Source organism: Mobula hypostoma, chromosome 4 (genome assembly GCF_963921235.1).
Source record: "Mobula hypostoma chromosome 4, sMobHyp1.1, whole genome shotgun sequence".
NCBI lineage: Eukaryota > Metazoa > Chordata > Chondrichthyes > Myliobatiformes > Myliobatidae > Mobula > Mobula hypostoma.
This window is the reverse complement of record NC_086100.1, coordinates 103,993,273-104,065,361: the sequence shown is the minus strand read 5'-3', so window position 1 is coordinate 104,065,361 and position 72,089 is coordinate 103,993,273.

Below are 72,089 nucleotides of genomic sequence, written 5' to 3'. Positions count from 1 at the left end.
GGGAGGGTGAAGTGATGGTGAGACCCGGGGAAGGAGAGGGTGAAGTGACGGTTTGACCCGGGGAAAGGGAGGGTGAAGTGACGGTGAAACGTGGGGTAGGGGAGGGTGAAGTGACGGTGAAACCCGGGGAAGGGGAGGGTGAAGTGACGGTGAGACCCGGGGAAGGGGAGGGTGAAGTGATGGTGAGACCCGGGGAAGGGGAGGGTGAGGTAACGGTGTTACCCGGGAAGGGGAGCGTGTAGTGACGGTGAAACATTGGGAAGGGGAGGGTGAAGTGACGGTGAGACCCGGGGAAGTGTAGGCTGAAGTGACGGTGAGACCTGGGGTAGGGCAGGGTAAAGTGGAGTAGAGACCCAGGGTAGGGGAGGGTGAAGTGACGGTGAGACGTGGGGAAGGGGAGGGTGAAGTGACGGTGAGGCATGGGGAAGCTGTGCGTGAAGTGACGGTGAGACCCGGGGAAGGGCAGGGTGAAGTGACGGTGAGACCCGGGGAAAGGCAGGGTGAAGTGATGGTGAGACCAGGTGAAGGGGAGGGTGAAGTGACGGTGAGACCCAGGGGAGGGGAGAGTGAAGTGACCCGGGGAAGGGGAGGGTGAAGTGATGGTGAGACCCGGGGAAGGAGAGGGTGAAGTGACGGTTTGACCCAGGGAAGGGGAGGGTGAAATGACGGTGTAACGTGGGGAAGGGGAGGGTGAAGTGACGGTGAAACCCGGGGAAGGGGAGGGTGAAGTGACGGTGAGACCCGGGGGTGGGGAGGGTGAAGTGACGGTGTGACCCAGGGAACTGGAGGGTGAAGTGTCAGTGAGACCCGTGGAAGGGGAGTGTGAAGTGACGGTGAAACCCGGGGAAGGGGAGGGTGAAGTGACGGTTAGGCAGTGAAATGGAGGGGGGTGAAGTGACGGTGACACCCGGGGAAGGAGAGTGTGAAGTGATGGTGAGATCCGGGAAAGGGGAAGTTGAAGTGATGGTGAGACCTGGGGAAGCGGGGTGTGAAGTGACGGTGAGATTCGGGGAAGGGGAGGGTGAGGTAACGGTGTGACCCGGGAAGGGGAGTGTGTAGTGACGGTGAAACGTCTGGAAGGGGAGGGTGAAGTGACGGTGAGACGTGGGGAAGGGGAGGGTGAAGTGACGGTGAGACCTGTGGAAGGGGAGGGTGAAGTGACGGTGAGACCTGGGGAAGGGGAGGGTGAAGTGACCGTGTGACCTTGGGAAGAGGAGGGTGAAGTGACGGTGTGACCCGGGGAAGGGGAGTGTGAATTGACTGTGAGACCCAGAGAAGGGGAGTGCGAAGTGACTGTGAAACCCGGGGAAGGGGAGGGTGAAGTGATGGTGAGACCCGGGGAAGGAGAGGGTGAAGTGACGGTTTGACCCGGGGAAGGGGAGGGTGAAGTGACGGTGAAACGTGGGGTAGGGGAGGGTGAAGTGACGGTGAAACCCGGGGAAGGGGAGGGTGAAGTGACGGTGAGACCCGGGGAAGGGGAGGGTGAAGTGATGGTGAGACCCGGGGAAGGGGAGGGTGAGGTAACGGTGTGACCCGGGAAGGGGAGCGTGTAGTGACGGTGAAACATTGGGAAGGGGAGCGTGAAGTGACGGTGAGACCCGGGGAAGTGTAGGCTGAAGTGACGGTGAGACCTGGGGTAGGGCAGGGTAAAGTGCAGTAGAGACCCAGGGTAGGGGAGGGTGAAGTGACGGTGAGACGTGGGGAAGGGGAGGGTGAAGTGACGGTGAGGCATGGGGAAGCTGTGCGTGAAGTGACGGTGAGACCCGGGGAAGGGCAGGGTGAAGTGACGGTGAGACCCGGGGAAAGGCAGGGTGAAGTGATGGTGAGACCAGGTGAAGGGGAGGGTGAAGTGACGGTGAGACCCAGGGGAGGGGAGAGTGAAGTGACCCGGGGAAGGGGAGGGTGAAGTGACGGTGAGATCCTGGGAAGGGGAGGGTGATGTGACGGTGAGATCCGGGGAAGGGGAGGGTGAAGTGACGGTGAGACCCAGTGAAGGGGTGGGTGAAGTGATGGCTTCACCCGGGGAAGAGGAGGGTGAAGTGACTGTGAGACCCGGGGAAGGTGAGGGTGAAGTTACGGGTTGACCTGGGGAAGGGGAGGGTGAAGTGACGTTGTAACCCGGGGAAGGGGAGTGTGAAGTGATTGTGAGACCCGGTGAAAGGGAGGGTGAAGTGACGGTGAGATCCGGGGAATGGGAGGGTGAAGTGACGGTGAAACCCAGGGAACGGGAGGGTGACGTGACGGTTAGACCGGGGGAAGGGGAGGGTGAAGTGATGGTGAGACCCGGTGAAAGGGAGGGTGAAGTGACGGTGAGATCCGGGGAAGGTGAGGATGAAGTGACGGTGAAACTCAGGGAACGGGAGGGTGACGTGATGGTTAGACCGGGGGAAGGGGAGGGTGAAGTGACGGTGAGGCTTGGGGAAGGGGAGGGTAAAGTGGAGGTGAAACCCGGGGGAGGGGAGGGTGAATTGACAGTGAGACCCGGGGAAGCGGAGGGTGAAGTGACGTTGAGACCCGGGGAAAGGGAGCGTGAAGTGACGGTGAGACATGGGGAAGCTGAGGGTGAAGTGACGTTGAGACCCGGGGAAGAGGAGGGTGAAGTGACATTGAGTCCCAGAGAAAGGGAGGGTGAAGTGACGTTGAGACCCGGGGAAAGGGAGGGTGAAGTGATGGTGAGACCCGGGGAAGGGGAGGGTGAGGTAACGGTGTTACCCGGGAAGGGGAGCGTGTAGTGACGGTGAAACATTGGGAAGGGGAGGGTGAAGTGACGGTGAGACCCGGGGAAGTGTAGGCTGAAGTGACGGTGAGACCTGGGGTAGGGCAGGGTAAAGTGGAGTAGAGACCCAGGGTAGGGGAGGGTGAAGTGACGGTGAGACATGGGGAAGGGCAGGGTGAAGTGACGGTGAGACCCGGGGAAAGGCAGTGTGAAGTGATGGTGAGACCAGGTGAAGGGGATGGTGAAGTGACGGTGAGACCCAGGGGAGGGGAGAGTGAAGTGACCCGGGGAAGGGGAGGGTGAAGTGATGGTGAGACCCGGGGAAGGAGAGGGTGAAGTGACGGTTTGACCCAGGGAAGGGGAGGGTGAAATGACGATGTAACGTCGGGAAGGGGAGGGTGAAGTGACGGTGAAACCCGGGGAACGGGAGGGTGAAGTGACGGTGAGACCCGGGGGTGGGGAGGGTTAAGTGATGGTGTGACCCAGGGAACGGGAGGGTGAAGTGCCAGTGAGACCCGTGGAATGGGAGTGTGAAGTGACGGTGAAACCCGGGGAAGTGGAGGGTGAAGTGACGGTTAGGCAGGGAAGTGGGGGGGGTGAAGTGACGGTGACACCCGGGGAAGGAGAGTGTGAAGTGATGGTGAGATCCGGGAAAGGGGAAGTTGAAGTGATGGTGAGACCTGGGGAAGCGGGGTGTGAAGTGACGGTGAGACTCGGGGAAGGGGAGGGTGAGTTAACGGTGTGACCCGGGAAGGGGAGTGTGTAGTGACGGTGAAACGTCGGGAAGGGGAGGGTGAAGTGACGGTGAGACGTGGGGAAGGGGAGGGTGAAGTGACGGTGAGACCTGTGGAAGGGGAGGGTGAAGTGACGGTGAGACCCGGGGAAGAGGAGGGTGAAGTGACGGTGTGACCTGGGGAAGGGGAGTGTGAATTGACTGTGAGACCCAGAGAAGGGGAGTGCGAAGTGACGGTGTGACCCGGGGAAGGGGAGGGTGAAGTGATGGTGAGACCCGGGGAAGGAGAGGGTGAAGTGACGGTTTGACCAGGGGAAGTGTAGGCTGAAGTGATGGTGAGAACTGGGGTAGGGCAGGGTAAAGTGGAGTAGAGACCCAGGGTAGGGGAGGGTGAAGTGACGGTGAGACGTGGGGAAGGGGAGGGTGAAGTGACTGTGAGACCAGGTGAAGGGGAGGGTGAAGTGACGGTGAGATCCTGGGAAGGGGAGGGTGATGTGACGGTGAGATCCGGGGAAGGGGAGGGTGAAGTGACGGTGAGACCCAGTAAAGGGGAGGGTGAAGTGATGGCTTGACCTGGGGAAGAGGAGGGTGAAGTGACTGTGAGACCCGGTGAAGGTAAGGGTGAAGTTACGGGTTGACCTGGGGAAGGGGGGGGTGAAGTGACGTTGTAACCCAGGGAACGGGCGGGTGACGTGACGGTTAGACCGGGGGAAGGGGAGGGTGAAGTGACGTTGTAACCCGGGGAAGGGGAGTGTGAAGTGATTGTGAGACCCGGTGAAAGGGAGGGTGAAGTGACGGTGAGATCCGGGGAATGGGAGGGTGAAGTGACGGTGAAACCCAGGGAACGGGCGGGTGACGTGACGGTTAGACCGGGGGAAGGGGAGGGTGAAGTGACGGTGTAACCCGGGGAAGGGGAGTGTGAAGTGATTGTGAGACCCGGTGAAAGGGAGGGTGAAGTGACGGTGAGATCCGGGGAATGGGAGGGTGAAGTGACGGTGAAACCCAGGGAACGGGCGGGTGACGTGACGGTTAGACCGGGGGAAGGGGAGGGTGAAGTGACGGTGACACCCGGGGAAGGGGAGTGTGAAGTGATGGTGAGACCCGGTGAAAGGGAGGGTGAAGTGACGGTGAGATCCGGGGAAGGTGAGGATGAAGTGACGGTGAAACCCAGGGAACGGGAGGGTGACGTGACGGTTAGACCGGGGGAAGGGGAGTGTGAAGTGATTGTGAGACCCGGTGAAAGGGAGGGTGAAGTGACGGTGAGATCCGGGGAATGGGAGGGTGAAGTGACGGTGAAACCCAGGGAACGGGCGGGTGACGTGACGGTTAGACCGGGGGAAGGGGAGGGTGAAGTGACGTTGTAACCCGGGGAAGGGGAGAGTGAAGTGATTGTGAGACCCGGTGAAAGGGAGGGTGAAGTGACGGTGAGATCCGGGGAATGGGAGGGTGAAGTGACGGTGAAACCCAGGGAACGGGCGGGTGACGTGACGGTTAGACCGGGGGAAGGGGAGGGTGAAGTGACGGTGACACCCGGGGAAGGGGAGTGTGAAGTGATGGTGAGACCCGGTGAAAGGGAGGGTGAAGTGACGGTGAGATCCGGGGAAGGTGAGGATGAAGTGACGGTGAAACCCAGGGAACGGGAGGGTGACGTGACGGTTAGACCGGGGGAAGGGGAGGGTGAAGTGACGGTGAGGCTTGGGGAAGGGGAGGGTAAAGTGGAGGTGAAACCCGGGGGAGGGGAGGGTGAATTGACGGTGAGACCCGGGGAAGCGGAGGGTGAAGTGACGTTGAGACCCGGGGAAAGGGAGCGTGAAGTGACGGTGAGACATGGGGAAGCTGAGGGTGAAGTGACGTTGAGACCCGGGGAAGAGGAGGGTGAAGTGACATTGAGTCCCAGGGAAAGGGAGGGTGAAGTGACGTTGAGACCCGGGGAAGGGGAGTGCGAAGTGACTGTGAAACCCGGGGAAGGGGAGGGTGAAGTGATGGTGAGAACTGGGGAAGGGGAAGTTTAAGTGATGGTGAGACCTGGGGAAGGGGAGGGTGAAGTGATGGTGAGAACTGGGGAAGGGGAAGTTTAAGTGATGGTGAGACCTGGGGAAGGGGAGGGTGAAGTGACGGTGAGGCTTGGGGAAGGGGAGGGTAAAGTGGAGGTGAAAACCGGGGGAGGGGAGGGTGAATTGACGGTGAGACCCGGGGAAGCGGAGGGTGAAGTGACGTTGAGACCCGGGGAAAGGGAGCGTGAAGTGACGGTGAGACATTGGGAAGCTGAGGGTGAAGTGATGTTGAGACCCGGGGAAGAGGAGGGTGAAGTGACATTGAGTCCCAGGGAAAGGGAGGGTGAAGTGACGTTGAGACCCGGGGAAGGGGAGTGCGAAGTGACTGTGAAACCCGGGGAAGGGGAGGGTGAAGTGATGGTGAGACCCGGGGAAGGAGAGGGTGAAGTGACGGTGAAACCCGGGGAAGAGGAGGGTGAAGTGACGGTGAGACCCAGGGGTGGGGAGGGTGAAGTGACGGTGTGACCCAGGGAATGGGAGGGTGAACTCTCAGTGAGACCCGTGGAAGGGGAGGGTGAGGTGACGGTGAATCCCGGGGAAGGGGAGGGTGAAGTGACGGTTAGGCAGGGGAAGTGGGGGGTGAAGTGACGGTGAGACCCGGTGAAGGGGAGAGTGAAGTGACCCGGGAAGGGGAGGATGAAATAACAATGTGACCCGGGGAATGGTAGGGTGAAGTGACGTTGAGACCCGGGCAAGGGGAGGGTGAAGTGACGGTGAGACCTGGGGAAGGGGAGTGTGAAGTGACAGTGACACCCGGGGAAGGGGAGGGTGAAGTGACGGTGAGACCCGGGGAAGTGGAGGTTGATGAGTCGGTGAGACCCGGGGAAGGGGAGGGTGAAGTGAGGGTGAGACCCGGGGAAGGGTAGGGTGAAGTGATGGTGAGACCTGGGGAAGGGGAGGGTGAAGTGACCGTGTGCCCTTACGAAAGGGAGGGTGAAGTGACTCGGGGAAGGGGAGGATGAAGTGACAATGTGACCCGGGGAATGGTAGGGTGAAGTGACGTTGAGACCCGGAGAAGGGGAGGGTGAAGTGACGGTGAGACCTGGGGAAGAGGTGTGTGAATTGACTGTGAGACCCGGGGAAGGGGAGTGCGAAGTGACTATGAAACCCGGGGAAGGGGAGGGTGAAGTGATGGTGAGACCCGGGGAAGGAGAGGGTGAAGTGACGGTTTGACCCAGGGAAGGGGAGGGTGAAATGACGGTGTAACGTGGGGAAGGGGAGGGTGAAGTGACGGTGAAACCCGGGGAAGGGGAGGGTGAAGTGACGGTGAGACCTGGGGGTGGGGAGGGTGAAGTGACGGTGTGACCCAGGGAACGGGAGGGTGAAGTGTCAGTGAGACCCGTGGAAGGGGAGTGTGAAGTGACGGTGACACCCGGGGAAGGGGAGTGTGAAGTGATGGTGAGACCCGGTGAAAGGGAGGGTGAAGTGACGGTGAGATCCGGGGAATGGGATGGTGAAGTGACGGTGAAACCCAGGGAACGGGCGGGTGACGTGACGGTTAGACCGGGGGAAGGGGAGGGTGAAGTGACGGTGACACCCGGGGAAGCGGAGTGTGAAGTGATGGTGAGACCCGGTGAAAGGGAGGGTGAAGTGACGGTGAGATCCGGGGAAGGTGAGGATGAAGTGACGGTGAAACCCAGGGAACGGGAGGGTGACGTGACGGTTAGACCGGGGGAAGGGGAGGGTGAAGTGACGGTGAGGCTTGGGGAAGGGGAGGGTAAAGTGGAGGTGAAACCCAGGGGAGGGGAGGGTGAATTGACGTTGAGACCCGGGGAAGCGGAGGGTGAAGTGACGTTGAGACCCGGGGAAAGGGAGCGTGAAGTCACATTGAGTCCCAGGGAAAGGGAGGGTGAAGTGACGTTGAGACCCGGGGAAGGGGAGTGCGAAGTGACTGTGAAACCCGGGGAAGGGGAGGGTGAAGTGACGGTGAGACCCAGGGGTGGGGAGGGTGAAGTGACGGTGTGACCCAGGGAACGGGAGGGTGAAGTCTCAGTGAGACCCGTGGAAGGTGAGGGTGAAGTGACGGTGAATCCCGGGGAAGGGGAGGGTGAAGTGACGGTTAGGCAGGGGAAGTGGGGGGTGAAGTGATGTTGACACCCGGGGAAGGAGAGTGTGAAGTGATGGTGAGAGCCGGGGAAGGGGAAGTTGAAGTGACGGTGAGAACCGGTGAAGGGGAGGGTGAAGTGACCCGGGGAAGGGGAGGATGAAGTAACAATGTGACCCGGGGAATGGTGGGGTGAAGTGACGTTGAGACCCGGGCAAGGGGGGGGGTGAAGTGATGGTGAGACCTGGGGAAGGGGAGTGTGAAGTGACAGTGACACCCGGGGAAGGGGAGGGTGAAGTGACGGTGAGACCCGGGGAAGTGGAGGGTGATGAGTCGGTGAGACCCGGGGAAGGGGAGGGTGAAGTGACGGTGAGACCCGGGGAAGGGTAGGGTGAAGTGATGGTGAGACCTGGGGAAGGGGAGGGTGAAGTGACCGTGTGCCCTTTCGAAGGGGAGGGTGAAGTGACCTGGGGAAGGGGAGGATGAAGTAACAATGTGACCCGGAGAAGGGGAGGGTGAAGTGACGGTGAGACCTGGGGAAGGGGAGGGTGAAGTGACGGTGAAACCCAGGGAAGGGGAGGGTGAAGTGACGGTGAGACCCGGGGAAGGGGAGGGTGAAGTGACGGTGAGACCCGGGGAAGGGGAGGGTGAGGTAACGGTGTGACCTGGGGAAGGGGAGGGTGAAGTGACGGTGAGACCTGGGGATGGGGAGGGTGAAGTGACCGTGTGACCTTGTGAAGGGGAGGGTGAAGTGACATTGAGTCCCAGGGAAAGGGAGGGTGAAGTGATGGTGAGACCCGGGGAAGAGGAGGGTGAAGTGACGGTGTTACCCGGGGAGGGGGAGTGTGAAGTGACTGTGAGACCCGGGCAAGGGGAGTGCGAAGTGACTGTGAAACCCGGGGAAGGGGAGGGTGAAGTGATGGTGAGGCCCGGGGAAGGAGAGGGTGAAGTGACGGTTTGACCCGGGGAAGGGGAGGGTGGAGTGACGGTGAAACGTGGGGAAGGGGAGGGTGAAGTGACGGTGAGACCCGGGGGTGGGGAGGGTGAAGTGACGGTGTGACCCAGGGAACGAGAGGGTGAAGTGTCAGTGAGACCCGTGGAACGGGAGGGTGAAGTGACGGTGAAACCCGGGGAAGGGGAGGGTGAAGTGACGGTTATGCAGGGGAAGTGAGGGGTAAAGTGACGGTGACCCCCGGGGAAGGATAGTGTGAAGTGATGGTGAGATCCGGGGAAGGGGAAGTTGAAGTGACGGTGAGACCTGGGGAAGGGGAGGGTGAAGTGACGGTGAGACCCGGGGAAGGGGAGGGTGAGGTAATGGTGTGACCCGGGGAAGAGGAGGGTGAAGTGACGGTGTTACCCGGGGAAGGGGAGTGTGAAGTGACTGTGAGACCCGGGCAAGGGGAGTGCGAAGTGACTGTGAAACCCGGGGAAGGGGAGGGTGAAGTGATGGTGAGGCCCGGGGAAGGAGAGGGTTAAGTGACGGTTTGACCCGGGGAAGGGGAGGGTGGAGTGACGGTGAAACGTGGGGAAGGGGAGGGTGAAGTGACGGTGAGACCCGGGGGTGGGGATGGTGAAGTGACGGTGTGACCCAGGGAACGAGAGGGTGAAGTGTCAGTGAGACCCGTGGAACGGGAGGGTGAAGTGACGGTGAAACCCGGGGAAGGGGAGGGTGAAGTGACGGTTATGCAGGGGAAGTGGGGGGTAAAGTGACGGTGACCCCCGGGGAAGGATAGTGTGAAGTGATGGTGAGATCCGGGGAAGGGGAAGTTGAAGTGACGGTGAGACCTGGGGAAGGGGAGGGTGAAGTGACGGTGAGACCCGGGGAAGGGGAGGGTGAGGTAATGGTGTGACCCGGGAAGGGAAGTGTGTAGTGACGGTGAAACGTTGGGAAGGGGAGGGTGAAGTGACGGTGAGACATGGAGAAGGGGAGGGTAAAGTGGAGTCGTGACCCAGTGTAGGGGAGGGTGAACTGACGGTGAGACCCGGGAAGGGAAGTGTGTAGTGACAGTGAAACGTTGGGAAGGGGAGGGTGAAGTGACGGGGACACCCGGGGAAGGGGAGTGTGAAGTGATGGTGAGATCCGGGGAAGAGGAGGGTGAAGTGACGGTGAGACCTGGGGAAGGGGGGTGGTGAAGTGACGGTGAGTCCTGGGGAAGTGGGGGGTGAAGTGACGGTGATACCCTGGGAAGGGGAGGGTGAAGTGACGGTGAAACGTTGGGAAGGGGAGGGTGAAGTGACGGTGAAACGTTGGGAAGGGGAGGGTGAGGTAACGGTGTGACCTGGGGAAGGGGAGGGTGAAGTGACGGTGAGACCTGGGGAAGGGGAGGGTGAAGTGACGGGGACACCCGGGGAAGGGGAGTGTGAAGTGATGGTGAGATCCGGGGAAGAGGAGGGTGAAGTGACGGTGAGACCTGGGGAAGTTGAGCGTGAAGTGACGGTGAGACCCGGGGAAGGGGAGGGTGAAGTGACGGTGAAACATGGGAAAGTGGAGTATGAAGTGATGGTGAGACTTGGGGAAAGGCAGGGAGAAGTGACAGTGAGACCAGGTGAAGGGGAGGGTGAAGTGACGGTGAGACCCGGGGGAGGGGAGAGTGAAGTGACCCGGGGAAGGGGAGTGTGAAGTGATTGTGAGACTCGGGCAAGGGGCGTTGAAGTGACGGTGAGATCCTGGGAAGGGGAGGGTGAAGTTACAGTGAGATCCGGGGAAGGGGAGGGTGAAGTGATGGTGAGATCCGGGGAAGGGGAGGGTGAAGTGATGGTTTGACCCGGGGAAGAGGAGGGTGAAGTGACTGTGAGACCCGGGGAAGGGGAGGGTGAAGTGACGTTGTGACCCGGGGAAGGGGAGGGTGAAGTGACGGTGAGATCCGGGGAATGGGAGGGTGAAGTGACGGTGAAACCCAGGGAACGAGAGGGTGAAGTGACGGTTAGACCCGGGGAAGGGGAGGGTGAAGTGACGTTGTGACCCGGGGAAGGGGAGGGTGAAGTGATTGTGAGACCCGGTGAAAGGGAGGGTGAAGTGACGGTTAGATCCGGGGAATGGGAGGGTGAAGTGACAGTGAGACCCGGGGTAGTGCAGGGTAAAGTGGAGGTGAGACCCAGGGTAGGGGAGGGTGAAGTGACGGTGAGACGTGGGGAATGGGAGGGTGAAGTGACAGTGAGACGTGGGGAAGTTGAGGGTGAAGTGACGGTGAGACCCGGGGAAGGGGAGGGTGAAGTGACGGTGAGACCCGGGGAAGGGGAGGGTGAAGTGACGGTGAAACGTGGGAAAGTGGAGTGTGAAGTGATGGTGAGACCCGGGGAAAGGCAGGGTGAAGTGACGGTGAGACCAGGTGAAGGGGAGGGTGAAGTGACGGTGTGACCCGGGGAAGGGGAGGGTGAAGTGACTGTGAGACCCGGGGGAGGGGAGAGTGAAGTGACCCGGGGAAGGGGAGGGTGAAGTGATTGTGAGATTCGGGTAAGGGGCGTGTGAAGTGACGGTGAGATCCTGGGAAGGGGAGGGTGAAGTGACGGTGAGATCCGCGGAAGGGGAGGGTGAAGTGATGGTGAGATCCAGGGAAGGGGAGGGTGAAGTGATGGTGAGATCCAGGGAAGGGGAGGGTGAAGTGATGGTTTGACCCGGGGAAGAGGAGGTTGAAGTGACTGTGAGACCCGGGGAAGTTGAGGGTGAAGTTACGGGGATGACCCGGGGAAGGGGAGGGTGAAGTGACGTTGTGACCCGGGGGAGGGGAGGGTGAAGTGACGGTGAGATCCGGGGAATGGGAGGGTGAAGTGACGGTGAAACCCAGGGAACGGGAGGGTGAAGTGACGTTGAGACCCGGGGAAGGGGAGGGTGAAGTGACGGTGAGACCTGGGGAAGGGGAGTGTGAAGTGACAGTGACACCCGGGGAAGGGGAGGGTGAAGTGACGGTGAGACCCGGGGAAGTGGAGGGTGAAGTGTCGGTGAGACCCAGGGAAGGGGAGGGTGAAGTGACGGTGAGACCCGGGGAAGTGTAGGGTGAAGTGACGGTGAGACCTAGTGAAGGGGAGGGTGAAGTGACGGTGAGTCCTGGGGAAGGGGAGGGTGAAGTGACCGTGTGACCTTGGGAAGGGGAGGGTGAAGTGACATTGAGACCCAGGGAAGGGGAGGGTGAAGTGACGGTGAGACCCAGGGAAGAGGAGGGTGAAGTGACAGTGTGACCCGGGGAAGGGGAGTGTGAAGTGACTGTGAGACCCGGGGAAGGGGAGTGTGAAGTGACTTTGAAACCCGGGGAAGGGGAGGGTGAAGTGATGGTGAGACCCGAGGAAGGAGAGCGTGAAGTGACGGTTTGACCCGGGGAAGGGGAGGGTGAAGTGACGGTGAAACGTGGGGAAGGGGAGGGTGAAGTGACCGTGAGACCCGGGGATGGGTAGTGTGAAGTGACGGTGAAACGTGGCCAGGTAAAGAGATAAGGTGAGAGAGGGAAATGGAAATCCGAATGGTGAACAGGGAGGAATGGAGTTGGGGGACAATTGCTGGAAGTTTGATAAATCAATGTTCATGCAATCAGGTTGGAGGCTACCCAGATGACATATAAGATGTTGATTCTCCATTCTGAGTGTTGCCTCATCATGCAACAGAGGAGGCCGTGGACTCGTGTTGGAATAGGATTGGGAATTTGAATTGAAGTAAATGTTTACCAGGAGATTCTGCTTTTACTAGTGGATGAACATTGGCAAAACAGTGTCCCAATTTACATCAGGCCTCAGCAATATACAGGAGGCCACACTGGGACCACCAGATACAGTAGATGATCCCAGCTGTCTCACAGATGAAGTGTTGCCTCACTTGGAAGGACTTTTTTGGGCCCTGAATGAACATCTCATTAGTTCTGGAATGAAAAGCCTCATCCTTATAGTAGATGCAGTGAAGTTGGTGAAACTGAGAGAAGTGGTTGGCATTTTTACAAGTGACAGGGTGGGAAGAGTTATAGAGCAGGGAGATGTGAAAATCAGTGGGTTTATAAAAGCTATCAGTAGATAAACTGTCTGCACAGAAAGCGACAGAAATCTGGCACCTGGCCCTCCAGTTTCCTCCTCCTGAAGTCAATAATCTGCTCCTTGGTCTTACTGACATTGAGTGAGAGGTTGTTGCTGTAGCATCACTCAGTCAGATTTCCGATCTGACTCCTAGTTGCTGATTTGTCACTACATGTGATTCAACTAACAGTGGCACCATCGCATTGGAATTGTGTTTAACCTTTAAGTTATGAGCAAATTGAGCAGGTAGGTAAACTGAGCACACAGCCTTGTGGTGTATTGATGGTGATTGTGCAGGAGGTATTGGTGCCAATCTGAAATGACTGGGGTCTGCAAGTGAGGAAATTGAGGAAGCAGCTGCACAAGGAGGTATTGATGCTTGGGTCTTAGGGCATATGTGAGATGACTTTCCAGAGATCGTGTATGGGCCTCTTGATTTTCACTTTCTTGCCAGACTTGAGTACCACTGATCTGACCCTCAGGAGATTGTGGATCCCATGGTTCATCCAGGGCTTCTAACTGAAGGAGACTCTGAATGATTTTGTAGGAACTCACTTGTATACAACTGTTTTTATGAAGTCCATGACAACCGTGGTGTATTTGTTCAGATCCTCTGAGTCCTTGAACGCGGCCTAGTGCACCAATTCGAAGCAATCCTGTAGCCGCTCCTCTGCCTCCTCTTTGTTCAAAGTTCAAAGTAAGTTTAATATCAAAGTACATATATGTCACCGTATTTACTGGGCATGCTCAGTAAATCCAAGAAACATAATAGAATCAATGAAAGACCAGTCCAAACAGGGTGGAGAACTGGAGTGCAAAAGACAACAAAATGTGCAAATACAAAAGAAAAAAAGGAAATAATAATAATAAATAACTAGAGCAATATATATCAAAGACACGGATGAAGAGTCTTTGGAAGTGAGTCCATTGGTAGTAGGAACAGTTTAGTGATGAGGCAAGTGAAATTGACTGAAATTATCCCCACTGGTACAAGAGCCTGATGGTTGAGGAGTAATAACTGTTCCTGACCCTGGTAGTGAGGGTAATGAGGCTTCTTCCTGATGGCAGCAGTGAGAAGGGAGCATGGCCTGGGTGGTGCAGGGCTCTGATGATGAATGTTGCTTTGCTGTGACAGCACTCCATGTAGAAGTGCTCCGTGGTGGAGAGACGGTTAACCGTAATGGACTGGGCCATAGTGTTTCCATACCAGGCTGTGATGCAACCAGCAAATATACTTTCTACCGCACACCTATAGAAGTTTGTCAAAGTTTTAGATGTCATGCTGAATCTTCGCAATCTTCCAAGGAAGTAGAGGCATAACACTGAGGAATTTAAAGTTGCTGACCCTCTCCACCTCTGATCCCCTAATGATAACTGTCTCATGAACCTCTGGTTTCCTCTTCCTGAAGTCAATAATCAACTTCTTGGTCTTGCTGACACTGAGTGAGAGGTTGTTGTTGTGGCATCACCCAGCCAGGTTTTTAATTTCCCTCCTGTATGCTGGTTTGTCACCGACTTTGATTTGGGCAACAACAGTGTGTCGTCAGCAAACTTAAATATGGTGTTGCAACTGTGATTAGCCTCACAGTCATAGGTATAAAGTGAGTAGAGCAATGGCCTAAGCACACAGCCTTGTGGTGCACCTGTACTGATGGAGATTGTGGAGGAGATGGTGATACCGGGTATGCAAGTGTGGAGTGACGTGTTTAACTTGCTTCCAGAGTCTTGCTCTTTAGCTCCTGCTTGTGTGCAGGTAGGAGGGGGACAGCCAGATGGTCAGATTTCCGGAAATGAGGTCTAGGGGTTGAACAGTAAGCATTCCTGACTGTAGCATAATAGCAGTTGAGTAAAGTTCCCACAATGAAGTGAAAGGCATGGAGGGGGATGGGGGTGGTGTTTGCTGATTGCAGCATTTAACACTTTGAGTGCCTGCTTAACATCGGCCTTTGGCAGGATGTAAACTGTGGTCAGGATCACGAACAAGAGCTCTCTTGGTAAATGGAATAGTCGGCTCTTAGTGATTAGATATTCTAGGGCGGGGGAGCAAGAGTGTGACAGTACCACTACATCCAAACATAATGAAGTTTGTCATGAAATACAGACCCCATGTTTTAGCTTCTTCAAATCAGCAGTCCAGTCCATCTGGTGTATCGAGAAGCCCTTGGATGTCATCGATCAGACATGCCTGAGGTCAGCCACGTCTCTGTGAAACACAGAAAGCAGCAATCCCTCATTTCCTCCCGATACAGCAATCTTGTCTTTAGGTTCTCAATCTAGTTCTCCAGTTACTGTACATTTGCTAACAAGCTACTGGGTAGAGAGCGCTTCATCCCCAAAATTTTAGTCTGGCTTGGAGTCCTTCCCTCCTCCTTCCCTCCTGCCTATGGCAATGTACCTTCATCTGCTTAAAGGTGCTGTGACCTCATTGCGTAGAGTCAAGTCTGCTGAGTCCTTCAGAAGATTGTGAAAAGCTCATTCATTGAGATGGTTTAAAAGTATGTTACTTAAAGGGAAACTACAAGCTGTACATTGCAGTGAGAATAGTTCAGAAGAAGTATATTGAAAAGTTTTGTAAGCTGCCCGCAAAGTGTCATTGTGTTTCACCAGTGCTATCTTGCTGGTAATTTCTCCGGAACAGAATGCATCTTTGAAATTACAGTGTCACAATGGCATTACAGGTGCACAGATATATATAAAATTAGAAGAGAAGTAAGAATGAATAAAAAAAGTAAGTTACCTTACAAATAAGATGCAGAAGACTTACAAGTCAAAGATTACAAGGTTTCCAAGTTCACACTGATAAGAAGGTAGTGCAAGTACTACCATAATATTATAGAGTAATGTGCACATGCACACCAACCCAACGAGAACTAATGGTGGTATTGCACAGGGTTCCCAAGATAGTAGGGTGTGGTAAACAGAGCTTAAAGAGAGCTGTGGTAAACAGAGGTTAATAGCAGTTTAACAAGGGGGGGGGGGGGTCATCACTTCCCCAGCTATAGGCTGACTCATTATCGAGCCTAATGGCCAAGGGTAAAAATGACCTCATATAGTTGTCTTAGTCTATCACTGAAAGTTCTCTGTTCAGCCAAGGCACCATGCAGAGGGTGAGAAACACTATCCAGACTTGCCAGGATTTTCCATAGGGTGCTTTGTTCTACCACAGCCTCCAGTGTGTCCAGTTTGACTCCTATAACAGAGCCAGCCTTTCTAATCAGTTTATTGAGCCCATTGGCATCATCTACGTTGGTGCCCTCACCCCAGCACACCACCATACTGTATTGTACTGATAACACCAGACTGGTAGAACATGTGAGGGAGGCCTGCATACTCCAAAAGACCTCAGTCTCCTCACGAAGTAGAGATGACTCTAGCCCTTCTTGTACACAGCCTCTCTGGCAACTCTGTCACCCAGGTGCACCCTCAGGTATTTGTAGGTCTTCACCACATCCACGTCTCCACCATCAATGGTAACAGGGAGCAATGCAGGCTTAGTCTTCCTAAACACATCAAAGTTGCTGGTGAACGCAGCAGGCCAGGTGGTATCTCTAGGAAGAGGTACAATCGAGATTTCGGGCCGAGACCCTTCATCAGGACTGACTGAGGGAAGAGCTAGTAAGAGATTTGAAAGTGGAAGGGGGAGGGGGAGATCCAAAATGATAAGAAAGACAGGAGGGGGAGGGATGGAGCCAAGAGCTGGACAGGTGATTGGCAAAAGGGATATGAGAGGATCATGGGACAGGAGACCCAGGGAGAAAGACAACGGGGGGGGGGGGGAACCCAGAGGATGGGCAAGGGGTATAGTCAGAAGGACAGAGGGAGAAAAAAGAGAGAGAGAGAAAGAATGTGTGTGTATATAAATAAATAATGGATGGGGTACAAGGGGGAGGTGGGGCATTAGCGGAAGTTAGAGAGGTCAATGTTCATGCCATCAGGTTGGAGCTACCCAGGCAGAATATAAGGTGTTGTTCATCCAACCTGAGTGTGGCTTCATCTTTACAGTAAATTCCCTAGGGCTCTACCATTCATTATGTACTGTATGCCCCAGTATTATTAGTCTTCCCAAAGTGTGTCACCACATACTGTCCTGACAAAGGGTCTCGGCCTGAAACGTCGACTGTACCTCTTCCTAGAGGTGCTGCCTGGCCTGCTGCGTTCACCAGCAACTTTGATGTGTGTTGCTTGAATTTCCAGCATCTGCAGAATTCCTCGTGTTTAGTCTTCCTAAAGTTCATCACCATCTCCTTTGTCTTACTGATGTTGAGCTGCAGATGATTCAACTTGCACCATTTGACAAAGTCCTCCACCAGGGCCCTGTATTCATCCTCCCATCCTCCCTTTATACAGCCAACAATTGCAGTGTCATCAGAGAATTTCTGCAGATGACATGACTGAACGTTGTACCTAAAGTCTGAGGTATGCAGGGTAAACAGGAAGGCAGCCAATACGGACCCCTTGGGGGGGGGGGGCTCCAGTGCTGCTTATAGCCATGTCTGACACACAGCTCTGAAGCCACACAAACTGTGGTCTGCCAGTCAGGTAGCCCTTTATCCAGGATACAATGGAAGTGCCGAGAGCTTTTGCCCCAGCAATGAGGGCTATCTGGTATTGAAGGCACTTGAGAAATCAAAAACATGATCCTCACAGTGCTGCCCTGCTTATCCAAACAGGAGTAGGCTCTGCTCAGCAGGTAGATGACAACGTCGTCAACTCCAACGTGCTCCTGCTAGGCAAACTGCAGGGGATTGAGGGTTGATCTGATCAGGGGTCAGAAGTGTGCCAGAACCAGTCTTCCTACCGTCTTCATGATGTGTGAGGTCATGGCCACTGCACAGTAGTCATTCAAGACCCTCCTTGAGTATTGGGACATGATGTTTTCCACACAGTCAGAAACCTCTTCAGAGTGAAATTGCGCTGGAGAACCCCACACAGCTGCTCAGCATCCTCTTACAGGACCTTGGGGCTCATACCGTCTGGTCTCAATGCTTTGCCTTGTCTGAGTTTCCCCAGAGACCTTCTCACCTACACAACCGTGATGACTGGGGAATTGGTGGAAGGTCAGGACGGGGGAAGATGAAGATTAGGAACAATAGCAGTTGGTATGTGAAGGTGTAGATGTTAGGTGAAGGAAAGGAAGGGATGTAGACAGAGGTAGCCTATGTTGCTCATCCACATGTTGAACTGGAGGGGGAAGGAGGGAGGAGGGAGAAGGGGAGGCGTTGGTGCTGAGGGAGCATTGGGTACCTCGACACGCGGGCTGATATGCTGAGGGGGGATTGAACAGGACAATCATTAAACCTGTTGAAAAATTGGTTTAACTCATTAGCCGACATTCGTTCTATCTTTGCGGCATTCAGTAGAATACAGACAACAGTCAATAACCACGTCCAGCATTGCGATCTCAGGATTGCTACCCATTGACATGTGCTCACAAGTAGGAACATCATACAGTTTAACACGTGGCTAAGGAGTTGGTGTAGGATGGAGGGCTTCAGATTTTTGGATCATTGGGGTTTCTTCCAGGGAAGGTGGGACTTGGACAGAAGAGACGGTTTGCACCTAAACTAGGGTAAGACTGATATCCTTGCAGGAAGGTTTGCTAGTACTGCACAGGGGTTTAAACTAGAGCTTCATGGGACACACCAGTCCCACACCAAGGCATTGGAGCAACTCATCCGAGAGCTACTCTTCGCCGACGATGCTGCCCTTGTTGCCCGCACAGAGACAGCCCTGCAGAGTATAACATCCTGCTTTGCAGAGGCTGCCGAGCTCTTAGGAATGAAAGTCAGCTGGAAGAAGACTGAAGTTCTCCATCAGCCTGCATCTCAGGAAGATTACCACCCTCCCCACATCACCGTCAGTGAGGTAGAGCTGAAGACAGTCCACCAGTTCAGTTACCTGGGGTGCACCATCTCGTCAGTTGCCAAGATCGACAAAGAGATTGACAACAGACTGGCAAAGGCAAACAGTGCAATCAGCAGGCTGTACAAAAGAGTCTGGAACAACAAGTATTTGAAGAAAAGCGCAAAGATCAGCGTGTACAGATCCATTGTACTGACCACCTTCCTGTACGGCTCCAAGTCATGGGTCACCTACTGTTACCACCTACGACTCCTTGAGCGTTTCCACCAGCGCTGTCTCTGCACCCTCCTCAGCATCCACTGGAGTAACTTCATCACCAACATCGAAATCCTCAAACAGGTGGAGGTCACCAGCATTGAGGCCATGCTGTTGAAGACGCAGCTGCGCTGGGCAGGACACGTCTCCGGGATGGAGGATCATTGCCTGCCCAAGGTTGTGCTGTATGGCGAACTCTCCACTGGCATCGTGACAGAGGGGCACCGAAGAAGAGGTATACGGACTCTCTGAAGAAATCCCTTGGTGCCTGTCACATCAACCATCACCAGTGGTCTAATCTAGCCTCTGATCGTGATGCCTGGCGACACACCATTCACCAGTCTGTCTCCTCCTTCGAGAATGCACGAAGGGCTGGCATTGATGACAAAAGGAGAAGGAGGAAGAACCGTGACATAGCAGCACCAAACCCAGAAAAGAATTTCCCTTGCAGCTGCTGTGGCCAGACCTGCCTGTCCCGGATTGGCCTCGTCAGCCACAAGAAGCCCGCAGCAGACGTGGGCAGCCCCCTTCCTAAATCTTCGTTCGTGAAGCCAAGCCATGATGATTCAGGGGAGTGCGAACTAAAGTACCAGAATGGTTGTGGAGATATGTTGTTAAGACCTCAAACAAAGTCAGGAAACAAAAGGTTGAGCATGGTGAGACTAATGGGTTTTGAGTTTCATATATTTCAATGCAAGATGTACTGTAGGAAAGGCAGCTGAGCTCAGGACATGGATCAACACATGGAATTATGATATTGTAGCCATTCGTGATACTTGGTTGCAGGAGAGGCACAACTGCCAGCTCAGTAGTCTGGGGTTCCAATATTTTAGACATGAGAGAGCGGAAGGGATTAATGGGGGAGTGGTGGCATTACTAGTCAGGGAAATTGTCACAGCAGTGCTCAGTCAGCTCAGACATGAGAACTTGCTGTGGTGAGGCTTTATGGGTGGAACTGAAGAATAGGAAAAGTGCAACCACATTAATATCTGTGGGATTTTGAGGAACAAATATGCAGAGATATTGCAGACATAAGGTTGTAATAGTAGGTGATTTTAAGCTTCCACATATTTACTGGGACTCTCATACTGTAAAAGGACTAGATGGGATAGAGTTTGTCAAATGTATTCAGGAAAGTTTTCTTAATTAGTATGTAGAAGTTCCAGTGAAAGAATATGCAATACTTGATATCCTATTATGGAATGAGAAAGGGCGTGTGACAGAGGTTTGTGTAGGAGAACTCTGAATTTAATGATCATAATGCCATTAGTTTCAGTCATTTTGGAAAAGGATCCGTCTGGTCCACAGGTTATGATTCTAAACTGGAGAAAGGACAATTTTGATGGTATCTGAAATGATCTGGCAAGTGTGGATCGGGACAGGCTGTTTGCTGGCAAAGGTGTGCTTGGTAAGTGGGAGACCTTCAAAAGTGAAATTTTGACAGTACAAAGCTTGTATGTGCCTGTCAGAATAGAAGGCAAAGGTAACAAGCATAGGGAACCTTAGTTTCAAAAGATAATGAGGCCCTGGTTAAGAAATAAAAGGAGTTGCATAGCAGATATAGGCAGGTAGGAACAAATTAGGTGCTCATGGAGCATAAGAAATGTAAGAGAGCACTTAAAAAAGAAATCAGGCATGCTAAAAAAAGGCAGGATGTTTCTCTAGCAGACAAGGTGAAGGAGAATCTTAAGTGCTTCTACAGATATGTTAAGAGCAAAAGGATTGCAAGAGACAATATTGGTCATCTGCAAGAACAGAATGGTAATTTATGTGTGGAGCCAAAAGAGATGGGGGAGGTTTTAAATGGATTTTTTTGCATCTGTATTTACTGGGGAGATGGACACAGAGTCTATAGAAATGAGGCAAAACAGCAGCGAGGTCATGGACCCTACACAGATTACAGAGAAGGAGGTGCTTGCTGTCTTGAAGCAAATCAGAGTGGACAAATCCCCAGGGCCTGACAAGATGTTTTCTCAGACTCTGTGGGAGGTGTGTGGAAACTGCAAGGGCTGTAGCAGAGATATTTAAATCATTTTTAGTGACAGGTGACATACCGGAGCATTGGAGGATAGTCAAGTATTTTCCACTTCTTAAGAAAGGCTCTATAAAGAAAGTAGGAAATTATAGGCCAGTGACCCTGACGTCAGTAGTGGAAAAGTTATTGGAAGGTATTCTAAGAGACTGGATATATGAACATTTGGATAGAAAGGGACTGATTAGGGATGATCAGCATGGCTTTGTGTGTGTGAGGTTGCATCTAACCTATCTCATAGATTTTTTTGAGGATGTTAACAGGAAAATTGATGAACACAAGGTAGTGGATGTACATGATTTGACAAGATCCAACATGGGAGGTTGATCAAGTAGATTCAGATTTTTGACATTCAAGATGAGGCAGTAAATTGGATTAGACATTGATATTGCAGGAGCAGTCAGGGAGTGGTAGTAAATGGTTGCCTCTCTGACTGGAGGCCTGTGACTAGTGGGTACAACAGGGACTGGTGCTGGGTCCATTGTTATTTGTCATCTATGTCAATGATATGATTGATAATGCGGTTAACTGGATCAGCAAATATGTGGATGACACCAAGATTAGGGATGTAGTTGACAGTGAGGAAGTCTATCAAAACGTGCAGCTGGAAAAATAGGCTGAAAATGGTAGATAGAATTGATGGCCATGAAGGAATTAAAATAGGTAAGAAAACATCAAATTTGAATGGGTCTAGGATAGTGGAAATAGACAAACCAAATGATTTTGTTCTTGCCATTCGCTTGAAGGAATGGAGGCTGCCATTTTGTGAAGTTACTCTGTAACTTCCATTTTGTGAACCGTCTTGTGAACTGATTTTTAATCAGTTAACTTATTCAAAGCAATTGAACACAAGGCATTTCTTCTGATGATCTGCTAAACTTATGAAGTATTTATTGCATATAATGGTAGGTTCGCACCTTGAATCAGAGTCAAATAGATCAAAGGAAGCTACCAAAGGCATGAAGTTGTTAGGCCCTTGGTTACAGCCAATGGTAATCTGACAAAGGTCAATCAGATGATGTAGAGCCAATGTGATTGAAATGTAACATTTGAACTGATAAGGACAGAGTATAAGAATGAAGGGCTTAAAATACAAAGCAGTGAGAACTCCGGAAACTAACTATTGCAAAGAAGAACCTGATGACAAGGGTTGGGAGAAAAGTGATTGATTGTTTGTCTAATGGGAGATCCCCTATACCGGTTATATAAATTGGAGACATGGTCTGAGTGAGTATTGGTACAGAGGGAATGCTAGAATTTATGTTTTAAGTTGTTAGCCTGGAATCAACATATAGTATTTACGCTGTTGTCTGTGCAGAGACAATAAAGTGTGAGCTTTGATTAGTTAAAAGTTGTGTAGTGAATTGCCTAACGTAAATCAGTTGATGATTGGTCAAAAGAATTTACTACAGACAAGTGAAAAGTGTTGCATTTTGGGAGGACTAACCAGGGTAGTTTTATGCAGTGAGTGGAAGGTGTCATGTGTGAAGCCAAGCAGAGCTACAGAACGGATGATGCTAATGAGAGAGATAACGAGAGACAATGGAGAACCATTCAAAATGCTAATAAGAGAGAAGAGAGAGATTAACTAGAGAGAGACACATAATTCAGTATGTGGCGTCTGCTTTGAACCTGAACTGGTGTTTGCTTTGAATCCGAACTGTTCACTAACAAACCCTGCTGAGACAATAGGAAGTGTGAAGTTTGATGGACAGGTGATACCCCATCCGGGGGATAAAAATAACGGGTTTGCTAAGGCATGGCACACATGCCACGAGACCCTGGGAAGAGCATTGTGCCCCACAAGTTGGTGGGAGTTTGGAGGACCGATTCACGGGAATTGGTCAGAGGCTCACAGGGTGTAAAGGTATGATCGGTGGGAACCTGATGTGTGTCCGCCCTTGCCTGGGTGCTGGGTTCACCACAGAAGAACGATCGTATTTGGAACGGAGGGGTCACAGTCGGTGACCACAGTGGGATCAGAAGGCATCGAAAGGTTTGCCTGAAACCAACTGCATCTCTCTCTTTCTCTTTCTCTCTCTCTCCAACAGTACAACAACAGCGATTACTTCAAACTACACTAGACTGGACTGAACTCTGTTTCACCTTAAGACTGATCATTTTACCCCTAGACTGCGATAGAGCTTAGTTGATTCCTATTACCCTATTTCTGTGTATATGTGTTGTTACGTACCCCGTAACTGGGTTGCCAAACCAGCAGAAATGGATCACTCAGTTGGAGTCTGGAGTACTAGAACTAAGAAAGTTTTATTAAAGAAACAAGCAAAACAGTAATCGAAAGGATAATAAATGCAACAGTTCAACAATGATAACCACACATGTGCACAGGATTAAGATAACAGCATCAATCAAGCTCTATCGTTGTCTAGGGGTAAATGGCCAAATTTCAAAATGACTCAAAGTTCAGTCCAGTTAGTATTTCAGTTCGCAGTAATCGTTGCCATGGCGATGAACAACGTGGGGGGGAGAGAGACAGAGAGAACAGGAACAACTGATCATTCAGACACGGCTTCACTCACAGACCGGCGAGATTGCTCACAAGCAACTTTTTGGGCGGGTCCTTGGTGATGTCACCTGAGGTCACCGACTGTGACCCCTTCTCCAGATGTGGTCGATCCTCTGCAGTGAACCCGGCACCCAGGCAAGGGCGGACACACACCGGGTTCCCGCTGATCGTACCTTTCCACCCTAGTCGTTGTCTGGTACTTCTCACCCACTCGTGAGAGGCGCACCGCTTCCAGGGTCTCGTTACCTCGGGTGGCGTGTGTGTCTGTCTTAGCGAACCTGTCCCTTTTTATCCCCCTGCTTGGGTATCGCCTGTCCATCACTTCAAACAGTTCAGGGTTCAAAGGGGGAGCCGCTCCAGACAGCTCTCTCTCTCTCCCACGTCCCTTCATTACACATCTCCAGACGCTGCTCCATTGTTCCTTATCTCTCCTTCCCCTGAGGGCAGGTGGCAGACCAACTGCTGATGTCACTGATGCTAACCCAGGCCAGCAAACATCTTAATTTTATGTGTATTCTCGTAACAGTGTATACTATCATTGCTAACCTGTTACATTTATATCCTTGCGGTTAGTGTATTATATTACTTATTTCTTTAATAAAACTTTATTAGTTCCTAGTAATCACAGACTCCAACGAGTGTTCCATTTCTGCTGGTTTGACAACCCAGTTACGGGGTACGTAACATAAGTGGGGATCTTGTCCAGGATTTTGAACGCCAAAATTGGGACTGGTTAAATTGATTGGGTTAAATTCCCAAATTAAAAAAAGGGGCAAACAGCAGAAAAGGGATTTCTAAAGGCGCCAACCTTAGAGGCATTAGAGGATGCCAAGAAATCAGAATTGGCGACTGTTGCAAAATGGTTGAATCTTTTTAAGGGGAAGCAGACAATGAGGAGAGCAGAGATGCACAGAGCTATCATTGAGCATTATGTATCTAAAGATGTGTTTCCCCACGGGGAGCTGGAGGTGGTGTCTATGAGCAAACCTGGAGGGGAAGCGGTGCAGCTGCAGATGGAAAAATTAAGGCTCGAGCATGAGTTCTGAGTAAAGCAGCTAGAACGGGAAGAGAGAGAGAAGCAGAAGGAAAGGGAGTTTGAGCTGGAGAAGTTAAGGATAACGCTAGAGAGAGGCCAAATGCCGGACCAAGGTGGAGGGTTCAGGGTGACCCAGGAGGTTAGGTTGGTTCCCCCATTTGAGGAGGCCGATGTTGATCGGTACCTTCTACATTTCGAAAAAGTCGCTGCAAGTTAGGACTGGCCGAGGGATAAGTGGGCTGTTTTACTCCAGAGCGTGCCTAAGGGGAAGGCTCTGCAAGCTTATTCAGCATTGCCAGCAGAAGATGCCCAGAGGTATGAGGTGGTGAAAGAGGCCATCCTCAGGATTTATGAGTTGGTCCCAGAGGCATACTGGCAAAGGTTCTGGAATGTGAGGAGGCAGTGGGGCCACACGTACTTAGAGTTTGCCCGTGAGGTGCAGATGTATTGTGAGCATTGGTGCGCCTCGAAAGGGGTCACTGGGGATTATGACTGACTGCTACAGCTAATACTGATTGAGCAGTTTAAAGGTTGTGTCCCTGAAGGTATGAGGCCCTATCTAGATGAGAAAGAGGCAGAAACCTTAGCCGCAACTGCTAAGTTAGCGGATGTGTACGCGCTTACACACAAAGCAAAGTTTACCCCGAGTAAAAGCTACCAGAAGGGTAGTCGAGAGGGCAGAGAAAGTCCGCCAGCAAAGACAGAAAGTAAGCCAGGGACTAGTGAGAAGGATAAGGAAGACAGGAAGTAGTTTGGTAGGAAGTCTCCTGGGGTCGTATGCTATAATTGTGGGAAAGCCAGTCACATTGCGTCCAGGTGTTTTGCCCCAAAGAAGGAGACGGGGAAAGGAAAAACGATGACTCTGACTGGCTGTATTGAGCCGGCAAACAAACTGCTAGGGGAAAAGAGATCAGATAGAGTTCAGGAAGGGTGCGAGAAGTTTATTTCGGCCAGATTGGTGTCAGTGAAAGAGGGGTCAACCCCAGTTCCAGTACGGATCTGGAGAGACACTGGGGCTTGTCAGTCATTGATCTTAAGGAGGGTGTTAGACTTTAGTGCAGAGACCGAGACTGGGGAGGTCAGTGTGATAAAAGGCATTGGGAAAGGGACTGAAGCAGTACCTTTGCACCAGATACACCTGAAAAGTGACTTGGTCTCCGAACCGGTCAAGATAGGGGTGAGGCCTGAATTACCGATGGAAGACGTGGAGGTCTTACTCAGTAACGACCTCCCAGGTGGAGATGTGTACCCAGCAGTAAAGCTGACGAGCAAGCCTGCCAGGACTGAGGACCCGCCCATGGATTCATAGGTTTATCCCGTTTGCGCAGTAACTCGGCGCATGTCGAGAAAGGCTACTGAAGTGAATGTAGATTTAGCTGAGACGTTTTTACCAACCTTGTACCAGGAGGGGTTAGAAAGTGAGAAGAAGGAGCATAGTGGAGCGGAAGGAAGTGAGGGAGTTGAGGTAGATTTATCATTAGCGAAGAAGGAATTTGTACAGGCACAGGAACGAGACGAGGAGCTGATGGTTTTGACGGAGACAGCTCTCTCTGAAGCAGAAATAAAAAGGGAACCAGTGGGCTATTATGTGAAGAAGGGAGTACTGATGAGGAAGTGAAGACCAAGTACCGTGCCCGGGGATGAGGAGTGGGGGGTGGTACACAGGTGGCAGTGCTGAAAATTTATAGGGACGAGATTTTTAACCTGGACCACAAGATACCCCTCGGTGGACATTTTGGGGTGAGGAAAACAGTCGATAGAATTATGAAAGAGTTTTACTGGCCGAACATGAGAAAGAATATTACTGAGTATTGTAGACGGTGTCACACCTGTCAGGTGGTAGGTAAGCCGAACCAGGTCCTGCCTGAAGCGCCCCTTCGACCGATACCCGCTTTCGGGGAACCTTTTTTCCGAATAATTGTGGATTTTGTTGGTCCCCTGCCCAGAACTGCAAGTGGGCGAGAGTATGTGATGACTATGATGTGCGCCGCCACCAGATTTCCGGAGGCTGTGCCCCTAGAAAGCGTCAAGGCTCCTGCAGTGGTAAAGGCGCTTGTGAAATTTTTCACTATGGTGGGGTTGCCAAGGGAAATTCAGTCAGATCGGGGGAGTGTCTTCACATCTCACACATTCCGACGGATGTTGGATGAGATGGGAGCGAAGCAGATTTTGGCCTCCGCGTACCACCCGGAGTCTCAAGGTGCATTGGAAAGATTCCATGCAACATTAAAGACCATGATTAAAACTTATTGTCACGAGAACGCTAGAGACTGGGATGATGCCTTGCCTCTCTTGTTATTTGCCGTAAGGGACACGGTTCAGGAGTCATTGGGGTTCAGCCCATTCAAGCTCGTCTTTGGTCATAGGCCCAGAGGACCTCTGACCTTACTGAAAGAGCAATGGTCCAGCCCAACAGTACAAGTCAATATGATTGATTATGTTTTAAAATTTCGAGAGAGGCTTAAAAGGATCTGTGACCTTGCCAAAGCTTACACAACTCCCAAACAAAAATGAAACAGTGGTATGATAGGCGAGCCCGAGAGGCAAGTGTTTCAAGTGGGCGATAGGTCTTAGTTCTGTTTCCAGTGGTAACCAACCCCCTCCAGGCGAGATTCCACGGTCTGTACAAAGTGATTAAAAAGATAGACTCTTTGAATTATGTTATTGAAATGCCGGACAAATGTAAGCCGACACAATTAGTGCATATTAATATGTTAAAAGCTTACCACGATGAGAAAGCAGATCTAGTTGGTGTTATCACAAAAATAAATGAGGCTGAGGTGCCAAGTGATAAGGGGAAAACCCATCTTGAAAAGATAAATATGGTGCCGACCAGATTGGAGAACTCTATTGTTTTGGCCAACTTTGCTGATAAGGTCTCTCACTTAACCCCTGAACAGAGCGAGCCGCTGATAAAGCTAATTAACCAGCATGCAGACGTATGTCTGGATGTTCCGAGGCGATGCAAGGGGACGGTACATGATGTTATTGTTACATCAGATCAGCCTATTAAGCAACACCCCTATAGGATGAACTTGGAGAAGGGTAAGCTAGTGGAGAAAGAAATTGAACACATGCTAGCCACAGGTATTATTAGGCCATCCAAATCGGAATGAGCCTCTCCCTGTGTGGTTGTCCCGAAACCCGATGGGAGCATACGATTCTGTACAGATTACAGAAAGGTGAACGCCATCACAAAAACTGATGCTTACCCCATCCCAAGGGTAGACGATTGCATCGATAAAGTGGGGAGAGCTAAGTACATCACAAAGATTGATTTGCTGAAAGGGTACTGGTGTGTTCCTTTAACCGACCGGGCTAGAGAAATCTCAGCATTTGTTATTCCATCAGGGTTATACGAGTATAATGTTTTACCTTTTGGCATGAAGAACGCCCCAGGGACCTTCCAAAGGATGATTAATTCAGTGATAAAAGGGTTAAAGAACGCAGAAGCGTATATTGACGATTTAGTGGTCTGGAGTGACTCGTGGGAGGAGCTCATTGTGGCAGTAGAGGAACTGTTTAAATGGCTATCTGAAGCCAACCTGACAGTGAACCTCACGAAAAGTGAGTTCGGCCACGCAAAGGTCACTTATCTGGGGTATGTGGTAGGACAGGGGCAGCTGGCACCAATGCAGGCTAAGGTGCAGGCTATCTCTGAAGTTCCCATCCTGACGGACAAGAGGGCCCTGAGAAGGTTTTTGGGGATGGTGGGGTACTATCGGAAGTTCTGCAAAAACTTTGCGGATATTACCCTCCCTCTTACTAAGCTCTTGCCGAAGAATGAGAAGTTTGTGTGGAACGACCTTTGTCAACAAGCCTTCGAGAGTCTGAAGGCGATTCTGTGTCACCACCCTGTATTGAATGCGCCTGACTTTTCAAAACCCTTCTCCCTAGCAACAGATGCTAGTGAAGAAGCAGCAGGGGTGGTGCTGTTGCAGACAGACAAAGAGGAGATCGAACACCCAGTGGCTTATTTTTGTAAGAAGTTTAATGTCCATCAGAGAAATTATGCCACTGTGGAGAAGGATTTACTGGCAATCATTCTGGCATTACAACATTTTGAGGTTTATATTTGTCCGGCATGGAAACCACTGATAATTTACACTGATCACAAACCATTAGTGTTTTTGGCCACAATGAAGGATAAAAACAAATGCTTATTAAGTTGGAGCCTGGTATTACAGAAATTTGATATAAAGATAAAACATAAAAAGGAACCGACAATGTGATTGCTGATTGTCTGTCCAGGTGTTAAAATTTAAAGTTCTCTGTATTAGCCGAATAGCTGATGACTACCTGTATATTAGTGTGTATTTTATAATGTGCATTCATGCTCGTAATTTTTATCCCAGTAAAAATCCTTTTAAGGGTGGGGGTGTCATGTGTGAAGCCAAGCAGAGCTGCAGAACGGATGATGCAAATGAGAGAGAAGAGAGAGACACATAATTCGGTATGTGGCATCTGCTTTGAACCTGAATTAGCGTTTGCTTTGAACCTGAACTGTTCACTAACAAATCCTGCTGAGACAATAGGAAGTGTGAAGTTTGATGGACAGGTGATACCCCATCAGGGGGATAAAAATAGCGGGTTTGCTAAGGCACGGGACACACGCCACGAGACCCTGGAAAGAGCATTGTGCCCCACAAGTCGGTGAGAGTTTGAAGGACCGATTCACGGGAATCGGTCAGAGGCTCACAGGGTGTAAAGGTACGATCGGTGGGAACATGGTGTGTGGCTGCCCTTGCCTGGGTCCCGGGTTCACCACGGAAGAACGATCACATTCGGAACGGAGGGGTCACAGTCGGTGACCACAGCGGGATCAGAAGGCATCGAAAGGTTTGCCTGAAACCAACTGTATCTCTCACTCTCTCTCTCTCTCTCTCTCTCTCTCTATCTCTCCAACAGTACAACAACAGCGATTACTTGGAACTGCACTAGACTGGACTGAACTCTGCTTCACCTTAAGACTAATCATTTTACCCCTAGACTGCGATAGAGCTTGGTTGATTCCTATTACCCTATTTCTGTATGTATGTGTATACTATCATTGCTATCCCGCACACATTTATATCCTCGCGGTTAGTGTATTGTATTACTTATTTCTTTAATAGAACTTCATTAGTTCCTAGTAATCACAGACTCCAACGAATGTTCCATTTCTGCTGGTTTGACAAGCCAGTTACGGGGTACGTAACAAAGGGAACTGAGAAGTGTGGTAGAACAAAACGATTTGGGAATACAGGTCCATAATTCATTGAAAGTTGCATCGCTGGTAGATAGGGTCATTAAGAAATCTTTTGGCAGAGATTAAAGTATCGAATACAGGAGTTGGGATGTTATGTTGAAGTTAAGATGTTGGTGAGACCTGTTTTGGAGTATTGTGTGCAGTTTTGGTCACTACCTACGGGAAATATGTAAATCAGATTGAAAGGTTACGGAGAAAATTTGCAAAGATGTTGCCAGGACTGGAAGACCTGAGTTCTAAGGTAAGATTGAAAGTTTAGAACCTTATTCCATAGAACATAGGAGATAGAGGGGAGATTTGATAGAGGTATACAAAATTATGAGGGGTATAGATACGGCAAATCCAGGCAGGCTTTTTCCACTGAGATTGGATGAGACTATAACTAGATGTCATGAGTTAAGAGTGAAAGCCAAAATGTTTAAGAGGAACATAACGGGAAACATCTTCACTCACAGAGTGGTGAGACTACAGAACGCGTTTCCAGCACAAGTGGAGGATACAATTTCGATTTCAACTTTCAAGAGAAGTTTGGATAGGAAAATGGATGGGAGGGGTATGGAGGTTTATGGCCTGGGTGCCAGTCAATGGTTCTAGGCAGTTTGAATTGTGTGGCATGGAGTAGCTTGCTTCTGTGCTCTAGCATCCTATCTGTCTGATAATATGAAAGCATGTAAATTGTGTATGGATATTTTATGGAAATAAAACAATAGTATCTATTTTTAAAAATAGATGAAAGAAGCATCAATATAAAACATATGACATTATATTCACTAATCTGACTGGCTGCATCACTCTCTGGTATGGGGGAGGGTACTATTGTACAGGATCAAAGTAAGTTGCAGAAACTTGTAAAATTAGACAGCTTCATCATGGACCCGGTCAGTCAATGTTTCGGAGTTCCGGCCCAAAACGTTGACTGATCGTTTCCACGGATGCTGCCCAACCTGTTGAGTCCCTCCAGCGTGTTGTGAGTGTTGGTTTGATCCCAGCATCTGCAGAGTATTTTGTATTCATCATGGATACCAGCCTCCATAGAATCCAAGACATCTTCAAGGAGAGTTGAATTAGGAAGGTGGTGTCCATCATTAAGGATCCCTACCACCCAGGACATGTCCTCTTCACACTGTTACTGGTGGGAAGGAGGTACAGAAGCCTGAATGAACACATTCAACAATTCTGGAACCATTTCTTCCCCTCTGCCAACCAATTTCTAAATGGACATTGAACCCAGGAACACTACCTCACTATTTTTTTTATTTTTGTTATTTTATACTGCTTAACTATTTAATAGACACATATATAATGTAAAGCCTGCTTGTATTTACCCCATTTATATATTAAAACTCAGTTACTTAATGTAACTTGTTTTTTTCTCTATATTTATCATGTATTTCATTGTACTGCTGCCATAAAGTTAACAAATTTCGTGATCTGATTCTGATCGTGATTCAGATGTAAACGAATGCCTGAAGGAAGAAAAACATTAAAACAAAATCAACTGAATACTCATGGAATAACAATAATTGTATGAATGAGTCTTTTTCTAAAGGTGAAATTTGGGAACTGTTATCCTAGATATTGCTGAAGTGCCAGAGTAAGGCCATCACTAATTGTGTGTCCCAGCACATCCTAGCATGTATCTCACCATCAATTCAGTGGAAAGTTTGTGTTATTACTGGGATATATTGCTTCAGAGAAGGTGACAGTGTACATCTGTACTTTCTGTTTTTGTGCCCAGTAAATAATTCTCCATGGATTATTATGCAGAGCAATTAGAGTGTGTTTTTTTTACAACGTAACTTAGCAGTTTGACTGATTAGTGATCTCAGCACTTAGTACCAAAATAGCAATTTATGCTCTGTAGTATTTGTAAACAAACGATTGATAACTATTAACCATCTTAATATTATACTTTATCAGCCGCCTGACAGATTGATTAATAAGTTGCATCTTACACTAGTTGACTGTATCTTGCTCATTTTCTACTAAGGAGAAGAAATTATTAATACAAAATACTCTGCAGATGCTGGGGTCAAAGCAGCACTCAGAACACGCTGGAGGAACTCAGCAGGTCGGGCAGCATCCGTGGAAAAGATCGGTCGACGTTTCTGTCCTGACGAAGGGTTCCGGCCAGAAACGTCGACCGATCTTTTCCACGGATGCTGCCCGACCTGTTGAGTTCCTCCAGTGTGTTGTGAGTGTTGAGAAGAAATTATTTTCTGCCACAATATTAAATGCGTTTCCACGAGTTGCAGTGAAGCTTATTATATGTGGGAAATGTCCTAACAGCTCTAACCCATACTACTGATCAGTTTTGACAGCTACAAAAAATGGCTGGTGAAGTAATCTCTAAATTTTTGCAAAATAGAAATTTTGTGCCTCTTGTAAGAGAATAATAAAGAAAGCTTTCATAAATTCGTGAGATTGCATATCGTAGCATTGTAACAGGGGAAAAAACATTAACGATTTGCCCATTCATTTTAGAAGGATAATTTAAACAACAAAAAAATTCCACTTGGAAATTATTCCATGCGCAAGAAGTATATTAATAGAATCGCATTTAGCATTGTGTACTCTAGACTTTCCCTCCTCAGAACACAGCACAGAAGAACATGTAAACATTGGATTGCACGTTCTGGCAGAAAGAGAATCAGAAGGAACTGAGGTTTGAGGAAATGAAAGCAAGGCCTAGAAGGTGGATGGAATTTATCAGAGAGGTTGCCTTGACTGAAAGAAGACAAGTTCAGGATCAGGTTAGAGCCAACTGGTAACAAATTCTAAAGAGGCCTTCACAAGAGTGGAGGTAGGAAGTGTGAGGGGGAAAATAATTAAGGCCCAGGGAGCTGTCAAGTCTGCTGAGAGTACAATGACATGGCTGTCAGTGCTGGGTACAATAGGCCAAGGGTCCCCAAACAATTTTTATGCCATGGACCAATGCCGTCAAGCAAGGGGTCCATGGAGCCCAGGTTGAGAACTCTTGTAATAGGCATTTTATTTCCAGTAGAAACTTGATGAGGTGTTGTTTCAAAGGTCATTGCTGATATTAAAAGCTCCTCGTGCAGGAGGTAGCCTGTTAATCACGGATGAAGATTAGCTGTCCACCAGAAGAGAGAGAGAAGGCATAAATGGCTCTCCCGATTATAAGCAAGATGAGTAATATGCCACACGATCAGTCCTGAGGCCTCAACGTCTGACAATTTATAAGAATTACTTAGATAAAGACACTTAAGATATAACTGTCAAATTTGCCAATGGCACAAAGATCAAAAAGAACGTAAGTCATAAAAAGGACACAGGGAGGCTGCAGAGGATATAAACAGGTTATGCTTCAGTTATAAAAGACTATTGAATGGTTCTTTAATATGATAAGATGGACTCTTTACCTCCCAATCTACCTCATTACCTGTGCTGCACTTTCTACCTGTGCTGACTTTTGCACTTTATTCTGCATTGTTATTATTTTTGCCTTGTAATACATCAATGCACTGTTGTAATGAATTGATCTGTATAAATGGTGTGCAAGACAATTTTTTTCACTGAATCGCAGTATGTGTGACAATAATAAACCAATTTACCAATTTACTAATTTACCATAAATAACCACATCTGGAGTATCGTGCACACCCAGTATTGTATGGACCCTTGTTTAAGAAAGGATGCTAATACTTCTGTACCAATTTAGGGGATAATTGTTAGAGTGGTAGCTCCAGTGGGTGGGTTGCATCATGATGAAACCTGGATAGACTACCTTTTATCTACTGGAGCTCAGGAGAGTGAGAAGGGACAGTATTGAAACATGGTGCCTCTCATTAATGTCACACTTAAGCAAGTACCTGGAAGGGCTTTATAGAAATTAGATGGAAGAAGCTGGACAAGGATGCGCTTAAAGAGTCAAGTCTAGAGCTGGTAAGTGCACAGATGTGCTGTTGCAATAGAGCTGGAATCCGATGATGTAATGGAGATGGAAAAAGACAGTCCTGATAATCCTATAAATACATGTTTTCAAGCATATGCCTGGACTCACATTGATACCAATGCTGACAGTTAGAATAGACTCAGTAAATTGCTGGGCAGACTAATAGATTCACTGACTATAAAATAATGGCCTCAATTTACCCAAAATTTAGATGGAAGAGTTGGCTGCTCTTCACTTCTGGTTATGGAAGCAGTTCGAGGCAAAGAGGACATCAGCAACTTTCCAAATGTGTTTTCAGATGGCTTCACCAAGGAGAAGTAGGTAGATGAGAAGGAAAAGGGTCAAAGAACAAAACTTTGAAAGGCACCAATGATAGGAATCCTGGAATTATTGCAGGGTACATTTTTTTAAAGAAAAGAACGAGAAAAGTGTTGCTCCACTGACCTGGATAATGGAGCGGTGGCAATGGAAGGTATTTTTGTCTATCATCTCAAGTCATGCAGACAGATTTTAAAGATGGGAAACTAATTAGAATCAGAATCATGTTTTAGACATGAGAAAGTCTGCAGGAATCCAAATCAACACACACAAAATGCTGAAGGAACTTAGCAGGTCAGGCAACATCTATGGAAATGAATAAACTGTCGATGTTTTGGGCTGAGACCCTTCTTTAGGAACCAGGTTTATTATCACAGACATATGTCAAGAAATTTGCTGTTTGGTGGCAGCAGTACAGTTCAATACATAACATGATACTATGTTACAATAAGAAATATATATAAAACAGTGCAAAAATAAGAGCTAAATGGTGAGATAGTGTTCATGGACCATTCTGAAATCTGATGATTTACCATTATCAACACTGAGTAGGATATTATTTAATTGGAGCCACTGTGATGTGGCATGGATGGATTCCTCCAACTGAAAGGATTCATACTCTGACATTTAGGAAAGCTGGTCTTGAATTTGTGAGGGGAAGGTAGAGTAAGTGTCTTTTGGATGAATAACAGATTAGATATGGGGCAAGGATTGTTTTGAGGAAAGATTGAAGACAATAGATGAGGGCATCATTTGAGTGGACAGAATTAGCTAACATGCGGCCATGGAAGTAAGTTGGAAAGCCGTTATCTTAGTGTGTTCCATTTGTTGTGGGATATGAAACTGCAAGAGAGAAACAAGCTTAAGTTACTTTGCAGTATAGAGAAGTAAACTTGAGGCCATCTTTGTATTTCTGGATGATATCAGCTACAGAATCATTTTGTTGAGGACTCTGCACAGTCACAGATTGGGAAACATAAACCTATACTATACTAATCTTTTGTAAATACATTCCTGTACTCTTATTCATGCCTTTAGGATATCAAAGCATTTTTCTACTTTCTTACATTTCAGTTTAATCCCTGATGGTAGGAAGGCAAACACTACAGGAATTTTTATGCAACCTAGGTTCCTGTGACTGCAATCTGATGAATGACAATTAATAAGCTTTGGTTGTGTTGATTTAGAGTAACTCCTGAGAACAGTCCTCATTTCTGCATTGAAATGTCAGTTTATTCAAATAAAAAGCTGCTTCCAAAATATACACACATAAACAAACAAGCAATTTTCTTTTATGGTTGTCAAGAAAATTGGAAGGACAATGAAAAATCAACTGGACTCTAATTAGGAAGCTACTGCTGATTATAAAACATATAATCTTACAATTTATTTCATAGCTGTGGTTTTTCTCCTGCACATAATTGTCTACATGTGCCGTGACTTACTGACTGGGATGAGTCCACGTTTTAATTATCAGTTATGTTCAAACTCCAATGAAATGGCAGACTGAAACATAGTGGCAGCATTACACAGAGAAAAAAATAGTATAAATAATCTCAACCAAATTGCTGAAACCAACTGCTAACAGTGAATAATATATTAACTAAAGATCTAATGGTAGCACTTCAAAGCAGAGGCACTTTCCTCAGAAATCTGACTCATATCTATTACACAATTAATCTAAGGAAAAAAAAACTGTTCAGTATCGCTATCTGATGGAACTGAGGCCGCATTAACTATGACTCCAGGGTTGTTTAGGCCCAAAAACACACCAAAACCAAGGAGAGTGGAAGAAAGGAGTGGAGGGGTGTGTGTGTGTGTGAGTGTGTGTGTGTGTGTATGTGTGTGTGTGTGCGTGAGTGTGTGTGAGTGTATGTCAGTGTGTGAGTGTGTGAGTGTGTGAGTGTGTGTGTGTGTGTGCGTGAGTGTGTGTCAGTGTGTGTCAGTGTGTGAGTGTGTGCGTGTGTGTGAGTGTGTGTGAGTGTGTGCGTGAGTGTGTGTCAGTGTGTGTCAGTGTGTGAGTGTGTGTGTGTGTGTGTGTGTGTGTGTGTGTGTGTGTGTGTATCTGCAATGATGTAAGGCCATTTATCGGAAGGAGGACGGTGTGGATACGAGTGGCCCGAGAGGGACAGGCTGTGAGAGGATTAGGACCATTGGGATATGACTGACACAAGCATAGTGGGGAGAGATGAAAGGTGAGAATACCACTGTGGAAATGAGAGGGCAGAGCTTTAGATATCGGGATGGTGATGTTTGAGAAAAGTTATAATGCGGTGGATGGTCAGCTGGTTTAACATTTGGGAGATTGGTTTGGGGTAGTGACTTTATTTACAGAGTCATAGATTCATAGAACAGGTTCTTCAGTCCAACCCTTCTATGCCAACTAAGATGACCACCTAAGCTGGTCACATTTGCCTGCTTTTCTCCTATCTCCTTCTAAACATTTCCTATGCTTATACAACTGTGTTATAAATAGCTTTCAACAGCTTCCAATGGCAGCTCATTCCATATACACACCACCCTCTGTGTGAAGAAGTTGCCCCTTGGGTCCTTTTAAAATCTTTCTCTTTCACCTTATATCAATGCTATCCAATTTTTGATTCCATTTCCCTGAGTAAAAGTTCAAGTTTGAGTTCCATTATCATTCTACATGAATATAACCAAATGAAACAGTGTTCCTCTGGAGCCAAGGAGTAAAACAGAATACCAACGGCACACAGCACATAGCACACATGGCAGACAACCATACAGTCACAAAAAAAATACTGTGGCCTAAGTCTCCAAGTGACATGGCCTGTAGCTTGATGGTGCATGGGATGTTGTCCTGGTCCATTTTGTTTTTCCACTGAGCAAACACTGGAGGACAGCATCGAGCAAGACTGGCGAACAGCACCAATGGGAGGGACCAAACCACAACCTAGCATGGATTCCAGTGCATGCTCTTCATGAGTCTTTTGCTCTCTCCCATATGACCTCCGACATCTCCACCTTCAGGTGGCTGCAACAGGTGACCCTGTGACATAAGGGGCTAGTCTGCGCCACAACCGAGGGAATGCAGTTCACCCACCATTGATTTCACCAAGGAACCAGAGAACTGGACTTACAGTATTCCACATTACCAATGTCCAAAAGGGTCTAGCAATCACAAGAATAACATCCAAAGCAATCATTTACATTATTTGTTGGACTGCACACTGCCTTGGCACAGCAGCAGTACGCAACAAGTTCAGGTAACAATACGGCAATGCTACACAATAAGTTCAGTTCCATCACTACTGAGCAACACGCTGATGGGTAGACCTGCAGTATTTGATTTTCTTAATATCCAACATTGTCTTGTGATCATGAGAAAAGATGTAAAGTGTGAACAGTTACACATTTGGTTGGATCCTGAGTGGCTGCTGCATTCTAGCCACTGCCATCTTACCAACCATTAAAATACTGAAGAATCTTCCTGGAGAAAGATAGATGCCTTTGACTCCTGAAATGATCAGACAGAGTTAAGTCTAGGACTGTATACATTCCCACCCCGACTAAGGCCTACTTCAAAGTCTGAGCCCACAGTAATCATAGCTTTTGCAAGCATGGTACTATTACATGGAAGTAGTCTATAGCTGGTATTTCATGCCAATTTACATCAATGTGCATGCCAAGCACACTCTAAAGTAATATCAGCTGTAGTTTCAATATGTGTCCCACTGCTGTACAAAGTACAAAAAGCTCCACTGTGTAAAACACAAAAATGTAGTACTACACATTAGGATTTCCATTCTATTGTCATTTAATTTATCAAATGGATATCTGAGGGGCAGAAGAACACCCCCCCCCATTCAAATCCTTTCTGAATTTTGAAAGGGACTGTGATAGGGAACACCCACAAATCTCAATCACACCTAATCAGTTTCATAAACAAGAGAGAATCTGCAGATGCTGGAAATCCGAGCAACGCACACACACACAATGCAGGAGGAACTCCTGGCCTGCTGAGTGCCTCCAGCATTTTGTGTGTGTCAATCAATTTCATCTTTGTATTGTAGACCATTTAACTCCAATTACATTTCAAACTAAACAGTCAAGGCTCCAGAATTCAAAACCAGCACTCTGTTCAGTTTAAAACGTTATATTTAGGATAGACATTTTCCCAATAATGAAAAAGATTTGCTTTTTCTTACAAAACAAAAGCAGTATGAAACTCACATCCCAATCCTTGAGATTTTGACCACCCAAGGGATCTGCTGACAATCTTACAATTATGGTCACTAGGTTTTCCTTTGCATCAGATGGTAATATTTTACTTTCATCTAAACATTCAAACTCTTTTGATATTGAAATTTTGATTAAGTTGCCTCTGTACTCGTTTCCCATAGAATTGTACATTAGAATTTGTTGGCCAATGTCTCTTGCTCATTTGTACTGACAGCACCCAGCTCCACTTCACCATTACCTTTCTCTGAACTTGAATCATAGTCATATTGGTTTGGCTGTCATTTTTTTTCCACAGTCACCATCAGCACGGGTGCACCACGTGCTGTGTGCTTAGCACCCTGCTCTACCTTATACTTATGACTGTGAGGCTAAGTACAGTTCCAATGCCATATCTAAGTTTGCTGATGACACCACTGTTGCTGGCCAAAGCAAATGTGGTGACAAATTGGCATATAGGAGGGAGATTAAGATCTGGCTGAATGGTGTCATGACAACAACCTCTCCCTCATTGTCAGCAAAACCAAAAAGCTGAAGAAGCTGAAAATCCGTGAGCCAATCTTCATTAAGGGATCAGAGCTCGAGAAGGTCAGTAACTTTAAATTCCTTAGCATTAAAATATCAGAGTGTCTGTCCTGGGACCAGCACATAGGTGCTATTGCAAAGAAGACACAACAACGCCTCTACTTTCATAGAAGTTTGCACAGATTCATCATGTCATCTAAAATGTTGACAAGCTTCGATAGATGCCCAGTGGAGAGTATCCTGACTGGTTACATCAAGGCATGGTATGGAAACGCCAATGCCCAAGAAAAGAAAATCCTACCAACATTGGTGGATACATTCCAGTCCATCGAAGGAAACCCCCTTCTTGTTACCAAGCATATCTATAAGGAGCACTGCCACAAGAAAGCAGCATCCATCATCAAGGGCCCCCACCATCCAGGTCAGGTCTCTGCTCGCTATTGCTGGTGCAAAGGCGGTCCAGTAGCCTTAGCTCCCACACCACCAGTTTCATGGACAGTTTATTACTCTTCGATCACCAAGCACCTGAACGAGCGGAGGTATTTTATTCATCTTCACAATCTGAAGACCCACTTTCAAGGACTCTACAACTCATGTTCTCAGTATTATTTATTTACTTTTTGTTTTTTTTATTATATGCACAGTATGGCTTATTTTGCACATTGGCTGTTTGTCAGTCTTTAGTTGTGTATAGCTTGTCTTTGATTCTATCGTACTTCTGTGTTCTGCTCTGAGTGCCTGTAATAAAATGAACCTCAAGTATTAAATGGCAACATGCACTGTATGAACTTTGAACTTTAACCCTTTGTCTGACGTCCACTCGTTTGGGAAGCAGAAATTTCCTTCAAATACTGGAAAGGTAAAAAGCATTTTCTTGAGTCCCACCCACAAACTCCATCCATCCATCAACTCCATTTCTTACTCTTGTGAATACCTAGGGCTGATTGTAAGTGCTAATAATGATGCTCTTAGTCTAATGGTATGCTTCCGAGCCAATTTTGATTCCCCTGCCATGTACCTGTTTTCATCTCCATCACACTGATCAGCTTCACACGTCTACAATCTGAAATCGTTTTGAGATCCAGATCTGACGGTTCAAATGCATCCTTTCTGCTTATGCAGTTCTTCAAGTTCATCTTTGATAACTTGAGGTTATCCATGAACCAAGGTGAGAATATCTGCAAAGGTGATGCAGAAGGTGTCCATTTGGCTGGGAAGGTGGTTACCTTTTGGTGATTTGCCCCTTCAGCTGCTTCTGTGGGGTTTCTCTATGCTCTCAATGCCTCACCTTGTGCTTCTTAATGGTTACTCAAATTCTCCTTCTCTGTAGGGAATGGTCATGGCCAGGAATAACCAGAGATTAGCAGGAATGTGTTAGGAATGCCTTGAGCAGATCCCTGAATTTTTGACTTAGTTCATCTGGTAATTTTTTTCACATGACTGAGCCGAGTATAGAATATCTGGTTTGGGAGCCCGGCGTCAGACGTGGAAACAACAATGTAACTAGAGCCTCGATATTAGGACGTCAGCCGACAGCGGTTTGCTTATCCTTCCAGTACACTCTGGCTGGAGTCTCATTTTCCACTGTCTATTAACGTCAGCTCATATAAAATAGCTGTATAGTAACCCAAAGCATCAAGTCTCCCTTTGCTGTCTTCCAAATCTCTTCTTCCTCCGCCCCATCTCTGCTTATTAAAGTTTGCCATCTTTTCATTAAAGAGCTTGGCTCATAATGAAACTCTAAGTAATGAAACACTTTCCCTTTCTTTTTTCAACTTGGAACATGCTGATTATTTGAGATCACTGAAATAGATAAAAAGTTGCAGGAAAAAATGAAATGAAAGGTTAAAATTAAAGAAAGAGGAAAAAACAGGGGCGGGGGTTGTAATAAAAAGGATGAAAGATAAGAGTTTATGTTTTAACTGCCTTCCATTTCATTGCTCTCAGTACATGCTTGAATACTTATAGATAATTACAACCTGCCAACCCTATTCTTCTACCTATTAATTTTATTGAATGGAAAATTAAGGGTGGGAGGCACAAAATAACATGCCAAAACATTCTTACACTCCAAAAGCTTGTGTAGAAGTGCTGCATTATACTTGGTGCATAAGCTTATATTCAAAAAGGTCTTCTTGCAGTATGGAGGCAGATTGTTTATTTATTTATTTATCGAGCTACAGCGCGGTATTGTCACAATCCCAACCATTAATTCCCTGCTTTTTCCAAATTCCCTTTGATTGTGTCATGGTCCGGACTGTTAATTCCCCATTTTCTCCTAATTCCCTTTGATGGCGGCACACCTGGTTCTCATCAAGACCTGCAGCATAAAAACCCCAGCTTTGCATCCACTCGTTGCCAGATCGTTGTTTAGCCAGCGTGGTAATTAACGTTCCCGGCCGCTTAGGATTGTGTATTCTACGTTTTACTTCAGTACTGAAGTTTACCTGTGTAACTCCATCTCTCTGTGTCAAGTTGATGATGATGATGACCTTATGAAGAAAAGATTGACTAAAGGAGGAAAATCTTTGTAGAAGGAAACTGCACGAGTGCTATATACCTAAATAAATCTTACAGGAAAGAACCAAAGTACAGATGTGTCAAGCTTTTATTGATGCCAAAAACTTTTTGTGAATTTAGAGCTTCCTACTTAAAATGAAAACAGAAAGCAAACATGTTAAAAAGTAAAGTCAAGTAAAAAGAGAAGCAAATGTATTATCAAGGTAGGCACTGCTTATGTCACCATATACAACTCTGAGATTCACTTTCTGCAGGCATTCACAGTAGAAAAAAGAAATACAATAGAATCAATGCGAAACCACACACAAACAAAGACTACAAACAACCGATATGTAAAAGAAGACAAATACAAAATACAAAAAAAAAGAAAATAAAGAGTACTGAGGACATGAGTTGTAGAGTCCATGGGTTGTGGAACCGGTTCAGAGTTGAGGTGAGTGAAGTTATCCATGCTGGTCCAGCAGCCTGATGGTTAAAAGGAATAATATATTTCCTGACCTGGTGGTGTGGGATTTGAAGCTCATGTACCTCCTTTCCAGCGGCAGCAGCGAGAAGAGAATATGGATTTCATGTGGCAGCGCCACTTGTAGATGTACTCAGTGGTGAGGAGAGCTCTGTTTGTGATGGAATGGGCTGTATCCATGAATTTCCATTCTTGTGTCTTGGGCTTTCCTTACCAGGGCTTGATGCAACCAGTCAGGATACTCTCCACTGTGTGCAGTGACTAGTGGGGTACAGCAAGGCTCAGTGCTGGGACCCCAGTTGTTTACAATATATATTAATGACTTGGATGAGGGAATTAAAGGCAGCATCTCCAAGTTTGCGGATGACATGAAGCTGGGTGGCAGTGTTAGCAGTGAGGAGGATGCTAAGAGGATGCAGGGTGACTTGGATAGGTTAGGTGAGTAGGCAAATTCATGGCAGATGCAATTTAATGTGGATAAATGTGAAGTTATCCACTTTGGTGGCAAAAACAGGAAAACAGATTATTATCTGAATGGTGGCCGATTAGGAAAAGGGGAGGTGCAACGAGACCTGGGTGTCATGATACACCAGTCATTGAAAGTGGGCATGCAGGTACAGCAGGCGGTGAAAAAGGTGAATGGTATGCTGGCATTTATAGCAAGAGGATTCGAGTACAGGAGCAGGGAGGTACTACTGCAGTTGTACAAGGCCTTGGTGAGACCACACCTGGAGTATTGTGTGCAGTTTTTGTCCCCTAATCTGAGGAAAGACATCCTTGCCATAGAGGGAGTACAAAGAAGGTTCACCAGATTGATTCCTGGGATGGCAGGACTTTCATATGATGAAAGACTGGATGAACTAGGCTTATACTCATTGGAATTTAGAAGATTGAGGGGGGATCTTATTGAAACGTATAAAATCCTAAAGGGATTGGACGGGCTAGATGCAGGAAGATTGTTCCCGATGTTGGGGAAGTCCAGAACGAAGGGCTACAGTTTGAGGATAGAGGGGAAGCCTTTTAGGACCGAGATTAGGAAAAACTTCTTCACACAGAGAGTGGTGAATCTGTGGAATTCTCTGCCACAGGAAACAGTTGAGGCCAGTTCATTGGCTATATTTAAGAGGGTGTTAGATATGGCGCTTGTGGCTACGGGGATCAGGGGGTATGGAGGGAAGGCTGGTACAGGGTTCTGAGTTGGATGATCAGCCATGATCATACTGAATGGTGGTGCAGGCTCGAAGGGCCGAATGGCCTACTCCTGCACCTATTTTCTATGTTTCTATGTTTCTATAGAAGTTTATCAAAGTTTTATATGACATGCCAAATTTGTGCAAACTTCTCAGAAAGGGGAGATCTCTGTGATCACACTTATACGCTGGTCCTGGGATAATGCACGTTCTGGTAATATCAGCCCTATCCACCTCCAGTGACATCAGCGCCGGACTCCGGAGCGAAGGTTCTCGAGTTCGAACCTAGTCAGGCCGCTCCCGGGCACGCTTTCCATCCGTGCCAGGTTGAGTGTCGAGCTAGCAACTCGACCTCATAAAAAAACTGTGCTGTGAGAAGGATGTGGGGGACCACTCACAGAATCTTTCCTCTAAGACAACCACTTGAAAAATGGTTGCCGAGGCTCTGGCAGAGTATGGCACACAAAAAAAAATCCACCTCTGATTCCCTAATGAGAACTGGCTCATGGACCTTCGGTTTCTTTCTCCTGTAATCATTAATCATCTCTTTGGTTTTGTTGACGCTGAGTGAGAGGTTGCTGTTATAGTATCATTCAACCAGATTTTCAATCTCACTCCTATATATTTCCTACATCAGGAGTAAAAGAGCTGCTTTCATTTGCATGAGGGCAAAATATGGATTGAGAAATCCTAGCTACATATTTTTTTTCATGTTTTGTAAACCTATGGCATTCTGCTGTACAGACTAACATCAAATCACACCATGGTGGCCAAATGGTTAGCATGACGCTATTACAGCTTGGGGCATACCAGAGATCAGAGTTCAATTCTGGTGCTGTTCTGTAAGGTGTCTCAGACTATCCTCCTGATGGAATGCCTGGCTCTTCTCTGGGACGCACAGTTTCCTCCCACAGTCCAATGACATACAGAATAGGTTAATTGGTCATTGTAAATTTTCCCATGATGACGTTATGTTTAATTGGATTTGTTGGTGGTTGCACAGTCAGTGTGGCTCAAAGGCCCAGAAATGCCTATTCTGTCTGTATCGCTTAATTAATTAATGTGCTGTTAATACCATAAGATTTAGCAACAGAATTAAGGTTAAGGAAACCATGCTGACTTCAGCCTATTATATCATGGGCTTCCAAGTACCCTGAAACCTTATCCTTAATAATGGACTCCAGCATCTTCCCAACCACTGAAGGTAGGCCAACTGGCCTAAAATTTCCTGTGTAACACACACCAAATGCTTGAGGAACTCAGGAGCTCAGGCAGCATCTGTGGAAAAGGAACGTAGTTGACATTTTGTGCTGAGACCCATCAGGATTGAGTTTTGTCCCGATAGATCATCTGTTTATTACTTTTCCATAGATTTTTCTTGATCAGCTGAGTTCCTCCAGCATTTTTTATGTTGCTCTGGATTTCCTGCATCTGCCGAATCTCTTGTGACTAAAATCCCTTATCTTTTGCCTCCCTCCATTCTTCAAGCGTAGAGTGACATTTGCATTGTTTCTGTCCTCCGGAACCATTGCAGAATCTGGTAATTCTTAAAAAATCACTACAAATGCCTCCACAAACTGTTCAGCTACCTATTTCAGAACACTGGGGTGTAGTCTGTTCCAAGTGTGTTATCTACGTTCGTTCAGCTTCGCGAGCAACTTTTCCACAGTAATAGCAACGACACTCACTTCTGACACTAACGCCCTTGTATTTCTACTATACAGCTGGTGTCTTCCACAGTGAAGGCGGATGCAAAATATTTATTATATTCATCCGCCATTTCTTTGTCCCCCATTACCACCTCTCCGGAATCATTATCCAGCGGTCCAATATCTACTCTCGCCTCTCTTTCACATTTTTACTCTTTATATATCTAATAAAATGCAACATTCTCTTTTACATTATTGACTAGCTTACCTTCACACTTCATTTTTTATTTCTTTATTGCTTCTCATGTTGCTTTCTATTGGTTTTTAAAAACTTCCCAATTCCTATAACTTCCTATTAATTCTTGCTATATGCTACATACTCTCCCTTTTGCTTGCATGCTGTCTTTGACTTCCCTTGTCAGCCACGGATGCCTCATCCTCCCTTTAGAATACTTCTACTTTTAAACCATAGAAACCATAGAAACTACAGCACAGAAACAGGCCTTTTGGCCCTTCTTGGCTGTGCCGAACCATTTTCTGCCTAGTCCCACTGACCTGCACACGGACCATATCCCTCCATACACCTCCCATCCATGTATCTGTCCAATTTATTCTTAAATGTTAAAAAAGAACCTGCATTTACCACCTCATCTGGCAGCTCATTCCATACTCCCACCACTCTCAGTGTGAAGAAGCCCCCCCTAATTTTCCCTTTAAATATTTCCCCCCTCACCCTTAACCCATGTCCTCTGGTTTTTTTCTCCCTTTGCCTCAGTAGAAAAAGCTTGCTTGCATTCACTCTATCTATACTAATCATAATTTTATATACCTCTATCAAATCTCCCCTCATTCTTCTACGCTCCAGGGAATAAAGTCCTAACCTATTCAACCTTTCTCTGTAATTGAGTTTCTCAAGTCCCGACAACATCTTTGTAAACCTTCTCTGCACTCTTTCAACCTTATTAATATCCTTCCTGTAATTCGGTGACCAAAACTGAACACAATACTCCAGATTTGGCCTAACCAATGCCTTATACAACCTCATCATAACATTCCAGCTCTTATACTCAATACTTTGATTAATAAAGGCCAATGTACCAAAAGCTCTCTTTACAACCCTATCTACCTGTGACGACACTTTTAGGGAATTTTGTATCTGTATTCCCAGATCCCTCTGTTACACTGCACTCCTCAGTGCCTTACCATTAACCCTGTATGTTCTACCTTGGTTTGTCCTTCCAACGTGCAATACCTCACACTTGTCTGTATTAAACTCCATCTACCATTTTTTTAGCCCATTTTTCCAGCTGGTCCAAGTTCTTCTGCAGGCTCTGAAAACCTTCCTCACTGTCTACTACACCTCCAATCTTTGTATCATCAGCAAATTTGCTGATCCAATTTATCACATTATCATCCAGATCATTGATATAGATGACAAATAACAATGGACCCAGCACTGATCCCTGTGGCACACCACTAGTCACAGGCCTCCACTCGGAGAAGCAATTCTCTACTACCACTCTTTGGCTTCTTCCATCGAGCCAATGTCTAATCCAATTTACCACCTCTCCATGTATACCTAGTGACTGAATTTTCCTAACTAACCTCCCATGCGGGACCTTGTCAAAGGCCTTACTGAAGTCCATGTAGACAATATCCACTGCCTTCTCTTCATCCACTTTCCTGGTAACCTCCTCCAAAAACTCCAATACATTGGTCAAACATGACCTACCACGCACAAAGCCATGTTGACTCTCCCTAATAAGTCCCTGTCTATCCAAATGCTTGTAGATTCTGTCTGTTAGTACTCCCTCCAATAACTAACCAACTACCGACGTTAAACTTACCGGCCTATAATTTCCTGGATTACTTTTTGATCCTTTTTTAAACAACGGAACAACATGAGCCACTCTCCAATCCTCCGGCACCTCACCTGTGGACAGCGACATTTTAAATATTTCTGCCAGGGCCCCTGAAATTTTAACACTAGTCTCCTTCAAGGTCCGAGGGAACACTCTGTCAGGTCCCGGGGATTTATCCACTTTAATTTTCCTCAAGACAGCAAGCACCTCCTCCTTCTCGATCTGTACAGTTTCCATGATCTCACTACTTATTTCCCTTAATTCCATAGACTTCATGCCAGTTTCCTTAATAAATACAGACGCAAAAATCTGGGATGTATCTATCCATGGCCTTCTGAATTGCTCCCAGAAACTCCAGCCACGGCTGTTCTGCTGTCATCCTTGCTAGTGTCCCCTTCCAATCAACTTTGTCCAGCTCCTCTCTCATGACTCTAATTCCCTTTACTCTACTGTAATACTGATACATCTGACTTTAGCTTCTGCCTCTCAAATTACGGGGTGAATTCTATCATATTATTATCACTTCTCCTGGGGTTTCCTTTACCTTAAGCTCCCTGATCAAATCTGGTTCATTATACAATACACAATCCAAAATTGCCTTTTTCCCGGTCAGTGGGCTCAACTACAAGCTGCTCTAAAAAAGCCATCTTGTAGGCATTTTACAAATTCCTTCTCTTGGGATTCAGCACCAATGTGATTTTCGCAATCTACCTGCATATTGAAATTCCCCGTGACTATTGTAACATGGCCATTTTTACATGCCTTTTTTAAATCTCCCATTGAAGTTTGTACCCCACATCTTGGCTATTGTTTGAAAGCCTGTATTTATCTTCCATCAGAGTTATTTTACTCTTACAGTTTTTAACTCTACCCACAAGGATTCATCATCTTCTGATCCTATGCCATCTCTTTCTAAGGATTTGATTTCAATGTTCAAAGTTCGAAGTAAATTTATTATCAAAGTACATGTATCTCACCATACACAACACTGAGATTCATTTTCTTGTGGGCATACTCAATAAATCCATAATAGAATAATAACCATAATAGAATCAATGGAAGGCCAGACTAACTGAACGTTCAACCAGAGCGCAAAAGACAACAAATTGTGCAAATGCATAATAATAATAATAATAATTAATAAATTAACTATAAATATCAAGAACATGAAATGAAGCGTCCTTGGAAGTGAATCCATGAGTTGTGGGAACATTTCAGTGATGGGGCAAGTGATGTTGACCGAAGTTATCCCTTCTGGTTCAAGAGTCTGTTAGTTGAGGGGTAGTACCTGTTCCTAAACTTGGTGGTGTGGGAACTGAGGCTCCTGAACCTTCTTCCTGATGGCAGCAGTGAGAAGAGAGCATGGCCTGGGTGGCAAATCTTGATGATGGATGCTGCTTTCCTATGACAACACTTTGTGTAGATGTGGGGCTTTACCAACAGAAATGGGATTTGTATTTTGTTAAATATATTCCTGTATCTCCAGATAAGTAATTGCACAAGCTCATAATGATTATCTGTTGGTAATATTTAATATACAGTATGTAGACAGTTGATGTCTTGCATGAGTTTATTAAATGGAGAAGCAGTGGAGCTTTTATAAATGTGAGTGCATCTTTAAGGACAGAATATATCATGAGGTGTGACCTTGATACATAGTTATACCAGATGCAGATGTTATAATTGAGAATGGCTGAAGTCTGGTTCATTATTAATTCTGTCCAGTCGGAGGATGGGGAATTTCAACAATAAAGAAGGAAACACAGACTCTACAATATGATTTGCGTGATTGGATACATACACATTCCTAAAAGCACCAAGTATAGCAAGCACAGGGATCAGTAACTTAAAGGTCAGCCAATTCAGCCTGAGATATGATTGATTCAGACAGATGCCCAGTCTGAATCAATATTAGCGCAGCAATCACAGCAGGTCACTAGAGAAACCCTATAACTAATGAACTTACTAATAATAAATGAACAGATTACACCTCAACCCAAGGGCGTCCAACGTCATTGTGGGCAGGTTGGCTAGAGTTGTCCAGGTGGGTTTACACTAATTTGGCAGGAGGAAGGGGACTGGAGTGATAGTGCTGAAGATGAGGTAGTTGGTTTGCAAATGGGGCAGTGTGTAGTGACACTCCTAGCAAGGAGAGGCTGATGACAGGGCAAAATTGCAGTCAACAGGATGAGTTGCAATGTAAAAGGCGGACAAAATTGCCCGCAGTACACAGAATAAGGTTGATGAACTTTTAGCACAGTTACGTATTAGCAAGTAAGATGTTGTAGGCATAACTGAATTATGGCTGAAAGAAGATTATAGCTGGGAGCTTAATATCCAGGAAGGCAAAGGGAGTGACGTGGCTCTGTTGGTAAAAAATGAAATTAAATCATGATAAAGAGGTGATGTAGAGTTGGAAGGTGGTGAATTGTTGTGGATAGAGCTAAGGAAAAGCAAGAGTAAAAAGACCCTGATGGGAGTGACTACCCCAAACAGTAATAAGAATATTGTCTACAAGGAGGAGAAGATGATGGCGCGACGGCAGTGCGCACGGCCCCTCCGGTGAATGATATCTGTAATCTGACAAGTAGAGGACCGTGCACAATTCTGATTTGATGGAGACGGGCGTGAGCGTACGGAGGAACATCTGGAAAACTTCTGAAATGCCTGCTTCGCTGCTGCTGCTACTGTGTGGTAACCAGAATCTCCGGAGCAGAAGGCCCAGATTCCTCAGCTTTGTGTGTTTCAGCTGCCGGGGCTAGGTTGAAGGTGCTCGGCAGAGGATGGTGCTCGGGAGGCTGTATCGGAGGGGCTGGTTGGAGGCTTGAAGGTTTCGGATGGATGGACTCAGAGTCCGCTGTGGTCGGCTACTTCCAAGGCATCGGCAAGTTGATGGTGCCTGGAGGTTTAGGGTAGGGAATTTCTCCCTTTTGCCGCCTGCTATCGGGGATTCTGGAGTCGATCAACTCGGGGACTTTGAGACTATTTTTACTGTGCCCATGGTTTGCTCTTCATCAAGTTATGGTATTGCTTTGCACTGCTGTAACTATATGTTATAATTATGTGGTTCTGTCAGTGTTAGTCTTTGGTTTGTCCTGTTTTCTGTGATATTGCTCCAGAGAAACGTATCATTTCTTAATGCATGTATGCATTTCTAAATGACAATAAAAGAGGACTGAGTGTTCTCATAATCTAAAAAGTTGCAATGGGAGACAGAAAGTACTTGCCAAAAGAGCAATGTTGCAATAGTCATGGGAGATTTGAATATGCAGGTAGATTGGGAAAATCAGGGTGATGCTGGATTCCAAGAGGGGGAATTTCTAGAATGCCTATGAAATGGCTTTTTAGAGCAGCTCCTGGCTGAGCCCACTAGGGGATCAGCTGTTCTGGATTGGATGTTGTACAATGAACCAGAACTGATTAGAAGATAAAGGAACCCTTGGGAACAAGTGATCATAAAAAGATCGAATTCACCCTGAAATTTGAGAAGGAGAAGCTGAAGTTAGATGTATCAGTACTACAGTGCAGTAAAGCAAATTACAGAAGTGTGAGAGAGGGACTGGCCAGAATAGATTGGAAGAGATGACAGCAGGGCAGCAATGGCTGGAATTTCTGTAAGTGATTTGGAAGGCACAGAATATATATTCATCCCAAAGAGGAAGGTATATTCTAAAGGCAAGATGACACAATCATGGCTAACGCGGGAAGTCAAAGCCAACATAAAGGCCAAAAATAAATCATACAATAGAGAAAAATTTAGTGGGAAGTTAAAAATTTGTAAACCATTTAAATACCAACAGAAGGCAACTAAAGAAGTCATTAAGTAGGTAAAGACTGAATAGGAAAATAAGCTAGTCAGTAGTATTAAAGAGGATACAACAAGTTTCTTCAGATACAAATAGTGTAAAAGACAGGTGAGGGTGGATATCAAACTTCTGGAAAATTACACTGGAGGACAAGGAAATGGGGGACAAGGAAATGGTGGACGAACTGAATAAATATCTTGCTTCATTCTTCACTGTGGAAGACACTGGCAGTATGATGGAAGTTGTAGGTGTCAGAGGTCATGAAGTGTGTGAAGTTACTATTAATAGGGAGAAGGTGCTTGGAAAACTGAATGTAGATAAGTCATCTGGACCAGATGGTGTACACCCCAGGGTTTTGAAAGGGGTAGCTAAAGAGACCTTGGAGGCATTATTAATGATCTTTCAAGAATCACTAGATCACTAGGTCTGTGTTGGGACCATTTTTTTTTACATTATATGTCAATGATTTGGATGGTGTAATTGAAGGCTTTGCTGCAAAGTTTGAAGATGATATAAAGGTAGTTGGAGGGGAAGGTAGTTTTGAGGAAGTAGAGAGGCTACAAAAGAACTTAGACAGATTAGGAGACTGGGCAAAGAAATGGCAGGTGGAATACTGTGTCAGGAAGTGTGTGGTCCTGCACTTTGGTAGAAGAAATGAAAGGGTTAACTATTTTCCAAATGGAGAGAAAATACAAAAAAACTGAAGCACAAAGGGACCTGGGAGTCCTTGTGCAGGATTCTCTAAAGGTTAATTTTCTGATTGAGTTTGTGGTGAGGGAGGCAAATACAATGTTACCATTCAGTTCAAGAGGACTAAAATATAAAAACAAGGATGCAATGTTGAGATTTTATAAAGCACTTGGAGTATTTAAAGCAGTTTTGGGTGCCTTATCTTAGAAAGGATGTGCTGAAACTGGTGATGGTTCAAAGTAGATTCACAAAAATTATTCCAGGATTTAACAGCTTGACATATGAAGAGTGATTGATGGTTCTGGGCCTGTATTCACGGAAATTCAGAAGAATGAGGGGTGACCTAATTGAAACCTATCGAGTGGTGAAAGACTTTTATAGAATGGATGTTTCCTATGGTGGGAGTGTCTAAGATCAAAGGACACAGCTTCAGAATAGACGTATCCTTTTAGTATGGAGATGAGGAAGAATTTCTTTTGGAATTCATTGCCACGGGCAGCTAGGACACTAAGTCTTTATGTATATTTAAGGCAGTAGTTGATAGATTCTTGATTGGTTAGGGCATGAAGGGATATGGTGGGAGGGGATGGGGTTGGCGGTGAATGCAGGAGATTGGGGCTGAGAAGGAAAATGGATCAACCATAATGAAATCACAGAGCAGACTCGATGGGCCAAATGGCCTAATTCTGCTCCTATATCTTATGGTCTTACTACTTCTGCAAGTTGATATTTCGAGGGTATGGGAGATTCATCTGAAGCAAAATGAAAACAGAATATCAAATAGAATGCAGTGTCGGATTAGCTTTGTTACTTTCTAGTCATTGATTGTCTGCTCAGACCCAGCATTGGATCAAAGTCTACAGTCTGAATTGATAACTCACAGGTTTACTGAGTTCCTTGAAGGTCCCTTCTTTCAGATGACGTGTTAAACCCAGGTTCTGTAAAATGTGTGTAACACATTGAAAAATAGCTAAGGATTATTAATAGCATAGTAAAGAAATCATTTACAATTTAAAGGATTCCTCTGTAAATAACTGTAAATATACATCAATTATAAAACTATCTTTTATGGCCCAGTGATATCATCTCTGAAGGGCTCCCAACATTTTTATTCAGAAACAATCAGGATTCTTTGATTTTTATGGCATTAGGCTCAAATTCAGGTCTTGTATATTTGCATCCAAAATGTGAGTTGTCAACATTTTAAGTCATCCTGAAAGCACAGTCGTTATATGTGTGTAAATCTAACTGGTATGGGTGAATCCCAGGAATCAGGAATCTAGGGCCCCCCTCTTTCATCCAATGATTTTTCAATACAGAATCAAGCAAGTCTAGTGTCCAACAAAGTTAAAGAGCATCATCAACTCAAAACACACTTAAAACACGCAAAGCACATAACTAAAAGCACAATCATAAGCCAGGAATTCTATGAATGTTGCAGATGACACTGGTGAATCTCAGCAACTTCTGGCTGGTGGACAATGAAACAAAGAAAGCAACTAAATACTTAGCTAATTACTCTTCTTCTGGCAAATGGTCATAGCAAACAATAGCCTGCAACTTCCCTTTAGATTTGGAGGCAATTCGACACAGCAGAGTCAAGTCGAGGTGAGGCAGCAGGCCCATCGCCAACGGTAAGGAAGACCCATGGTTCGATTGATTTAAACAATCAAACAGGGTGGGTACAGGCTGAACCAAGGCGGCCAGTCCAGGCCCCAGAGCACATCGAAGTGACTAAACTCGATGTTTGGACAACGTTTTAGGTGCCAGGCCAAATTGAAAAGGTCAAGGGCTGGGCCGTTCCAGTTTACCTGGCTCTACGCTGAACTGTGGACAGACTCTCTTTGCAGGCGTCAGTTCAGAACAGTGTTTGCTGGTTTTTATTGCTTGCATGATTTGTTGTTTTCTCTCTGCACATTAGGTGCTTGACACCTTCTTTTTCAATAGGTTCTTTTGGGCTTCTTGATTTGATGGCTGCCTGTCAGGAGATGAATCTCAAGGTTGTATAAGGTATACATACCTTGATAATAAATGTGCTTTGAACTTCGAACTTTGAAGATATACCAACCCTGAGAAAGGTGACCATGTTGTGCTGTAGGGATTCCTGGGAGTAGTTAACTTTTGTTCTTTTTTCTCATGAGTGTGTTGTGTGCTCGTAATTGTCCAGAATGAGATCAGGACAAACTCCTTGCAGCAACAATTTACTGTCCACCTTTCTGCTTGAGTGGTAATGCACCTCAGGAAAATGATCAAACCTGAAAGAGAATTTTGATTGGCTCTACACACTGAAGGTATTAATTACCCAAACAGTTCTGTTAAGTAAATATGACCCACAAACTTTACAAGATTTGACAAAGCTTAGAGTGATCTCCACAAAATTAAGGATAATGCAATTTTTATTTTGCTTAACACTAAATTGCGACTTTTAAGGAATCTCAAGGAGTGCAATGGATTCACAAAATTAGTTTAAATTATTTAGAAATTCTTTTGTTTTCGGTTCCGGTGACGTCATCATTCAGAATGGCAGCTTAAATCAATAGCTCCTCTGGAAAAACGCATATTTCACCCCATTAATCCATCAAATATAAGATCTTTCGAAAATATCTGAATTGATAAGGGGGGCAAGAATGGGGAAAAAGAATGGAGATAAAAAAAGCACCACTATGGACGAGAGAGGTAAAATGAGTGGCTCTCCTACACGTGCGCGTGGTGGCGAAGCAGCAAATATGACAAGGATTCTGGAAGAGATAAGGGAAGTCTAAAAAGATATAAAACAGCAATTCAATGATATCAAGTCAGAGCTCGCCAACGTCAATCAGAAAATAGTGGTGGCAGAGACTTGAATTGAGAAGATGGAAGATCACGTGCAAAACGTGGAACAGATACTAAGTAAGATGATAAAAATATTAAATCAACAGGAAAGTAAATTGTTTGACCAGGAGGGAAGATAGTGACGGAACAATATCAGGATTTATAATGTTCCCGAAGGAGCAGAGGGATTGTCGATGATGGACCTTGTAGACAAGCTGCTGCGGGAAGCGCTGGAGATTCCCCTGACTATGGAGATTGAAATTGAGAGGGCGCATCATGCGCATCTGTAAATACCAGTAAAAGTCTTGTTTTTCTAATAAGTGTTTCTCTTTGAGCATTTCAAAACTGAACAGTGTTCCTTCTTTCATTATATTGCAAATAGCTGTTATTCCTTTAGCTGTCCAGTCATTAAATCTAGCATCCAGTTTATTCGGCGTAAAATCCAAGTCATATGCACACCATTTAAGAATTGCAATGTCTCTCTCTAGCTTATATTCTTTCTCTAATAGTTTTCCATATTTTAAGAGTCCATTTCACCCACGGGTTCTCAATATTATTTATGTAACTTTGTAAGCTGTTATCAGCCAAAATTACCTGCATGGGGATGGAAATTATCTTCTCCTCAATGTTTTTCCATTGAGTGTCATATGATGGGTTGCACCAGCATATCACGGCTCTCAACTGTGCTGCAAAATAGTAATCTCTAAGAGAAGATAGCCCCATCCCCCCCTTTTCCTTGGATAATTGCAAACTTTTGAGATGAATCCTAGGCCTTTTACCTTGCCATATATATCTTGATAGCATCTTGTTCCATTCAATGAATTGATTTTGGTTAATCTCTTTTGGTAGGGTCTGAAACAGATATAGTAGTCTGGGCAGTATATTCATTTTAATAGATTCAATCCTTGAACAGAGACCAAGAAAAGGAATTAGGTTCTATCTTGTTATATCTTCCTGAATTTTTTAATATATAGGCCTATAATTGCATTCTGATAATTTTGCCAAATTTTTTGGCATAATGATGCCCAAATATTTGATGGACTTTGTTTGACATGCCCAAGGATATCTACTTTCAATTTCTCTTGGTGGGCTATAGTTTTATGAAAGTAGTTGGGTTTTATCTATGTTGATTTTGTATCCTGATAATTGGCCATATTGTTCAAAGGATTGCATCAATTTAGGTAAAGAGTCTGTTGATTGCCCTAGGTAGATCAAAATGTCATCCGCGTAACAGGCCAATTTATTCTCTGTCCCTTTAATAGTAATTCCCTTGATATCTTCATTTTGTCTGATGTATTGAGCTAATGGTTCCAGATATAACGCAAAGAGTAGCGGTGTCCATGCACAACCCTGTCTCGTGCCCCTTTCTAGGGTAAAACTATCAGATAAATATCCATTGATTTTAATTCTGGCAGTAGGATTGTCGAAAAGTGCCTGTATAGTTTTAATAATTGTGTCATGTAGACCAAATCTATGTAAAACTCTGTAAAAGAAATTCCAATTAACCAAATCAAATGCCTTTTCAGCATCCACGCTTATCACTATTGCTTCAATTTCATTTTTTAAATACGATCCATAATGTGAAGTGTCCGTATATTGTCTTGTATTTGGCGTTGTTGTATAAAACCTGTCTGATCATTATGTATCAGTGTGGGTAGAAACTCTTCTAATCGTTTGGCCATGATGGAGATAAAAATTCTACAATCCATATTAAGAACAGAATTGGTCTAAATGACCCACATTCCATTTTATCCTTGCCTTCTTTCGGTATAGCGGACATTATCGCCTCCTTCCAGCTGGGTGGCATTTGCGCCTTTCCTAGGGCTAGTTCAGTGTGGGGAGTAAAACAGGAATTAACTCATTTCTAAATTCTTTATACCACTCTTCTGTATATCCATCTGATCCTGGTGACTTGCTTAATTGAAGCCTACTAATTGCAGTTTTTAGTTCAGCTTCAGTTATGTCAGCAGTCATGGTCTATTTTGTTCTTTGCTTAAAGTGGGTAACTCTAAAAAATTCAGGAAGGTGTCAATTTGGGTTATGCTTCCCCCTGGAATTTTGGAATATAGAGTTTTGTAAAACATTTCAAGAGCCTCTTGAATTGCACTTAGCTTATATTTTATCACTTTTGTTCTTGGATCCCTAATTCTATGAATTGTATTTTCTGCTATCTTTTTTTAAAGTTTCCACGCCAGTATTTTCATAGATTTAGATCCACTTTCATAGTGTCTCTGTTTCAGAAACATTAAATTTTTTCTAATTTCTTGTGTAGCCAAACTATTAATTTCAGTCCTAATTTTTTAAATTTCCTCTAATGTATCCTGTACCAAACTCAATTTGTGTTTTTTTTCTAGTTCCTTCAGCTTATTTTGTAATTCCTCTAATGTTTTATTCTTTATCTTTTTTCTTATGTGAAGGTATCGCTATAATATTCCCTCATAAGACAGCCTTCAGAGTATCCCATAGAATGGGAGGTGAAACCTCTCCATTATCATTGAATTCTGAGACCAATTGCCCATATCATTAAATGGTAGGATATTTGATATTTATCAAAAAGGTTCTGAGATTGAATCATGGAAAAGGCATAAAATAACATGGCAATTATATAGGATTTGTTAATAGCTAATAAAGAACTGTTGACATATAAGAAAGTGGTTAACTTGCATATCAAGGTTTCACATATAGCAATGTGATAACAATCTGATAATATGCAAGTAATTTTGAGAGAGGTTTAAATATTTTCTATGTCACAGAAAATGACTCGTTTTCTACATAATAATGCCGTAAGTTTTTTTAGTCTACTTAAAAGCACAGGCAAGTTGAACAAGTTCAAAAATGCTAAGTAAATTTTTATCAAAGTACATAGGTATATGTGAGATTTAATTCTTGTGGGTAAATAGAAGAAACGCAATAGGATCAATGAAGGACCGCACTCCACCAGATGGACAAACTACCAATGTGCGAAAGACAACAAACTGAGCGAATGCAAAATGGGAGAAAAAAGACATCATAAATAAAAAACAAATAAATAGACAGATGAATGAATAAATAACTCAGCAATAAATATCGAGAACATGAGAGGAGGAGCCCTTGAAAGTGAGTATGCCTCACTCCAAAGCTCAACCCTGCAGCATTGTCTCAGTAAAGCAATGGAATATTGCACAGTAATCAGCCCATCCCACTTGAGTGAGTTTTATCAATTTGAATTTAAAATCACATCAATATGAGGCATGAAAATAATGATTATTCCTCTTTACTCATCACTTATTCCTGCACAGCTCATGAACAAGCTCCCTAGGAATAAATAGAGTTTAAAAAGTCTGATAACATTCATAAATGCCTAAAGAAGTTGAGCTCAAGATTTGTTCTGTTTTCACTGGAGCTGACAAGGCAAGCAGCAAGCCTCAAAGGAGTCTTCGAGATTATAAACAACTATGGTTGTCTCAAACTGAATAGATATTTTCTTGACTTGGCAAGACGGTAATAAATGTACTATACTACAATATAATCATAGAAAGAATAAAACAAATAGAAAATTCCACTAGACTTTGCTGATGCATGATTCTGTGTAAATAGGTAATGGGATTGATTTATGAAAAGCAAATCATTGAGCGAGAATAGTCAGAAAGAGGCCCAACCATTGATCAACATTAATCACCACTTTATGTTAATCCCAAACTTTATTCTCTTTATATTGTCATCAGCTCTCCCCAGATTCTAGCACACACCAACACACCAACACACCAGTACAGTGTACAACTAAACTATGCCTTTGACAAGTGGGAGGAAACCACAAATCTTCTTCTGGGGTGCATCACAACCTGGTATGGAAGTTGTCCTGTCCAAGACCGAAAGAAGCTGCAGAAGATCGTGAACACGGCACAGCACATCACACAAACCAATCTTCCGTCCGTGAACTCACTTTACACCGCACGCTGTCGGAGCAGTGCTGCCAGGATAATCAAGGACACGACCCACCCAGCCAATACACTTTTCATCCCTCTTCCCTCCGAGAGAAGACTCAGGAGCTTGAAGACTCATACAGCCAGATTTGGGAACAGCCTCTTTCCATCTGTGATAAGACTGTTGAACGGATCCTGACCCGGATCTGGGCCGTACCCTCCAAATATCCGGACCTGCCTCTCGGTTTTTTTGCACTACCTTACTTTCCCTTTTCTATTTTCTATTTATGATTTATAATTTAAATTTTTACTATATTTACTATCGATTTGTAATCCAGGGAGAGCGAAGCACAGAATCAAATATCGCTGTGATGATTGTACGCTCCAGTATCAATTGTTTGGTGACAGTAAAGTAAAGTAAAAAAAATCTGCTCCACCCCATCCCTCAACATTCAAAGGTAGAGCAAGCAAAGTCCATGCAGATAACACTAGGCCAGGATAAAGTCAGGTGTTGAGAGGCAGGGCTCCATCAGCAGTGCCCATTTGCTTCAACAAACTTGGTGCTAACAGTTTAACAGGAACATTCCCATTCGTTGCATTTTTATTTCCCAAGCTTTAGAGGGAGTTGTTGCTGTCCTCATTAACAATAAAATATTGAATATGATTCAAAATTGCTTAATGTCATTTCCAGTACACAACTGTAAAGGAGAACAAAATAATTGTTCGCAAACATGAGGAAATCTGCAGATGCTGGAATTTCAAGCAATACACATAAAAGTTGCTGGTGAACGCAGCAGGCCAGGAAGCATCTCTAGGAAGAGGTACAGTCGACGTTTCAGGACTAACTGAAAGAAGAGCTAGTAAGAGATTTGAAAGTGGGAGGGGGAGGGGAGATCTGAAATGATAGGAGAAGACAGGAGGGGGAGGGATGGAACCAAGAGCTGGACAGTTGATTGGCAAAAGGGATATGAGAGGATCATGGGTCGGGAGGCCTAGGAAGAAAGAAAGGGGGAGGGGGGCATTAACGGAAGTTAGAGAGGTCAATGTTCATGCTATCAAGTTGGAGGCTACCCAGGTGGAATATAAGGTGTTGTTCCTCCAACCTGAGTGTGGCTTCATCTTTACAGTAGAGGAGGCCGTGGATAGACATATCAGAATGGGAATGGTACTTGGAATTAAAATGTGTGGCCCCTGGGAAATCCTGGTTTCTCTGGCAGACAGAGCGTAGGTGTTCAGCAAAACGATCTCCCAGTCTGCGTCGGGTCTCGCCAATATATAGAAAGCCACATCAGGAGCACCGGACGCAGTATATCACCCTAGCCGATTCACAGGTGAAGTGTCGCCTCACCTGGAAGGACTGTCTGGGGCCCTGAATGGTGGCGAGGGAGGAAGTGTAAGGGCATGTGCAGTACTTGTTCCGCTTACAAGGATAAATATGTGTAGCACTTGTTCTGCCAACCAGCCTCTGGGTCCAACATATAATTCTCCGTAACTTCCGCCACCTCCAACGGGATCCCACCACTAATCCGTTCCCCCATCCTTCCTCACCGATCTCCCTCCCAGCACTTATCCTTGGCTCCATACCTCCCCCTCCTTTCTTCTCCTATTATTTCGGATCTTCCCTTCCCCCTCCCACTTTCAAATCTCTTACTAGCTCTTCTTTCAGTTAGTCCTGACGAAGGGTCTCGGACCAAAACGTCGACTCTAAAATAATTGTTACTCTGTATTTGATGCAACACAAAAAAAAACAAGATAGAGAACACAATATTTTAAAAAATCACACAATAAATATAAATACATAAGATAGCTTATGTACATAGATTGATTGTATGTCCATAAAGTGATACTAGGCACAGGGGTATCTGTTGGTGGAGGTGTTGATGATGTAACTTTGAGTCCAGTATAATTTCAACATTAATATGTGTAAATTAGTTATGTTTTTACAGCTAGCAGCAAAGGCTGGCAGCAAACAGCATCAAGCCAGCAGAGCCTCAGCAAAGTATTCTTTTTTTCAGAATGTTTTTTTTAATTGGTTTCTTTGCTCCTGTCCAACAAGTAAACTTTGCACCTCTTTCAAACCAGGTTTTCCCAATTACTCTGTTGGGCCTGGTAATTGACTTGACATTGTCTTTTGGAGCACTTCCATCAGTTGCAGTTGCACCCAGCTTCTGTCTCGAGACTTGCTCCCACCTTCCAGCCAAGATGAGCTGAATAGTACCTCACCACCACCCAGCAGAACCACAGACAGCAGCGAAAAATGTGCTCTCTGCTGGTCGGCTTTTCACACTAGTTACTTTGAGTACCAGCATCTTTTCTGTTTTATTAAATAATTCCCAAGAACATTGAGAAACAGAGTAGGGAATTGGAATGTGCCTAGCTATTGTTGCATAGATTTTAGCTGTAGTTGTATGTCATTGGGTGAGTCATTATGAATTTACAGCTTCTCCAAGGTCTTCCATTTGTGGTATTTCCTCTCAGATATATTTCCTATATTGTCAATGTCATTGCTAGGAAGGTTCCCTTTGTCCCTTCCTCTCCCCGAAAGGTGTCGTTTCTCATAAGACTGAGTCAGCTCCTATCTAAAACAAACAGAAATCCGAGTCACTGTACAATTCATTTTTGTTGCCAGAGTTTTGAGTCAGACAGCTTCCCTCATTCCTTCCGTTGTCTCTGCTCAAGCTCCACTCCTAACGTTTGATCACGTGCCTCCTTTGCTGCCTTACAGGCGGTGCCATCGTCGGGATGAGGCATTAATCAGAATTCCATCTGTCCTCCCAGGATTCCATGTGTCATTCAAAAAAGAGCAGCAGAGTTTCACCAATATATATCACTAAATCAAAATGTTTTTAAACGAACAACAGGAACATATGGTGCTGGACTTTGAAAGGTTAAGAAAAAGTTTGTCTAGCCATGCTTGCAATTATTATGTAGTAAAGCAGGTAGCAACTACAGACATAAACGTTTGGTAGCTGCTGTCTGATTTGCCTGGCCCCACTCAAACTTTGCTATACATACAGTTAACAGAAAAATTTTGTACTAAAACGTAGGAAGAGCATGTCTATTGATAGCCAAGTACCACGGGCTCTGTTTCAAAATCTGATGACTTAGTGGATCAGGTCTCCATGAGAAAACTTGCCACCAACTAGACATCCCCTTGACTCTGTTTTCTCCATCCTTATTCATTGTCTTTGCTATTTCTCCTCAATCATTTGTCACAGTTAAATAATTATTTTGTAATTATTTGGAAAGTTAATCCTGTGAAGTAGTAATTGCTGGCTGAAAACCTCCATCTTGTTCAAGGTGTCTGCAGGTGACATAAGGTGTGTTGTCTTAAAAGCCAGCTTTCTGAAAGATAATTAGAGTTAAAAAATAGAATTAAGGAAACAAAAATATAATCAATTATATCAAAATTTGTGGTTGCAAATTGCTACGGAAAATAAGGATATTTTAGGGAAACAATCAAAAGTACCTGCATTTTAAGCACACATTGAAAAAAATTAAATTAATTGAAATAAAAATGTCTCTGAACTTTAATTAGAAAACATGAAACAACATTTTGCTTTGATGGGGAAGGGAACCAGCTGAGGTTTTTACTAAATGTGATTGGGTGCCCTGTAAGTATACAGTCCACTTCCTGCATTTGTGTGCCACTATTATGCCTGGAGAGCACCAGATGGATTTGGATGATGTCAATCAGCATGCAACATATGACCAAAGACAGTTCAGTGATTTTCCGTTGTAATTACATAGTGTGTGAAGGCCACATATATATAGTCTTTGCATCTAGTTTGTTGCTGTATTACTTCGTGTCTCACCTTATCAGGGATTCCAGTAATGTTTCTTTCATAAAAACAGCTAGATTAAGCCAATTTAAGTTATTTTTTGTCTTTCTTCCCTGAATTTGCTATTACCATCTCCACAATCAAAATCTGTATGGTTTCCTCATCCTCACCACTAAAGCTCATTCTAATGCAAAGCAGCCACAGAAGTTCAAATGACAACTGCTTTGAGAGCTCCCTCCATGCTGAGAGATCACTGAGCCAAAGAACTTGTCTACTCTGTGCCCAGAGGACCTATACTTGCTGATTCATATATATAGAAGTGTTTGCAAATCATCTGTGAATTTTCATACTTTGAAGAATTTTTAGGTCATTATTCTCATGTTTCACTGTCTTTCTCCTGAATATGCAGTCATTACCCGAATTAAATGTTTCCCCTGTTATGCTAACCTAGAGTTAGCTATTGCATAATTATTAATTATTTGTATCATGTTTCGTGCCATAATGATTTATAATAACAGTGTAAACTATCCATGCTCCCAGGTTAAGGAGGTCAAACTGGGGAAAAATAATACCAAACCAAGGAAAATATATATGTTGGGGATGGGGTTGGAGTTTTGGGCTAGGCAATGGGATACAGACCAATTCACCAGGAATTTCTTACCTGTATTTGGATTTTTCAAAAGTTGTTCTTGATTAATGAAATTTTCTGCATGGAGTTTTTACATTCAGTGGTAAGCTGCACATTTTTACTGAATTTTTATTAGCCATAAGATGTATTCAGTATGTAATCTTCCCCTCATAATGCAGGACTATCAACATGCAATGGAATTACTGTTATTTACCTTGAGTGATAGCCAGGCGGTGGGCTAGAGGCATCAGCACCAGACTTGGAAGGCGAGTGGTCCTGGGTTTGAATCTGGCTGGCTCCTGCACACTTTCTCTCCATGCTAGCAACCCTGCCTCGTAAAAAACAGAAAAATGCTAAAGAAACACAGGGTATCAAAAGCAGAACAGCAGCACCAGGAGAATAATGGAATCAGCTGTCAACACAAACAACAATGGCGGGCTTTCACTCTCCACCTACGACTCTGTGTTACGATTAAAAGGTTGCAATACACTGGATTTATATTTTACTTTGTTTAGGTTTGATGTAAGGTATAAAACTATCAGCATTATGGACGTGTTCTGGTGTTAGCTTTTCATCAGCAACGATCATCGCAAACTCAACAATGAATTTCTTTGCTGTCTCATGATCAGGATACCATTAAGCGACATATGTTCGCTCCAACATTGACAAATCCATTTTTTAAATACACAGTCGAGGTCTTTGTTTTTTGCGTAATGCAGTGTTTTACTATTTTTCATTAACCTGTTCATTACATGTGTGAAGTCACTTCTCGGGACTGTCTGTGGTGTTCAGAGACCTTCCCAGTGCCTTGTGGGATTTTTCATTTGTGATGTCAAGTCAGCGCTCAAAAATAAGTCAGATTTCGTAGGTTTCTGGATATTGGAATTTTGGATAAGGCATAGTCAACCTGTATATATGGTAGTTGCTGGCATCAGCTACTGGCTGACAGGTAGCATCAATCTGTATTACAGAGTGGGCACTAATTGCTGGCAGCAAAGGTATCCAAACAACTAACTGATGGCTTGGCACTTTCCACAACTTCAGAAGTAGTTCTGCCTGCTTATCTTGCATTTTCTTTGAGAAACCATGACTTGCAGTTTTCTTATATTGTCTGTCATTCCACAACAATTTACATCTTATAGCATGTACCATGTATTGCTTAAGGATGAAAACCCTAAGGCAAACAAAGGTCATTAAAAATTTACCGGATTAAAACACGTGTTAGTATTTAAGTGAAACTAATCATGAAATTATTGCCAAAACTTTATACAGACTGTTCACACTATGAAGGAGTAGAGAAGAAACACAAAAAATGTGCTATTTCTGATACATATTTCATTCTTCCAGTTTAGTGCTATGTATTTGCATATTTTAACGTTCATGATAATGTTCTGATGAGTGCTCAAAAAAGAGTAATTTAAACAAATAAATGTAAAAATGCTGCGAATACCCAAGAGATCAGACAGCATATGTCAGAGATGAGGATAATTGCAGAGATATAAAGTTAGGGTGAAAAGGTCAGGTGACGGGCCCAGAGCTGAGGCTTGGGCCTGTTCTGCTTGCTGTTCCATGATGTTTACTCTGCTCTCTGCTGAACTGAAGCTGAGGCTGTGGGCCTGTTCCAGCTCCTCCAGGCTCTGTGTCTGAGGACTCTCTTTTGTTTTAAATGATATTTGCTTACACTTGTTTGCACGATTTGCTTTTTTCTCTCTGCGCATTGGGTGTTTTTTGGTTTTCTATTTTTTAATGGGTTCTGGAGGGTTTCTTGTTTTGTGGCTGCCTGTCAGGAGATGAATCTTAAGTTTGTATATTGTATACATGCTTTGATAATAAATGTACTTTGAACAGCCTATCAGCTCAATATTAATGTTTCTTGTTATTTTCACAAGGTTACCATGTCATGGAGTATTTCACTTCATGCAGAATGTTCATCCACCAGGATTCCACTGAGCTGTGAAGTTGAGATGGTTGAGTAATTTTCACAAGAGGTTTGGTGGAAACTTTGTTAAGGTATGCGCACAGATTATCCATTAAAAATACAATGGTGGTGTGGAGTTGCCTCAGAAATATCCAGTCCTGTTCCATGATAGTTTCAGTATGGCCGGAACAAGGGATGTCTGGAAGTTTGAGGACCTGCAGAAGCAATATCATTTCTTTTGGATGAGAGAGAAAGTTTGAAAAAAAATACAGTTATGGAATTAATTCCTTGAGGAATTCCTTCTGTCTCCTCTTTCTCTTTTCCACTTGTTCTCTTTTCATTATTCCTCTAGTTCACGATGACTTTCATCCACTTCACCTCCATCAGTTCCAATCTAACTGATCAGGTCAATGTGGGACCTGAAGACTCTCACAAATGGGTTATGCAGTTCCCCCGAAGCATGTAGTTAGTAAGGTAGTTTGCTATTTCTAATATTCTGTACTGTTCTATTGTTTTCTGTTTAGAGCAGTCATGGACCAGGGATTGACTGGACTGCATATTTCATATTTCCAATGAACTTTGAGAATATCTTGAAACTTTCATCCAATCTTTCTGATAGTCTCTTCTGAACTTTATCACAGAGAGTATCTTTCTTGAGAGCCTGGTGTCAGACAAATGAGAAATGCAATCTGCCTAACACAGGCCTTAATGCTTGGAAAGATGGCCTGGGAGTGGACACTGGCATTTATTTGCTTATCATTTCAATGGATTTGCAGGGTTTTGCTGAGAGAGTATGGGTAGAATTTCACCAAAGCTCATACCACCTGCTGAGAGTCCCCTACAAATCAAATCATTGTTTACTCCATGCTGGCACACGTTGGGTTTGAAGTTATGCAGGAGGGCTACCTTGTTAGAGACATCTGTTTTGTGGATCCCCATCCTTACATGAGCTTCAGTGACCTGGAGCTCAGATTCTGAAACGTTTGTGAACATGAGCATTATTCTTCTGCTCCATTTTGACTACTGAGGCAGGAGTTACCTTGGTTCAGGATTGTAGGTTGAACAGTTTTATATATTATTTATTTTTATTTAGAGATACAGAGTAGAAATGCCCTTCTGGCCCAACGAGCCACGCCACCCAGAAACCCACCTATATTTTTTAATCCTAGACTTATCACAGGACAATTTATAATGACCAATTAACCCACCAGCTGGCATGGCTTTGAACTGTGGGAGGAACCGTCAAGGAGCGATGCCTTGAAAAGGCAGCATGCATCATTAAGGACCCCCATCACCCAGGTCATCCCTTGTTCTCATTGCTGCCATCAGGAAGGAGGTACAGAAGCCTGAAGGTACATACCAATGATTCAGGTACAGCCTCTTCACCACTGCCATCTGATGTCTGAATGGGCATTGAATCCATGAACACTACCTGATGACTGTTTTATTTCTATTTTTGCACTACTTACTTAATTTAACAATTTAATATAAATATAAATACTCTCTGTAATTCTGTAATTTTTTTCTATTATTATGTATTGCAATACACGGCTGCCACAAAGTCAACTACTCTCACGAGGTATGCTGGTGATATTGAAACTGATTCTGATTCTGAAACTGGAGCTTCGTCAGGAAACCCATGCAGTTCACGGAGAGAACGTACAAACTCCTAACAGACAGTCCCAGAACTGAACTTACAGACAGACACAGAACTAAACTTACAGACAGACCCAGAACTGAACTCCATACAGACAGTCCCAGAATTGAACTCCACACAGACAGTCCCGGAATTGAACTCCACACAGACAGTCCCGGAATTGAATTCCTTACAGACAGTCCCAGAACTGAACTCCACACAGACAGACCCAGAACAGAACTCCATACAGACAGTCCCAGAATTGAACTCCATACAGACAGTCCCAGAACAGAACTCCTTACAGACAGTCCCAGAATTGAACTCCATTCAGACAGTCCTAGAACAGAATTCATACAGACAATCCCAGAACAGAACTCCATACAGACAGTCCCAGAACAGAACTCCACACAGACAATCCCAGAACAGAACACCATACAGACAGTCCCAGAACTGAACTTACAGACAGTCCCAGAACTGAACTTACAGACAGACCCAGAACTGAACTTACAGACAGACCCAGAACTGAACTCCATACAGACAGACCCAGAACTGAATTCCATACAGACTGTCCCAGAACTGAACACCATACAGACAGACCCAGAACTGAACTAAATACAGACAGTCCCAGAACTGAACTCCATACAGACAGTCCCAGAACTGAACTCCTTACAGAGAGTCCCAGAACTGAACTTACAGACAGACCCAGAACTGAACTTACAGACAGACCCAGAATTGAATTCCAAACAGACAGTCCCAGAACGGAATTCCATACAGACAGTCCCCGAACTGAACTCCATACAGAAAGTCTCAGAATTGAACTCCATACAGATAGTCCCAGAACTGAACTCCATACAGACAGTCCCAGAACACAATCCATACAGACAATCCCAGAACAGAACTCCATACAGACAGTCCCAGAACTGAACTCCATACAGACAGTCCCAGAACTGAACTCCATATGGACAGTCGCAGAAGAGAACTCCAAACAGACAGTCCCAGAACGGAATTCCATACAGACAGTCCCAGAACTGAACTCCTTACAGACAGTCCCAGAACTGAACTCCATACAGACAGTCCCCGAACTGAAATCCATACAGAAAGTCTCAGAATTGAACTCCATACAGACAGTCCCAGAACTGAACTCCATACAGACAGTCCCAGAACAGAATCCATACAGACAATCCCAGAACAGAACTCCATACAGACAGTCCCAGAACTGAACTCCATACAGACAGTCCCAGAACTGAACTCCATATGGACAGTCGCAGAAGAGAACTCCATACAGACAATTCCAGAACAGAACTCCATACAGACAGTCCCAGAAATGAACTCCTTACAGACAGTCCCAGAACTGAACTCCATACAGACAGTCCCCGAACTGAAATCCATACAGAAAGTCTCAGAATTGAACTCCATACAGACAGTCCCAGAACTGAACTCCATACAGACAGTCCCAGAACAGAACTCCATACAGACAATCCCAGAACAGAACTCCATACAGACAGTCCCAGAACTGAACTCCATACAGACAGTCCCAGAACAGAACTCCATACAGACAATTCCAGAACAGAACTCCATACAGACAGTCCCAGAACTGAACTCCTTACAGACAGCCCCAGAACTGAACTCCATACAGACAGTCCCAGAACTGAAATCCATACAGACAGTCCCAGAACTGAACTCCATACAGACAGTCCCAGAACTGAACTCCATACAGACAGTCCCAGAACAGAACTCCATACAGACAATCCCAGAACAGAACTCCATACAGACAGTCCCAGAACTGAACTCCATACAGACAGTCCCAGAACTGAACTCCATACAGACAGTTCCAGAACTGAACTCCATACAGACAATCCCAGAACAGAACTCCATACAGACAGTCCCAGAAATGAACTCCATACAGACAGTCCCAGAATTGAACTCTTGACAGACAGTCCCAGAATTGAACTCCATACAGACAGTCTCAGAATTGAACTCCATACAGACAGTCCCAGAACTGAACTCCATATGGACAGTCCCAGAACAGAACTCCATACAGACAATCCCAGAACAGAACACCATACAGACAGTCCCAGAACTGAACTCCATACAGACAGTCCCAGAACTGAACTCCATATGGACAGTCGCAGAAGAGAACTCCATACAGACAATCCCAGAACAGAACTCCATACAGACAGTCCCAGAAATGAACTCCTTACAGACAGTCCCAGAACTGAACTCCATACAGACAGTCCCAGAACTGAACTCCAAACAGACAGTCCCAGAATTGAACTCCATACAGACAGTCCCAGAACTGAACTCCATACAGACAGTCCCAGAACAGAATCCATACAGACAATCCCAGAACAGAACTCCATACAGACAGTCCCAGAACTGAACTCCATATGGACAGTCGCAGTAGAGAACTCCATACAGACAATCCCAGAACAGAACTCCATACAGACAGTCCCAGAAATGAACTCCTTACAGACAGTCCCAGAACTGAACTCCATACAGACAGTCCCAGAACTGAACTCCATACAGACAGTCCCAGAAGTGAACTCCATACAGACAGTCCCAGAACTGAACTCCATACAGACAGTCCCAGAACAGAACTCCATACAGACAGTCCCAGAACAGAACTCCATACAGACAGCCCCAGAACTGAACTCCATACAGACAGTCCCAGAACTGAACTCCATATGGACAGTCCCAGAACTGAATTCCATACAGACAATCCCAGAACGGAACTCCATACAGACAGTCCCAGAACTGAACTCCTTACAGACAGTCCCAGAACTGAACTCCATACAGACAGTCCCAGAACTGAACTCCATACAGACAGTCTCAGAATTGAACTCCATACAGACAGTCCCAGAACTGAACTCCATACAGACAGTCCCAGAACAGAACTCCATACAGACAATCCCAGAACAGAACTCCATACAGACAGTCCCAGAAATGAACTCCATACAGACAGTCCCAGAACTGAACTCCATACAGACAGTCCCAGAACAGAACTCCATACAGACAATCCCAGAACAGAACTCCATACAGACAGTCCCAGAACTGAACTCCATACAGACAGTCCCAGAATTGAACTCTTGACAGACAGTCCCAGAATTGAACTCCATACAGACAGTCCCAGAATTGAACTCCATACAGACAGTCCCAGAACTGAACTCCATACAGACAGACCCAGAACTGAACTTACAGACAGACCCAGAACTGAATTCCATACAGACTGTCCCAGAACTGAACACCATACAGACAGACCCAGAACTGAACTAAATACAGACAGTCCCAGAACTGAACTCCATACAGACAGTCCCAGAACTGAACTCCATACAGACAGTCCCAGAACAGAACTCCATACAGACAGTCCCAGAACTGAACTCCATACAGACAGTCCCAGAACTGAACTCCATACAGACAGTCCCAGAACTGAACTCCATACAGACAGTCCCAGAACTGAACTCCATACAGACAGTCCCAGAACTGAACTCCATACAGACAGTCCCAGAACTGAACTCCTTACAGACAGTCCCAGAACTGAACTCCTTACAGACAGTCCCAGAACTGAACTTACAGACAGACCCAGAACTGAACTCCACAGACAGACCCAGAATTGAATTCCATACAGACAGTCCCAGAACTGAACTCCATACAGACAGTCCCAGAACTGAACTCCATACAGACAGACCCAGAACTGAACTCCATACAGACAGTCCCAGAACTGAACTCCATACAGACAGTCCCAGAATTGAACTCCTTACAGACAGTCCCAGAACTGAACTCCATACAGACAGTCTCAGAATTGAACTCCATACAGACAGTCCCAGAACTGAACTCCATACAGACAGTCCCAGAACAGAACACAATACAGACAATCCCAGAACAGAACTCCACACAGACAGTCCCAGAACTGAACACCTTACAGACAGTCCCAGAACTGAATTCCATACAGACTGTCCCAGATCTGAACACCATATAGACAGACCCAGAATTGAACTAAATACAGACAGTCCCAGAACTGAACTCCATACAGACAGTCCCAGAACTGAACTCCATACAGACAATCCCAGAACAGAACTCCATACAGACAGTCCCAGAACTGAACTTACAGACAGACCCAGAACTGAACTCCATACAGACAGACCCAGAACTGAATTCCATACAGACTGTCCCAGAACTGAACTCCATACAGACAGTCCCAGAACTGAACTCCATACAGACAGTCCCAGAACTGAACTCCATATGGACAGTCCCAGAACAGAACTCCATACAGACAATCCCAGAACAGAACTCCATACAGACAGTCCCAGAAATGAACTCCATACAGACAGTCCCAGAACTGAACTCCTTACAGACAGTCCCAGAACTGAACTTACAGACAGACCCAGAACTGAACTTACAGACAGACCCAGAACTGAACTCCATACAGACAGTCCCAGAACTGAATTCCATACAGACTGTCCCAGAACTGAACACCATACAGACAGACCCAGAATTGAACTAAATACAGACAGTCCCAGAACTGAACTCCATACAGACAGTCCCAGAACTGAACTCCATACAGACAGTCCCAGAACTGAACTCCTTACAGACAGTCCCAGAACTGAACTCCATACAGACCGTCCCCGAACTGAACTCCATACAGACAGTGTCAGAAGTGAACTCCATACAGACAGTCCCAGAACTGAACTAAATACAGACAGTCCCAGAACTGAACTCCATACAGACAGTCCCAGAAATGAACTCCTTACAGACAGTCCCAGAACTGAACTCCATACAGACAGTCCCAGAACTGAACTCCATACAGACAGTCCCAGAACTGAACTCCATACAGACAGTCCCAGAACTGAACTCCATACAGACAGTCCCAGAACAGAACTCCATACAGACAGTCCCAGAACTGAACTCCATACAGACAGTCCCAGAACTGAACTCCATATGGACAGTCCCAGAACAGAACTCCATACAGACAATCCCAGAACAGAACACCATACAGACAGTCCCAGAAATGAACTCCATACAGACAGTCCCAGAACTGAACTCCATACAGACAGTCCCAGAACTGAACTCCATACAGACAGTCCCAGAACTGAACTCCATACAGACAGTCCCAGAACAGAACTCCATACAGACAATCCCAGAACAGAACTCCATACAGACAGTCCCAGAACTGAACTCCATACAGACAGTCCCAGAACTGAACTCCATACAGACAGTCCCAGAACAGAACTCCATACAGACAATTCCAGAACAGAACTCCATACAGACAGTCCCAGAAATGAACTCCATACCGACAGTTCCAGAACTGAACTCCATACAGACAGTCCCAGAACTGAACTCCATACAGACAGTCCCAGAATTGAACTCCATACAGACAGTCCCAGAACTGAACTCCATACAGACAGTCCCAGAACTGAACACCTTACAGACAGTCCCAGAACTGAACTTACAGACAGACCCAGAACTGAATTCCATACAGACTGTCCCAGAACTGAACACCATACAGACAGACCCAGAACTGAACTAAATACAGACAGTCCCAGAACTGAACTCCATATGGACAGTCCCAGAACTGAATTCCATACAGACAATCCCAGAACAGAACTCCATACAGACAGTCCCAGAAATGAACTCCATACAGACAGTCCCAGAACTGAACTCATTACAGACTGACCCAGAACTGAACTACATGCAGACAGTCCCAGAACTGAACTCCATACAGACAGTCCCAGAACTGAACTCCATACAGACAGTCCCAGAACTGAACTCCTTACAGAGAGTCCCAGAACTGAACTTACAGACAGACCGAGAGCTGAACTTACAGACAGACCCAGAACTGAAATTACAGACAGACCCAGAATTGAACTCCAAACAGACAGTCCCAGAACTGAACTCCATACAGACAGTCCCAGAACTGAACTCCATACAGACAGTCCCAGAAGTGAACTCCATACAGACAGTCCCAGAACTGAACTCCATACAGACAGTCCCAGAACTGAACTCCATACAGACAGTCCCAGAACTGAACTCCTTACAGACAGTCCCAGAACTGAACTCCATACAGACAGTCTCAGAATTGAACTCCATACAGACAGTCACAGAACCGAACTCCATACAGACAGTCCCAGAACAGAACTCAATACAGACAATCCCAGAACAGAACTCCATACAGACAGTCCCAGAACTGAACACCTTACAGACAGTCCCAGAACTGAACTTACAGACAGACCCAGAACTGAATTCCATACAGACTGTCCCAGAACTGAACACCATACAGACAGACCCAGAACTGAACTCCATACAGACAGTCCCAGAACTGAACTCCATACAGACAGTCCCAGAACTGAACTCCATACAGACAATCCCAGAACAGAACTCCATACAGACAGTCCCAGAACTGAACTTACAGACAGACCCAGAACTGAACTCCATACAGACAGACCCAGAACTGAATTCCATACAGACTGTCCCAGAACTGAACACCATACAGACAGACCCAGAACTGAACTAAATACAGACAGTCCCAGAACTGAACTCCATATGGACAGTCCCAGAACTGAACTCCATACAGACAATCCCAGAACAGAACTCCATACAGACAGTCCCAGAACTGAACTCCTTACAGACAGTTCCAGAACTGAACTTACAGACAGACCCAGAACTGAACTCCATACAGACAGACCCAGAACTGAATTCCATACAGACTGTCCCAGAACTGAACACCATACAGACAGACCCAGAACTGAACTAAATACAGACAGTCCCAGAACT